Raw genomic sequence first — 72089 nt, forward strand, 5'->3', positions numbered from 1 at the left:
TCTCCAAATACCTACATGATTCAAGTAGTCTGAAATTATATTTGTGTTCAGCTTCAAATGGTCTATCATAAACAAAACTATTTCTGAGGAGGTAACACTTTTGGAAAAAAATTGTTGTCCAGTATAATTATTTTAGTGAGTTGAATTCAATGTTCAATCATTGTAAAACACAAATGCTCCAAATTAATTTACAATGTAATTAACCAAGCAATATTCATCTACTTTATTTTTGTACTGTTCCATTAAGTGACAGAAGTAAACTTGTTACTAAAGGAACAGAAAATTGCAACTGAACTATTTTATCCAACAACCTGTTTCCACATTACCAGCCAAGTACATAACAAATTCACAAATCGGCAGGTGCACATTGTGCAAAGGGAGCTTACCGTTACCTATAACCTAATTACTGTACTCATGAAATTGTTCATTATGTCGTTGATCAAGTATCTATTGGATTTAGAGAAGCTCGTTTTCTCACTAGGGTAAGTTATTTCACCTTGCTGTTCATTCTTTTTCAAACTTCCAGTGTTCTATCTGGTGTGTAGACCAACCTTTGAGTTTTATGTATCTCACTTCATGGAAGACTTAATTGTTTAACAGCAAAACTAAGCCTTTCAGCCCTAAATCCTACTCATCCATTACACAGGTCATAGCTGATCTATCACCATCTGCCTGAATAGGCTCCAAATACCTGAAAAACAGCAGGAAAATCTCAGAAGCTGGTTGCAATTATTGGTAACGCTTTGTGTGCAGATACAATAGGAAACATCAAATATTCCTGTTCAGGACATCTACAGCTGAAATCCACAGACACCATATGGGTATTTCTGTAAACAACATCGTTTTAAGACACTTTAAAAAAATCTATTGATTCTCTAAATCCCAGATAGCAGACTCAGGTCACGAGTGCAGTTCCCAGTTTTAAAAAAGGAAGCAAGGAAAGCGGACCTGTCTGCAAGTACAATTGAAACATAGAGGCCTTAGTCCTGTACTGTCGCTATCCTTCTGGCAAATGTAGAGTCTCTGGAAAACAAAACTGAAGACCTTAGGACAATATTGCAAAACCAGAGGGACATCAGAGACTGCTGTGTACTTTGCTTCATGGAGTCATAGCTCACCCCCACCATTTCAGGTGCAAGAGCTTCACCATCTGCCACAAACTGAGTCTTTCAAAGGTGGAGGAGGTGGAGTACACTTAATGATCAATTCTTCATAGTGCACAAGCGTGGCAGTTCTGTCTCAATCCTGCTCACCCAACCTGGAACATTTAGCAGTCAAGTGTCGTCCATTTTATCTGGGGAGGGAGATTTCCATCATTATCCTGGCAGTGGTGTACATTCCACCTCTAGCTAATATCAGGCAGGCACTAGAGGAGCTGAGCATCATGATTGATAGCCATGAAATAGCGCACCTTGATGCTTTCACTATCATTATGGGAGATTTCAACCAGGCCAGCTCGAAGAAGTCTCTGAACAACTACCACCAATGTATCACCTGTGAAACCAGAGGAGGCAACACACTTGACCACTGTTACACCACCAACGAGAACGCTCACTGTTCCATCCCACTCTTGTACTTTGGAAACTCCTACTTCTATTTCCAGCATGCAGGCAGAGACTAAAGACCGCAGAACCAGTGGTGAGGACCAAAATGGTATGATCAAGGGAGGTGGAGAAGCACTTACAGGACTGCTTTGAGTTGGTAGTCTGGACAATATTCAGTGTCACCGTTGTCACTGACTTCGTCAAGACCTACGTAGGTGAGTGTGTGCCTTGGAGAATGTACCAGATTCACCAAAGCCAAAAGCTGTAGATGAACCAGGAGATTTGTAGTCTGCTGAGGGATAGATTCAAGACCAGTGATCCATAACAATACAAGAAGTCTGTGTTCAACCTATGGAAGGCTATCTTGAGAGCGAATAAACAATTCTGATTGAATTTAGAGATGGAATCAGGTGCACGTCAACTCTGGCAGTTTTTGTAGGCCATAACTTCCTGCAAGACAAAACCCAACATTATGATTGGCTGTGGTGCTTCACTCCCAGATGAACTAAATGCCTTTTATGCACACTTTGACAGAGAGGATAAAACTACACCTGAGTGAATTCCTGCAGCAACAGTGATCTCTGTCTCAGAGGCATACATCATCACATCTTTCAAGAAGGAGAACCCTTGCAAGGCATCAAGCCCTAATGGTGTACCTGGTAGGACACTGTAAACCTGTGCCAACCATCTGGCGGGACTGTTGAAGGGCATCTTCAATCTCTCACTGCTGCAGCCAGAGGCTCCAAACTGCTTCAAAAGGGCAACAACCAAAGGCCCAAGAAAAGCAGGATGAGCGGCCGCAACAACTATCACCCAGTTGCACTCACATGTACTGTGATGAGGTACTTTAGGAGGTTGGTCAAGGCTAGAATCAACTCCTTCATTTTTAAATCTTTTTATTAATATAATCTTCTATAGCTATAAAATACAGAGATTCAACAAATTAGTATATGTATAGTTAATAAAGTTGAAGAAAAAAACCATATATATGCTAATGAAAAAAAAAATTATAAGAGAAAAAGAAGGAAAAAAGAGAACCCCAGCTCACTAAAAAAAACCCCACTAATTATAAAACAAAAAAAAGAGAAAAAAAAACCCATTAGGAACCAACTCCCAGAGCGATACATCTTATAATCATATATATATAAAGAAAAAGAAAAGAACAACCACCAAATCACATTTATATAACATAAAATTGGAAGGAAACCATGTAAATTGATTCAAATTAAATGATAATATTTAGCAAAAGAGCCCCACCTTCTCTCAAAATCAAATCGGGGATCAAAAGTTCTACTTCTAATTTTTTCCAAACTGAGACATAACATTACTTGGGAAAACCATTGAGTTATTGTAGGAGCAGAGGCATCTTTCCACTTCAATAAAATAGCTCTAAAATCTACTAAAATGTGAAAAAGAAGATGGACTCGCACTACCTAATTTAAAATTATATTATTGGGCTGTTAATATTCGACAATTAATGTTTTTGCTTATTTTGGCTTAATAAGAACCAAAAACCAGCTTGGATTGATTTAGAATTTAAAGCTATTAATCAATTTTATTTAACTTTACTATTAGGAGCTCCATTACCTTTACAACTTGCTAAAATCTCTAACTTAAATTTCTACCCTGTTATTAAACAGTCCTTATGGATTTGGTTTCAGTTTCGCAACTTTTTAAATTTCAAACAATTTAAATTGTCTAGTCCTGTATTTCGAAATTTGCTACTTAAACCTTCAACTACCGATCCCATTTTTCTTTTATGGAGAAATAAGGGGATTTGTTCTTTTGCAGATTTATTTAGTGATGGTCGATTGATGTCTTTTGAGGAGTTAATTAGTAAATATTCTCTCTCTCACACACATTTCTTGCAATATTTACAGGTCAGACATTTTTTACAAAAATAGGTTTCTACATTTCCATATATGTAAGAATCTGATTTGTTGGACACTACTTTGAATATGAATCCCTTAGTGAGAGGTTCCATTGGTAGAATATATAATTTATTTTTACTACAAAAAGATAACCTCTCACTAAAGATTAAACAAGACTGGGAGAGAGAACTTAATATGACTTGATAATGGAGACTGGTTGCAAGTTTTGAAAATGATTAATTCTTCTTCGATATGTGCCAATCATTGTTTAATTCAATTTAAAATTGTTCACCGCTATTATCTAACAAAGGAGAGGCTATCCAAAATATTTCGTAATATAGATAATTACTGTGATGGGTGCAAAATTGAAGTAGCTACTTTGTCACATATGTTCTGGTCATGTCCCTTGTTGAAATCTTTTTGGAAATCTTTATTTTCTACAATTTCTAAAGCTTTGAAAATTAATTTACAACCTAATACATGGACTGTTCTGTTTGGAATAGTTCCGCATCATATTAAGGGTATTTCATTTTCAGACCAACATGTAATTGCATTCGTTACATTGTTGGCAAGTAGAATCAACTCCTGTCTAAGCAAGGACCTGAACCCATTGCAACTTGCCAATCACCACAACAAGTCTACGGTGGGTGCAATCCCACTGGCTCTCTACTTGGCCATAGATCACCTGGACAATAGTAATTACCTGCTACCTACGTCAGTCTGATGTTTAGTGATTATAACTCGGCATTCAACACCATTATATCCTCAGTACTAATCAACAAATTACAAAATCTGGACCTCTACACCTCCCTCTGCAACTGGATCCTTAACTTCCTTATCGGGGGACCACAGATAGCATGGATCAGAAATAATATCTCCTCCTCACTGACTATCAACACTAGTGAACCTCAAGGGTGCACACTTAGCCCGCAGCTCTACTCTCTCTACCCACACAACTGTGTGGCTGGACACAGCTCAAAATGCTATCCATAAATTTACTGATGACTCTGCTATTGTTGGTAGAATTTCGGATGTTGATGAGGAGGTGTACAGGAGTGACATGAATCATCTGATTGAGTAAGATCACAAGAACAACTTTGCACTCAACTGCAGTAGGACCAAGGAATTGATTGTGGACTTCAGGAATGGGAAGTCGAGGGAACACCAACGAGTCCTCATCGAGGGATCAGCAGAGGAAAGAGTGAGCACTTTCAAGTTTTTGGGAGTTAACATCTCTGAAGATCTATCCTGGGCCCAACTTATTGATGCAATTACAAAGGAAGCACAACAGTGGCTCTATTTCATTTGGAGTTTGAGGAGACTCAGTATGTCACAAATCTCTACATGTAGAGAGAATTCTAACTGGTTGCACCACCACCATGTGGTATGGAGGGGCCACTGCACAAGATGGGAAAAAGCTGCAGAAAGCTGCAAATTCACTCAGTTCCATCATGCGCTCTGGCCTCTCCAACCCAACATTGTGGACATCTACAAAAGGTGATGCCTCAAAAAGGCAGCATCCATTGTTAAGGGCCCCCATCACCCAATTCCTGCCCTCTTCTCATTGCTGTCATCAAGGGCAATGTACAGGAGCCTGAAGACACACACTGAATATTTTAGGAGCAGCTTCTTCTCCTCCACCATCAGTTTCAGAATAGACAATGAACCCATGTACAACGCCTCACTATTTTCTTTTTTTTGGCTTTCTTTTTGCACTAATATAAAAATATTAAGTTAAATTAAATTAAGTATTTCTTATTTTAATTATTTTTTATTATAATACATTGCAATGTGCTGCTGCACTGCAAAGCAACAAATTTTGCAACATGCCATATCTAATCTGCTCAGGCCTTTTAACATTTGGAATGTTTCTATGAGATTCCCCCTTATTGTCCTGAACTCCAGGGGATACAGCCCAAGAGCTGCCAGACGTTTCTCATATGGTAACCCTTTCATTCCTGGAATCATTCTCGTGAATCTTCTCTGAACCCTCTCCAATGTCAGTATATCCTTTCTAAAATAAGGAGCCCAAAACTGCACACAAAACCCCAAGTATGGTCTCACGAGTGCCTTTTAGAGCCTCAACATCACATCCCTGCTCTTATATTCTGGACCTCTAGAAATGAATGCTAACATTGCATTCGCCTTCTTCACCACCGACTCAACCTGGAAGTTAACCTTTGGGGTATCCTGCACAAGCACTCCCAAGTTCCTTTGCATCTCTGCATTTTGAATTCTCTCCCCATCTAAATAATAGTCTGCCTGTTTACTTCTTCCACCAAAGTGCATGACCATACACTTCCCAATGTATTTTACATACATTTATAATGTATATAACCATATAATGTATATAGAAATGAGATAACATTTCTCTGAACCAGGGTGTAAAGCACAGTAGTACACATAACACATGATAACTTATGAATGTAGGGATAAAATCTACAGATGAATCATGCATAAATAACAAACTAAATTGCATTAATTTTAAATATTGTAAGGAACGGAACAGATTAACCAGTGACACTTTGAATACGATGCAGAAGGGAGTTCAGAAGCCTCATGGCCTGGGGGAAAGAACAGTTTTGCATCCTGACTGTTCTTGTTTTTATGCATCATAGTCTTCGGCCCGATTGTAGGAAGTCAAAGAGGATGCTGGCTGGATGGGTGGGATCCTTAATAATGCTAAGGCCCTGTGTATGCAGTGCTCCTGATAAAGGTCCCCAGTGAATGGTAGGGAGACACCTATGATTCTCTCAGCTGTTCTCACAGTCCTTTGTTTGGACTTCTGGCCTGATGATTTGCTGCTCCCATACCAGATGGAGAAGCAGCTTATCAGGACACTCTCAATGGTGCTCCTGTAAAACGTAGTTAGGGTGGGGAGGGCAGCCTTGCTTGACTCAATCTTCTCAGGAAATGGAAGTGCTGCTGTGCCTTCCTCTTCAGGGGGGGTGATATTAAGGAACCAGATGAGGAGAAGATTTAAGCCTCTTAAGGTTAGGCATACCATATTCAAAGTGTCACTGGTTAATTTCTTCTGTACCCTACAATATTCAATTTATGCACTTTAGCTTGTTATTTATGTGTGACTCATCTGTAGATTTTACGCTGGCTTTCATGTTATCATGTGTAATGAGTGCTAACTGTGCTACTGTGCTTCACACCCTGGTTTGGAGAAACGTTGTCTCATTTCTCTATACATTATATGGTTATATGCAGCATCTGCATGTATATAGTTAAGTGAAAATAAACTTGACTTGAAGAGACTTCACAGTGGAGCAGCAAATCATAAACACAAGAGATTCTCACTCAGACTTGCAACCATGGGCACGTGTCCTTCCTCGAAACTTGTATCAGCTGCCCCACCCACCCACCCACCTTTCCCTTCACCTGGTCTCACCTATCACCTGCCCGCTTGTACTCCTTCCCCTTGCCACCACCTTCTTACTTTGGCTTCTTCTCCCTTTGCTTTGCAGCCCTGATGGAGGGTCTCGGCCTGAAACATTGACTCTTTACTCCCCATAGATGCTGCTTGACTGGCTGAGTTCCTCCAGCATTTTGAGCATTTTGCTGGTATCTCCAGTATTTTGTTTTTATTTCAGCTCTCAGCTCTGAAGTTTTCAAATATCCGTCATACCACTAGGGGGCCTCCGTTAACCTCAGTCGATGTTCAGGTTGTGAAGTTTCTCAAGGGAATGACAACAGCTTTCTTCAGGGCAGCACCAGCACTTGCAGCTTTGATAACCTGCTTTTTTCTGAGATTCATTCTATTCCATTCTTCTCCCTGGCAATAATTTGAGGCTGAGCACAACTCTCTGTATCCTTAATATTCAATCGGACCCTGAACTGAGATTCCACGATCACCTCCAGGAAAATAACCACCAACATCCCTGTCTCTGTTCTCCTGTGGCTGAAACGTTCACCCATGCCTTTGTTACCTCTAGATCTGATCACTTCATTGAGTACCCACCATCTTCCCATCTTCAGCACTTTGAGCTCTTTCAAAGCTGAAATAAAGAGTTTATATTACAGATGATCTTCACCTAAAGAACACAATCTTGAACTTTGTAATATTCAACTGAGCATGAACAAAATATTTGCATTTACATTGCACCATTGTTAACTCGAGGGCACCCTTTATCATCTTTATAGTCTGATTCTGATTCTATAAATGTTCTGAAGTGCTTTTGGCTTTAAATATAGATCATAAGACATAGGAGCAGAATTGGGTCACTTAACCCATCGAGTCTGCTCTGCCATTCACTCTCGACTGATTTATTATCCTTCTCAATCCCATTCTCCTGCCTTCTCCACAAAACCATTGATGCCTTACTGTTCAGGGCCCTATCAACCTCTGTTTTAATTATATTCAATGACTTGGCCCCCACAGCCATCTGTGGCAACGAATTCCATTGAAGGAGGAAGGAGAACAAGCAGGCAGGTGATAGGTGAGACCAGGTGAGGGAAAAGGCGGGTGGGGTGGTACAAGTTTCAAGAAAGGACATGTACCCATCTAAAGTTTCAAATAAATTACAAAACTGGGGGCAGGCTTATTTAAAAGCATTGGTGTGAATTGCATACATTGAGGGATAGTTCCTTTGAACATCTTATTCATTCACTCAGGCTGCCTTGTATTTTAGGGGAATGGAGGGAGAAGTGGACGATGAGAAAGGTTTGGAAATAGTGGGAGTGCAGGAAACTGGGGGGGGGGGGTGTTATTTGCCAGAAAATGAAAGGGAGAAGGCTTAAAAATGTCTAGGCCCCTGCGTAAAGGGAAAATGTCAGCAATCAAGCTAGGGGCAAGTTAGCTAATCACACATGATGCTAAGGTGGCAGGTAATTTTACTTAAGATATAAGTCAAAGGAAGTTGTATGTGTTTATTAAAAGTAAAGAAAGCCCGTCCTAGCAATGTCCATTTAAATTGTAAGGGATTCTCTCCTTTTGGTGTAATATGTGCATTATTAACCTGTGAATTTTGGCCTTTTTATCCAACTTCTGCTACAAAGTATATATTCTATTATTGATGACATTAGCAGATACAAAATTACAAGGGAGAATTACATTAATGTAAAGATGAGCCACTATGTGTAACGCCCGGTCTAATTTCCCAATGACCAGAATCGTGAGTTATATGCTGTATGGGTGGAGAAAAAAAAATGTCAATGGATTTTCTCCAATCTAATTTCTGGACATGTCTGACAGGAGTTCATTGGTGACTTGATGTCTTTAGAACTATGTCCTTATATTGAGATTTATGTATATAGACCCATTGGTCAGTAAATCTTCAAGAATTCAGATCAACTTTATTCAGCATTTACATTTAGACCATAAGACCATAAGATACAGGAGCAGAATTAGGTCATTTGGCCCTTCGAGTCTCCTCCACCATTTCATCATGGCTGATCCATTTCCCTCTCAGTCCCAATCTCCTGCCTTCTCTCCATATTGCTTCATGCCCTGATTAATCAATAACCTATCAACCTCTGCATCAAATATACCCAATGACTTGGCCTCCACAGTTGCCGTGGCAATTGTTCACCACTCTCCGGCTAAGGAAATTCCTCCTCATCTCCCTCTATTCTGAGGCTGTGCCCTCTGCTCCTAAACCCCCCCCCCACCAAAAAAACATCCTCTCCACATCCATTCTTTCGAGGACTTTCAACATTTGATAGGTTTCAATGAGATTCCCCTCCACCCCCATTCTTCCGAATTCCAGGGAGTACAGGCCTAGAACCATCATTCTTTTATTCTGAGAATCATTCTCATGATTATGTATATTAGGAATTTACATATATTGGAAATTTGCTGTGGTGTGTAGGTGCAACATATGACAAAAGACAACAACATTCAGCAATTATAAAGAATAAAGAATTATATATAAATAAAGTTAAACATCAGAGGAAATTCAAATCTGGTGCTCAGACACCAAATATTTTTCTCCTACATATCAACTCTGGTGAAAGAATCTTCAATTGAATTGTAAATGACTGACAAAAAATATTTTTTGCTGCCTTCCTCAAAGGCTAGAAATGTTTTAGTTGTTACTCTACTGCTGTTGAAAGTGCTGTGTTAAAATTTTCCATTGAGTTTTGATAGAACCATTAGCGGTTTGAAATAAATATTAAAGAGAAAAAAATAGTATTGTCATGCACCTTCTATGATCTTAGGAAGTTCCAAAGTATATAATAAGCAGGAAAATAATTCAAAACACAGTTAATATTGTATTGTCAAAATAAAACGAACGAGAGAAATATGATACAAGCATTGCTCCTCCCAAAGACTGGGTAGTGTCACACTTGAATTTATTTAGTCACAACACCGATCACCTCCTATGTGCCTCATCTCATTTGGAGCTTACCTGGGGAATGTTGAACATGCAATCCATAATTGCAATGCTCATTTTCTTTTGCAGGCTTTCGGATGCACGTTCAGCCAGATTCTGTGACAACACTGGAGTAATCAGAGCTCCAGGAGATATCATCATCGGAGGGATCTTTCCAATCCATAGAAAAGTGGCCTTAGCTAACAGAACAGAACCTGGACCATTAGAATGCTCGGAGTAAGTTTGTCCCTTTGATTCAATGCCTGTATTTAATGTGCAATTAATTTAAAGGTGTTTGAAAGAAGCTAAGTAAGAAAGATATTTTTTATCAGAATAAGATCATAATCAGGTTTATTATCACTACCATAGTTAATGATTTTTTCTTGTGGCAGCAGTGCATTGCAAGACATAAAAATTACTCCAAGTTACAATAAAAAAAATAATGCAGAAGAGTGCTGAGAGTGATAGTGTTCATGAGTTCACGGATGTTCAGAAATATGACGATGGAGGGAAGATGCTGTTCCTGAAATATTATGTGTGGGTCTTCATGTTCTTGTACTTCCTCTCTGTTGGTAATAATGAGAACAGAGCATGTCCCAGATGGTGAGGGTCCTTGATAACGGATGCCACTTTCCTCAGACCCCGACTTTTGAAGACATTCTCAATGGTGGGGAGGCTTGTGAAGCTGACAGAGTACAACCCTCAGCTGCCCTTTTCAATCCTGTAGAATGGAGCCTCAATACCAGTCAGAATGTTCTCCACATGGGTCTGTTTTTCTACTGTGTTTCAGACCTTTGCAATGATCCAGAATATTGAGCAGTCAGTGAGGACGGTTATCTCCACGCTGACACACTCACCTGCAACCTCTCCCACTCCATGTACATATCGGCTCCGTGTTTACAGTAAGGGAGTCAAAAACCCAACTTGCGTTCCTTTCCTTAGCAAGCCACTTAAGGCAACTACTCCACTAACATACTCTCTTAAATTTATGTGGAAACAATAAGCACTTATATATACTATTTTATACATAACACTTGCTAATATTCTTTGCCAGAACAAGATCATATGAAATTAAACACAGAGCAACGTAGGGAAGTATTGGATCAGATCGTGGGCAGTATAGACAAGGAGAGATTTTCTAAGCAGAGCCTTAAAGGAGGAGGAAAAGGTAATGAATGAGGAAGATGATCTTCAGACTTGGGCAGCAGAAGAGCAAGAAACCAAAATTGAAGAAACTCAAAGATATCAATAATTTTCAAGTGCGGTGTAGTTTACACAGATTTCAGATACTGTAAAACCCCTGAGTCTAGAATCCCAGCAGGGAATGAACTCAAAGCATGACTGGAAATTAAAGACAGCTTAAAGAAGATACCTTATAGTGCCAAAAAGAGCAGTTATCCTGATGACTCAGAAAATTTCTGAATTCAGAAAACAAGTGCCAAGACATTGATAAGGAAAGGGAAAGTAAAATGAGGCAGTAATTACGAAAGAAACATAAAAATTGATTGTAAGAACATATGCAGGTAAATAAAAAGTAGAAAGTAATCAGTTAATGTCAAGACCATCAGACCATAAGATATAAGAGCAGAATTAAGCTATTTGGCCCATCAAGTTTGCTATGTCATTTTTATCATGGCTGATCCATTTCCCTGTCAACCCCTTTCTCCTGCCTTCTCCCCATAACCTTCCACTCTCTGACTTATCAAGAACCGATCAACCACACCCTTAAATACACCCAGAAATATCTGTCAACTTTGAGGCTGTGCCCTCCATCTGGTCCTAGACACCCTCACCAAAGGAAACATCTTCTCCACATCCACTCTGTCTGGGTCTTTCAACATTCAATGGGTCTCGATGAGATCACCCGCTAAGGTAGACCCATTACAGAATTAGTCTGAGGAAATTGTATTGTGAAACAAGTAAATGACAGATAAATTATTCAGATTATTTTGTGTCATTCCTTAGATATGTATACATTTATGTGTCTTATTTTTAAGACTTGGGTGAATAAGGAACTGAAGGAAGATTGCAATGCAGCGCCTTTTGAATAATAATAAAATTCAGCAGCATTTATGAAAGAGAAATCAGATGTTGCAAACTATTTTTAGTTTTTTTTTAAGTTGTAAACCTTGGGCAAGGTGTAGCGCCTGCTTAGAACCCCTCCCCCTCCCCCCCAATCAGGATCACACGAAGCCACGGAAGCAGGTGGTGGATGGTTGTATGAGCAGCTGGTGCGTATCACAAACCCTGGTTATGTGACCACTACCGCCAGGCTGATAACTCCTGAAGAGTATTGATAATGGCTGGGGTCACCCGAACAGTAAAGACACTGCCCAGAAGGAGACCATAAGACCATGAGACATAGGAGCAGAATTAGGCCATTTGGCCCAATGAGTCTGCTCCGCCATTCAATCATGGCTGATCTTTTTTTTCCCCTCCTCAGCCGCACTCCCCAATCTTCTCCCCATAACGTTTGGTGCCATGGTCAAGCAGGAACCTATCAATCTCCACCTTAAATACACCCAATGACCTGGCCCCTCTACAGCTGCCTTGTAGTAACAAATTCCTCAAATTCACCCCCATCTGGCTAAAGAAATTTCTCTGCATCTCTGTTTTGAACGGGCGCCGCTCTATCGTGAGGCTGTGCCCTGGTGTGCTAGACTCTCCCACCACGGGAAACATCCTTCCCACATCTCCTCTGTCTAGGCCTTTCAACATTCGAAAGGTTTCAAGGAGATCCCTCCTCATCCTTCTAAATTCCAGCTAGTACAGACCCAGAGCCATCAAACATTCCTTGTATGATAACCCTTTCATTCCTGGAATCATCCTTGCGAACTTCTTCTGAATATTCTCCAATGCCAGCACATCTTTTCTTAGATGAGGAGCCCAGAACTGCTCACAATACTCAAGGTGAGGCCTCACCAGTGCCTTATAAAGCCTCAGCATCACATCCCTGCTCTTGTATTTAAGACCTCTTGAAATGAATGCTAACATTGCATTTGCCTTCCTCACCACCAACTCAACCTGGAAGTTAACCTTTAGGGTGTTGTGCACAAGGGCTCCCAGGTCCCTTTGCATCTCAGATTTTTGGATTTTCTCCCCATTTAGAAAATAGCCTGCACATTTATTTCTTCTACCAAAGTGTGTGACCATGCATTTCCCAAATTTGTATCTGATTTATCACTCTCTTGCCCATTCTCCCAAACTGTATAAGTCCTCCTGCAGACTTCCTGTTTCCTCAACACTACCGCCCCTCCACCAATCTTCATATCATCTGCAAACTTGGAAACAAAGCCATCTATTCCTTCATCTAAATCATTAAAATACAGCATAAAAAGAAGCGGTCCCAACACTGGTCCCTGTGCCTCACCACTAGTCACTGACAGCCAACTAGAAAAGGATCCTTCTATTCCCATTCACAGCCTCCTATCAATCAGCCAATGTGCTAACCATGCCAGTAACTTTCCTCTAATGCCAGGAGTTTTAGATCGTAAGACCATAAGGCAGAGGAGCAGAATTAAGCCATTCAGCCCATCGAGTCTGCTCCGCCATTCCATAATGGCTGATCCCGGATCCCACTCAACCCCATACACCTGCCTCTCACCATTTCCTTTGATACCCTGATCAATTAAGAAACAATCAACTTTCGCCTTAAATATACCCATGGACTTGGTCTTCGCCACAGTTTGTGGCAGAGCATTCCACAGATTCACCACCCTTTAGCTAAAAAATTCCTCCTTACCACTGTTCTAAATTTTGAGGCTGTGCCCTCTCGTTTGGGATACCCCCACCATAGGAAACATTCTCTCCACATCCACCTTATCAAGTCCTTTCAACATTTGGTAGGTATCAATGAGATACCCCTGCATTCTTCTAAATTCCAGTGAGTACAGGCCAAAAGTTGCCAAATACTCCTCTTACGTTATCCGCTTCATTCTCAGAATCATCCTTGTGAACCTCCTCTGGACTCTCTCCAATGACAACACATCCTTTCTGAGATAAGGGATCCAAAACTGTTGACAATCCTCCAAATGCGGCCTGACTAGTGTCTTACAAAGGCTCAGCACTGTCTGCTTGCTTTTATAATCTATTCCCCTCACGGCAGCCATCCTTTTATTCCCACTCACTGCCTCCTAACTAACAGCCATTCCGCTATCCATTTCAGTACCTTTCCTGGAACACCATGGGATTTTATTTTGTTAAGCAGCCCTCAAGTATGGCACTTTATCAAACGAATTCTGAAAACCAAGCAAAATGACATCCACTGCCACTCTTTGTCTACCCTGCTTGTTACTTCCTAAAAGATCTCTAACAGATTTGTCAGACAAGATTCCCCTTCATAGTAACCATGCTGACTTAGACTTATTTTATCATTAGTCTCCAAGTACCTCGAAACCTCATCTTTAATAATAGATTCCAACACTTTCCCAACCCCTGAGGTTGGGAAACCTCATAGATTCCTTTCTTTTGCCTTCCTCTCTTCTTAAAGAGTGGAGTGACATTTGCAATCTTCCAGTCCTCCGGGACTCTCCATTATCTCTTCAACAACCTCTCTCTGGACTCTGGGATATAGTCCATCTGTTCCAGGTGTTTTATCCAACTTAACACCTTTGACTTTGCCTGGCACTTTTTCCTTTGTAATAGCAATGGCCCTCATTCCTGCTTCCTGACACTCACGGACCTCTGGCACACCACTAGTGTCTTCCACAGTGAAGAATGATGCAAATTACCTATTATGTTCATCTGCCATTTCTTTGTCCCCCATTGCTACTTCACCAACATCATTTTCCAATGGTCCAATATCAACTCTCACCTCCTTTTTACTCTTTATATAACCAAAATAACTTTTAGTATCCTGCTTTATATTTATTGGCTAGTTTGCCCTCTTATTTGATTTTTCCCCCTCTTATAGCTCTTTAGTAGCCTCTTGTTGGATTTTAAAAGCTTCCTAATCATCTAATTTTCCACTCACTTTTGCAACCTTATATGCCTTTTATGCAATCCTTATCTTCCCTTGTCAGCCATGGTTGCCTACTCATGCCATTTGAGAACTTCTTCTGTGAGACATACCTATCCTGCATCTTTTGAACAATTCCCAGAAACTTCAGCCAACTCTGCTCTGTCCTCCTCCAATCCACCTGGGCAAGTTCCTCACTCATGCCTCTTTAATTCTCTTCATTCCACTGAGATACTGATACTCACAGCCTCCTAAGGGTTCCTTTACATTAAGATCCCTGAAAAGACCTGGGTTATTACACAATAGCCTTTCCCTCAGTAGTCTCAAGCACAAACTGTTCTAAAAGCAATCTCATAGGTATTCAACAAATTCCCTCTCCTGCGATCCGACACCAACATCCCCTTGCATTATGAAGCCCCCCATTTCCCAGTCAATGTCTAAGGTACCTGGAGCAGAAATAGGTCACACTGCCCCTCATTCTCATAATGAATATGATAATGGCTGATATGCCAAAGCCTCAGTTCCTCTTCTGCGCCAGTTCTCCATAGCCCAGAATTGCCTGATCCTTCAAAAAATTAAGAAAGAAAGATTGAAAGATTAGCTTCATTTGTCACGTGCTCATGAAAACATACAGTGAAGTGCATCATTTGCAATGTGCTGGGGGCAGCCTGCAAATGTTGCCACACTTCCAGTACCCGCAACTCACTAACCTTAATCGTACAACTTTAGAATGTGAGGGGGGACCAGAGCACCTGGGGAACACCAATGCACTCACAGGGAGAACGTACCAGCTCCTAATAGACAGCAGTGGGAATTGAACCCCGATCAGTGATTGATGCTGCTGTTAAGCTATTACACTAACTGTTACTCTTCAAAAAATATCAACTTTTGTTTTAAATACCCCTGATGACCTTGCATCCACAACCTACCGGCACAGGAAATTGCAAAGATTCACCACCTTGTGCAAGGAGAAGTTTCTAAACAGAACTTGATAGCAACAATTAAGTCCTTCCTTTGTTAGTTTAAGATTAAACTGTATCAAAATAACACAAGATGGAACATGAAGACTGTTAAATCTTTATATCTTTCTAGATTTAATACTGCCACATTCCTCATGGCCCAAGCTATGGTGCATTCTATTGAGCAGATGAATAATTCTACCTTGCTACCGGGTGTCAAATTAGGATATGAAATTTATGACAGCTGCGCTGATGTTGCCCCTGCAATACAAGCCACCATGAAATTTCTTTCCAAGTTTAATTCCTCAGACAAGAGTGTCAAAATTCACTGCAATTACACAGATTATTTACCAGCTGTAAAAGCAGTTGTAGGTGATTTGTTTTCAGAAATCTCAATCGTGATTGCAAGAATGTTGAACGTCTACCTCATCCCACAGGTACGTACATCTATTTTTAAAATTTATTTTATTTTATTGAAATACAGTGCAGAATCTGCCTTTTTTGCTCTTTGAGCCGCACCGCTGAGCAGTCCCCTAATTTAATCCTTGCCAAATCACAATTGAAAATGGCCAATTAACCTGCTAACTGGTACGACTTTGGAATGTAGTAGGAAACCGGAGCACCCAGAGGAAACCCACATGGTTACGAGGAGAACAAGCAGTGGTGGGCATTGAAACCAGGTCACCTGAACTGTAAAGCATTGTGGCAGAATGTTTTACAGAACCAGAGACCCAGGGGTCAACTCCTACCACTACCTCTAAGGCATTTGTATGTCCTTCTCGTGACCATGTGGGTTTCCTCTGGGTGCTCTGATCTCCTCCAACACTCCGAAAACGTACTGGCTAGTAGGTTAATTAGTCTTTGTAAATTGTCCTGTGAGTAGGCTCAGATTAAATTGTTGGACAGCCTGGCTCGAAGAACTGGAAGAGCCTATTCCGCGATGTATCTCAATAAATAAATAAATTTTGTTACATAAGATTTAGCTATTTTTACTTCAACCACGGGCTTTTGTAATTCATTTTTGAGATGTGGTCATCTGCTCCTAAAAGTTTCAGTGGGTTATTGTCCATCAAGAATGTAGAGAGTCATCATTGACCAGCGTATTCACCATTCATCGAGCTGTTGACTTGTTGTTTTTACATATGGGGGAGACTTCAGAGAGATAAACGGTGAGATAGTCACGGTAATAACTTTTGATTTGGTCGTCTAGATGAAACAACTAGGTGAATGATCCAATTCAGATTTTAGTCAATAGTGACTCTGGGAAGTTTAAAATATTAAAACAAAATCTCATATAGAAAGTCTAAATTAGAGAAAGGCTAATTTTAGTGGTATCAGGAACGATCTGACCAGTGTTGATTGGGACAGGTTTTTTTCTGGCAAAGGAGTACTTGCTAATTGGGAGGCCTTTAAAAGTGAAATTTAGAGAGTACAGAGTTCTTATGTTCATAGAAAATATAGAAAATAGGTGCAGGAGTAGGCCCTTCGGCCCTTCGAGCCTGCATTGTCATTCAGTATGATCATGGCTGATCATCCACCTCAGAACCCTGTACCAGCCTTCCCTCCATACCCCCTGATCCCTTTAGCCACAAGGGCCATATCTAACTCCCTCTTAAATATAGTCAATGAACTGGCCTCAACTGTTTCCTGTGGCAGAGAATTCCACAGATTTACCACTCTCTGTGTGAAGAAGTTTTTCCTCATCTCGGTCCTAAAAGGCTTCCCCTTTATCCTTAAACTGTGACCCCTCGTTCTGGACTTCCCCAACATCAGGTACAATCTTCCTGCATCTAGCCTGTCCAATCCCTTTAGGATTTTATACATTTCAATAAGATCCCCCCTCAATCTTATAAATTCCAGCAAATATAAGCCTAGTCGATCCAGTCTTTCATCATATGAAAGTCCTGCCATCCCAGGAATCAATCTGGTGAACCTTCTTTGTACTCCCTCTATGGCAAGAATGTCTTTCCTCAGATTAGGGGACCAAAACTGCATACAATACTCCAGGTGTGGTCTCACCAAGGCCTTGTACAACTGCAGCAGTACCTCCCTGCTCCTGTACTCGAATCCTCTTGCTATGAATGCCCGCATACCATTCGCCTTTTTCACCACCTGTACCTGCATGCCCACTTTCAATGACTGGTGTACAATGACACCCAGGTCTCGTTGCACCTCCCCTTTTCCTAATCAGCCACCATTCAGATAATAATCTGTTTTCCGGTTTTTGCCACCAAAGTGGATAACCTCACATTTATCCACATTAAATTGCATCTGCCATGAATTTGCCCACTCACTCAACCTATCCAAGTCACCCTGCATCCTCTTAGCATCCTCCTCACAGCTAACACTGCCGCCCAGCTTCGTGTCATCCGCAAACTTGGAGATGCTGCATTTAATTCCCTCATCTAAGTCATTAATATATATTGTAAACAATTGGGGTCCCAGCACTGAGCCTTGTGGTACCCCACTAGTCACTGCCTGCCATTCTGAAAAGGTCCCGCTTATTTCTACTCTTTGCTTCCTGTCTGCCAACCAATTCTCTATCCACATCAATACCATACCCCCAATACCGTGTGCTTTAAGTTTGCACACTAATCTCCTGTGTGGGACCTTGTCAAATGCCTTTTGAAAATCCAAATAAACCACATCCACTGGTCCTCCCCTATCCACTCTACTAGTTACATCCTCAAAAAATTCTATGAGATTCGTCAGACATGATTTTCCTTTCACAATCCATGCTGACTTTGTCCGATGATTTCACCACTTTCCAAATGTGCTGTTATCACATCCTTGATAACTGACTCCAGCAGTTTCCCCACCACCGATGTTAGGCTAACCAGTCTATAATTCCCCAGCTTCTCTCTCCCTCCTTTTTTAAAAAGCGTGGTTACATTAGCCACCCTCCAATCCTCAGGAACTAGTCCAGAATCTAAAGAATTTTGAAAAATTATCACTAATGCATCCACTATTTCTTGGGCTACTTCCTTAAGCACTCTAGGATGCAGACCATCTGGCCCTGGGGATTTATCTGCCTTTAATCCCTTCAGTTTACCTAACACCACTTCCCTACTAACATGTATTTCCCTCAGTTCCTCCATCTCACTAGACCCTCTGTCCCCTACTATTTCCGGAAGATTATTTATGTCCTCCTTAGTGAAGACAGAACCAAAATAGTTATTCAATTGGTCTGCCATGTCCTTGTTCCCCTCAATTCACCTGTTTCTGACTGTAAGGGACCTACATTTGTCTTAACCAATCTTTTTCTTTTTACATATCTATAAAAGCTTTTACAGTCAGTTTTTAGGTTCCCTGCCAGTTTTCTCTCTTAATCTTTTTTCCCTTTCCTAATTAAGCCCTTTGTCCTCCTCTGCTGAACTCTGAATTTCTCCCAGTCCTCAGGTGTGCCGCTTTTCTGGTTAATTTGTATGCTACTTCTTTGGAATTGATACTATCCCTAATTTCCCTTGTCAGCCATGGGTGCACTACCTTCCCTGGTTTATTCTTTTGCCGAACTGGGATGAACAATTGTTGTAGTTCATCCATGCAACCTTTAAATGCTTGCCATTGTATATCCACAATCAACCCTTTAAGTATCATTTGCCAGTCTATTTTAGCTAATTCAATTTTCATACCTTCAAAGTTACCCTTCTTTAAGTTCAGAAACTTTGTTTCTGAATTAACTATGTCACTCTCCATCTTAATGAAGAATTCCACCATATTATGGTCACTCTTACCCAAAGGGCCTCTCACGACAAGATTGCTAATTAACCCTTCCTCATTGCTCAATACCCAGTCTAGAACGGCCTGCTCTCTAGTTGGTTCAGAAAACCATTCCACATACATTCCAAGAAATCCTCTTCCTCGGCACCCTTACCAATTTGGTTCACCCAATCTATATATAGATTGAAGTCACCCATTATAACTGCTGTTCCTTTATTGCATGCATTTCTAATTTCCTGTTTAATGCCATCCCCAACCTCACTACTACTGTTAGGTGGCCTGTACACATCTTCCACCAGCATTTTCTGCCCCTTAGTGTTATGCAGCTCTATCCATATTGATTCCACATCCTCCCGGCTAATGTCCTTCCTTTCTAGTGCGTTAATCTCCTCTCTAACCAGCAATGCTACCCTACCTCCTTTTCTTTCATGTCTATCCCTCCTGAATATTGAATATCCCTGAATGTTGAGCTCCCATCCTTGGTCACCCTGGAGCCAGGTCTCTGTGATCCCAACTATATCATATTCATTAGTAACTATTTGCACTTTCGTTTCATCCACCTTGTTACGAATGCTCCTTGCATTGACGCACAAAGCCTTCAGGCGCTCTTTTACAACACTCGTAGCCCTTATACAATTATGTTGAAAAGTGGCCCTTTTTGATTTTTGCCCTGGATTTGCCAGCCTGCCACTTTCCACCTTACTACTTTTTGCTTCTACCCTCATTTTACACCCCTCTTTCTCTCTGCACTTGTTCCCATCCCCCTGCCACATTAGTTTAAATCCTCCTGAACAACAGTAGTAAATGCTCCCCCTAGGATGTTGGTTCCAGTCCAGCCCAGGTGCAAACCATCCTGTTTGTACCTGTCCCACCTCCTCCAGAACTGGTTCCAATGCCACAGAAATTTGAATCCCTGTTCCTGTCAGAATAAAAGGCTAGAATAACATGATTAGGAAAATTTGGTAAGAAATGCCTGAAAACACTTAAGAAGGAAATCAGTAGGGCTAAAAGAAGGCATGAGGTTGCTCTAGCAGACAAGGTGAAGGAGATCCCAAGAACTTCTGCAGATATATTAAGTGCAAAAGGATAGCAAGGAACAAAGTTGGTCCTCTGGAAGATCAGAGTGGCCATCTATGCATGGAGCTGAAAGAGATGGGGGAAATCTTAAATGGATTTTTGCATCTGTATTCACACAAGAAATGGACATAGAATCTACAGAAGTGAGGCAAAGCAGCAGTGAAGTTATGGACTGCATACAGATTATAGACGGGGAGGCGTTCGCTACCTTGCAGAAAATTGGGGTGGGTAAATCCCCAAGACCTGACAAGGTGTTCCCTCAGACCTTATGAGAGGATAGTACAGAAATTACAGGGGCCCTAGCAGAGATATTTAAATCATCCTTTGTGACAGATGAAGTACCGGAGGGTTACAGGATAGCCAATGTTATTCCATTGTCTAAGAAAGGCACTAAGAGGAAGCCAGGAAATTATAGGCTCGTGAGCCTGACATCAGTAGTGGGCAAGTAATTGGAAGGCATTCTAAAGGACCAGATATATAAGTATTTAGATAGATAGAGACTGATTAGAGATAGGAAACATGGCTTTGTGCATTGTAGGTCATGTCCAACCAACCTTTTCGAGGAGTTTACCAGGAAAGTTGATGAAGACAAGGCAATGGATGTTGTCTACATGGACTTCACCAAGGCCTTTAACAAGGCCCTGCAGAGGAGGTTCATCAAGAAGGTTCAGTCATTTGATACTCAAGATGAGGTATTAAATTGGATTAGGCATTGGCTTTGCGGGATAAGCCACAGAGTTGGAGTAGATGGTTGCTTCTCTGATTAGTGGTGAGCCATGGAGATCAATGCTGGGTTCATTGTTGTTTGTCATCTATATCAATGATTTGGATGATAATATAGTAAACTGGATCAGCAAATTTGCAGATGACAACAAGATCAGAGGTATAGTGGACAGAAAGGAAGGTTATCAAAACTTGCAGTGAAGTGTTGACCAGATGGAAAAATGGACTGAAAAATGGCAGATGGATTTAATCCGGACAAGTGTCAGGGAGGACCAACCAGGGTAGGAATTACATGGAGAGCAGTAGAGCACTGAGGAATGCAATGAATCAGAGGGGTCTGGGAATACAGATCCATAACTCCTTGAAGGTTGCATCACAGGTAGATAGGGTCTATGGAGTTATGCATGGATAACGAGTTATGTAGAAAGATTTTTGCATGTTGGTCTTCATAAATCAAAGTATTGAGTACAGGAGTTGGAATGTTATGCTGAAGTTGTAAGACTTTGGTGATCCCCAATTTGGAGCATTGTGTGCAGTTTTGGTCATCTACCTACAGGAAAGATGTCAATAAGATTGAAAGAGTGCTGAGAAAATTTACAAGGATGTTGCCAGGACTTGAGGAGCTGAGTTATAAGGAAAGATTGAATAGGTTAGGACTTCTTTCCCTAGCGTAGAGGAATGAGGGGAAATTTGATACAGGTATACAAAATTATGAGAGGTTTAGATAGGTTAAGAGCAAGCAGGCTTTTCCACTAAGGTTTGTTGAGACTAGAACTAGAGGTCAAGGGGTAAAGGTGAAAGGTGAAATGTTTAAGTGGAACATGAGAGGAAACTTCTTCATTCAGAGCGTGGTGAAGGTGTGAAATGAGCTGCCAGCACAAGTGGTTGGGGGGGGGTTGATTTCAATATTTAACAAAAACATGGATAGGTACATAGATAGGAGGAATATAAGAATATGGAGGGTTATGGTTCGAGTGTAGGTCAATGGGACTTGGCAGGTTAATAGTTCAGCATAGGCTGGATGGGCCAAATGTCCTCTTTCTGTGTTGTAGTGTTCTACGACTCTATCTTGGTTTTAGAGCATACAATACAGTAAGTGTATGAATGGGTAAGGTCATGGTGGTGGTGGCATCCATTAGTCTCGCGTGACCATGGATCTGCGCCTGGGTCATGCCTGAGAAAGATAAATATAAAGTTATTTACTTTGAAAGACAGGAAGATTTTATTTAAATTATGAGGTTTTAAGTGAAAGGTTTCAGTCTTCAGGGCATTCTTATATGCAAATCACATGCAAATACAGGCAGCAATTCAGAAGGCAAGTGGCAAGTCATCATTTACTGCAAGAGCATGTGTAGTGAAATCTTATTCCAATTATACGTAATGGAGGTGAAATACCATTTTGGAATTATGTGTGTAGGTCTGAAGTCCCCATCCTTGATGCCACAGTTCAAAGAAATTGAGTATGTGAGACAGCAAGACAGAGGATCAGTTATGGTCTTATTGAATGGTTCATAAGACCTACACTTGCTCCTATTTCATTGTTCCAGGGTACATGAATAGACTTGCTACATCTCGTAAACTGGTGCTGTTGCCATTGGAGGGTTTTTTAAAATTATTGGGGGGGAGATGGGGTAGGACAATTCCAAAAAAAAAGAAAGACAGAAAAAATGGGATATGTGTTCATGATTTGAAGGCTTGTAAACTATTAATGGCTCATGATAATGTTATAACATGAAATGATATTAGCAAGATTTGACAGCTACTGAACATGATAACGCAACAAATCAGCAACATAAGCAGACTGTTTTTGATCTTGTGAGGATTTAATTCCAGAAACCCTAGAAATAGCTGTTTCTGTTCAATGCAATAACATATGTTATAACTATTGAGTTAGATCATGAGACCACAAGACCATAAGACACAAGGGCTGAATTAAGCCATTTGGCCCATGAAGTCTCTGCAATTCCATCACAACTGACTTATTTTCCTGCCTCGTCCCTGTAACCTTTGACACCCTTACAAATTAAGAACCCATCAATTTCTGCTTTAAATATGCCCAATAAATATAATCTATTTCTATTTAATTTGGAGGACTAGACTTAAAATGTAATAAGGTAGGAAGTTTTGAGGTTGAGAATTGTCCACATCACAAGTGCTTATTGGTAACTACTTACATCAGACTTAATGGGCTTATGATTGATGTGACCGAGAAATTTTAGATGAGGAGTTTCAAGTAGTACTGGGCCATTTTTGCTTTGGACTGGAAGTCACTGAAATAGTACAAATTTATTTCTCCTTCGTACATTTCCATCCTTACTATTTGTAAAAAGATATAAATTGCTTCCAACACTTTTGACATTTGCTGTAAAGAAGCTGTGTTTGCATTTAATTACATTTTCAGATAATGGGAGATACTTTCATGTTGAAACATTGCTCTTTCTTGAACTCCCAACAGATAAGTTATGTGTCATCAGCAGAAAGCCTCAGCGACAAAATGAAGTTTGCGTCATTTTTCCGAGCTGTTCCCAGCGACAAGCATCAAACATTTGCCATTGCCAAACTTCTTCAACGTCTGGAGTGGAACTGGATTGGAGTCCTAGCAACTGAAGATGATTATGGAATAGCAGCAATGAACAGTTTAATTTTACAAGCACAGAAACTGGGAACATGCACTGATTTTCGTTTCCTAATCCCTGTTCATAACATGAAAGGACAGGACCATTACATCAAAAAAGCTGCAGAAAAAATTATGAATTCAAGTGCAAAAGTTATTGTTGCATTTCTTAGATCATCAGCAATTAAGGAACTGTTAAAAATATTGATTGACAATCAAGTAAATAAAACTTGGATCGCCAGTGATGCCTGGTCTAATTCTAAGGAAGTTGCCAGCATGATTCAAGCTGAAAAAGTTGGAACTATTTTGGGCTTTACGTTCAAAAATGGAACCATTCCAAATTTTAATGAATACCTGAAGAAACTGGTGACACATCCCAAAAATACTGATGATTTTACTAGAGAATTTTTTAGCCTTTCAAATAATAGCTACAGAAGTAATGTTTCTCAGAAATGCACAAGTTCGCAGTCAACTGAATCTTGTCAATATTCCAAAATAACAGAAAATATTAATGATGCGTACAGCTATTGTGTATATTTAGCTATCAAAGCCATTACTCATGCTCTTCAGAAGGTACTCAATTGTGATAATCAAAAATGTAATAGAAATTTTGATTTTGCACCATGGCAGGTAAGGATATCAAGGTTGCTTTTGTATTAGACCAGCATCTCTTAAACGCTGAGAGCCTTTTCCTCTTCCTGGCTGCTAGACCTTCTCTTCCAGCATTGATTGTCCCAGTACTTTACTATTTGCCGTTTTGCTTCCACACGTCGCTTCGTTCAGATATCTGCTGCTGTTTTCCAATTCTAAAAAAAAAGCACCTGCCCTCGGCTTCAAATTTCTTCATCACCTCAATCAATCCTTTCTTTGAAATTCTACCCATAACATGTGCACATTCTATTCTTCCGCTCTTAGAATCATAGAAAACGTATTATTTTAAGCCATTCAGCCCATCTGGTCTCTCCTGATCAAAGTAGAGCTATCCAACAATAATGCACTTTTTATCATTATGTTTGTAATCAGTTCATAATGCTTTTAAGTACATACACAGGAAGTTTAAGTGTAGAGAGGGTATTTTCTTTCACCATCTTTTCAGGGCCTGAGTTTAAAAACCCTATCATCTTCTAGTTAAATCTTCTAATTGCACTCCTCAAAGGGTTGGCTTCAATTTTTAAACTACACCATCTAATCCTGGGCACCCTAATTAGCAGAAAAGGAATTTTTCATTATCTGGCAAGTTTATTCAAATCAGCCATCAAGCTGCTAAATTCAATGGTATAAGCCCCTAAGTTATGTAACCTCGGGTAAATCTACATTGTATTCCCTCTATGGCCAACATACCTTTCTCAGAACTTTTCACTTTACTCTCAAGGTTTGATTAATAATGGCACAACTTCTCCCTCCAGGTGCCAACTCCTCCAGATTTGAAGGCAAGCATTCCCTCAATCTTTATGATCATTTTGCTTATGAATGTCCATTGTATCAAATCATCACCTTTTAGAAAATAATTTGTTTTATTCCTTGTGGATCGAAAACCCCTTCCATTTATCATCTCTGAACTTGATTTTTTTTCTCTCTTTTTGCACTTGCATGGCTTGTAGTCTTTTACACATTGGTTGTTTGTCCGTCTTTGTTGTGGGTAACTTTTCATTGATTCTACTTTATTTCTTTGCTTTTACTGTGAATGTCCACAAGAAATGTCTATATATACACTCCATTTTGTTATCCTACCCTTATTTATAGGCTGGAAATTTCCTCACAACAGAAGTTAGTGTAACTTTAATTGTCTACAATTCCTTGGTTTTTAGATTGTAAAATGACACTATTTTCCAAAGAAATGGAACACCCAGATTAATATCACCTTGGATGTTTGAAAGTGATAGTCTCACCAATTTCCCATTGCTTTGACCTTTCATCATATTATTTCTTACCCTTCAGGAACAGACATCAGTAAACATAATGAATAAAAGCTGACATTGTTAGGAACACAATACCATGATGCTGTGCAAGCGGGGCGGGGGAGAGAGGTGGATGATTCTTCTGCTGCTTGTACACTGGGATTCTGCCACTTCTGCCGTTCATTATTAAGGGTTTCATGGATGTTAGCGAAGAGTGAGAATTTCAGGTTGTATACTGTAAACATTCTTTGAACTTAAGTTAAACCATTTGAACCATATACACCAGGGCTGGCAGAGAAAAACGACCTGTTGTCAGATCGAATATTAGAACCCCGCAGAGAATGATTATTTGGGGAAAATAAACGCTTCACAAAATGTATAACATTTTTTCACAACAATCAGAAGTTTTGCCACAGCAAAAACTTCACTAAGGGTGAGCTCCTTTTCGGGAATTCCTGTTTTCCAAAGTTTGCAATTTCATTGAGCTGGTTCTATAGAATAAATGTAACTTATAAACTCTGCTGAAGTTTCTCTCTGGAACCTGAAACACAACCAAAGTAAACAAAAATCTTTCTATTATGTCTTAGTTTTATCCATTGCTGCAAAAAAATGATGACTCTGGCCACAACCATGTCACTACAGTGGTGCTAGGAAGTTTGTGAACCCTGTAGAACTTTCTTTATTTCTGCATAAATATAATCTAAAATGTGATAAGATCTTCACATGTTCTAAAACTAGATAAATAGCGTAAAAAACAACATACTTGTTCATTTATATATTGAGAACAATGATCCAATATTATATGTGACACACACAAAATGCTGGGGGAACTCAGCAGGCCAGGCAGCATCAATGGAAAAGAGCAAACAGTTGATGTTTCCAAGACCAAGACCCTTCAGCAGTCTTGTTGCATTATCCAACTTCTATTAAGCTTCAGGTGACAGACTGCTGCCCTGATATTCTCCTGTAAAATGTATGGATACAATTTTGGGTTTGTTGTTCCCTCAATGATTGCAAGCTGACCAATCCCTGAGGCAGCAAAGCAGACCTGAACCATGATGCTCCTTCCACCATGCTTCACAGCTGGGATGAGGTTTTGGTGTTGATGTACAGCGCCCTTTTTCCTCCAAATAGAGCAAAGTGTATTTCTGCCAACACTTTGGTCTCATCTGTCCACAGAACATTGTCCCAGAAGTATTGTAGAATATCCAGGTGGTCTTTCGCAAACTTGAGGTGTGCAGCAATGTTTTTTTTTGGAGAGCAGTGGTTGCCTCTGTGGTGACATTCCTCGAACACCATTCTTGTTGGGTGTTTTTCTTACAGTGGACACATGAACAGAGACTTCATAGCAAGTTCCACAGATTTCTGCACATCTTTTGCTGTTACTCTTGGGTTCTTTTACAGCTTCAGTATTGCATGTTATACACTTGGTGTGATCTTTGCAGGATGCCCATTCCTAGGGAGAATAGCAACAGTACTGAGCTTCCTTCAGCTGTATTTGTCTTTCTGTTTTATAAATTTAAACTAATTGATCATTCCTTTATTTCCAGTTGCTCAGTGAAATGAAAAAGGTTCGGTTTCCAACAGAAAATGGATCCTTTCATTTTGACAGTTCAGGAGATTACTCCAGTGGCTATGACTTAATACACTGGAAAACAGTGAACAATTCTACAGAATTTATCACAGTTGGTAACTATAATGCAGAAACAGAATCAATTACCTTCCAGCCTGGTTTTAATGAAATTGCAAAGGTATTTACTTTAGATTCATATTTTTTCTTTGTGCAATTTCTTTTACGTATCTTCTATAGAATGATTTGGAATTCTACTTCTCTATTGTACTTCTTAATGGTCTTAAGCTTAACTTGGCAAATTCATATTCCAAGTAAAAAATAAAGAATGATGTTGAATGTGATTTGTTTAAAATGTTCTATACACATTACACCAAACTACATCAAATATACTATATTTTAACAGTGCATTGAAAAGATACATTAACATTTTTGTTAAGAGCTAAACGCATGAAATTCTGTTATGCTGGAAATCCAAAGTAACAAACACAAAATGCTGGAGGAACTCAGCAGGTCAGGCAGAATCTGTGGAGAGGAATACACAGTTGATGGTTTGGGTTGACACCCAAATGATGGAAGGTCTCAGCTCAAAACATAGACTGTTTATTCCTCTCCAATCATGCTGACTGATCTACTGACTTCCTCCAGCATCTTGTGTGAGTTACTGTTAAATTTTACATGATTCCCTGCAATGATATGCAACAAAGTATGGAACATTTTAACAGCAAGGAGGAAAACAAAACTGAAACAAGCAAGACTAATTTTAAAAATCCAAGCAGAGAAATGTAATAGTTTGGATTAAGTGATAGCGGCTGCCAGTCCCCAATAAGAAAGATTTATTACAAAAGGCAATTAATCAAATTAACCAACAGGAATTACCGGAGTATGGTCTAATGTATTAACCTTACTTGTAACCTGGCATGTTAAGTGATTTGGGTGAATACATTTTCTAGTTAAAGTAAGTGATGCATATTCCTTCTTCCTCTCTCTTTGTAAGTTCCACCAGCTAGATGCGTCAGATTAAATTATTTACCAGAGCTTTGGCTGATGCAGTTTTCAAATGTGTTATCCTAGTCTTTAGAATCTCTCCAGCCAAATTGTAACTCTGATTGTGTTCCTCAGGAACTGTCTTAATTCAATAATGGACTTTAATATTGTTTTCCTTTAAGAACAGAACATAGAACATAGAAAACTATAGCACATTACAGGCCCTTCAGCCCACAATGTTGTGCCAACCATATAACCTACTCTAGAAGCTGCCTAGAATTACCCTACTGCATAACCCTCTATTTTTCTAAGTTCCATGTACTTATCTAAGAGTCTCTTAAAAGACCCTATTGTATCCGCTTCCACCACCATCGCCAGCAGTGCATTCCATGCACCCACCATTCTCTGTGTGAAAAACTTACCCCTGACATCCCCTCTGTACCTTCCAAGCACCTTGAAACTATGCCCTCTCGTGTTATCCATTTCAGCCCTGGGAAAAGGTCTCTGGCTATCCACATGATCAATGTCTCTCATCATCTTAAACACCTCTATCAGGTTATCTTTCATCCTCTGTCACTCCAACGAGAAAAGACCAAGTTCACTCAACTTATTCTCATAAGGCACACTTTCCAATCCTGGCAACATCCTTTTAAATCTCCTCCGCACTCTTTCTATAGTATCCGCATCCTTCCTGTAGTGAGGTGACCAGAACTGAACACAGTACTCCAAGTGGGGTCTGGCCAAAGTTTTATATAGCTGTAACATTACCTCCCGGCTCTTGAACTCAATCCCATGGTTGATGAATGCCAGTACACCATAAGCCTTCTTAACAACACTGTCAATCTGTACAGCAGTTTTGAGTGTACTATGGATGCCAAGATCTCTCTGATCCTCCATTCTGCCAAGAGTCTTACTATTAATACTATATTCTGTCTAATATTCATAATTTTCACCGGTTGTGCTATGAACAGGCCTGACAACATTTCCTTCAGATGGTTACCTGATGAATGTTGAAGTTCAAAGTTCAAAGTAAATTTATTATCAAAGTACATATATGTCACCATTTACAACCCTGAGATTCATTTTCTTGCAGGCATACTCCAAGAACCATAACAGAGTGAATGAAAGACCCCACCCAACAGGGTAGACAAACAACCAATGTGCAAAAGGCAAAAAATGTGCAAATACTTAAGAAAATAATAACAAAGAAGCAATAAATATTAAGAATGTTAGATGAAGAGTCTTTGAAAGTGAGTCCAAAAGTTGTAGGAACAGTTCAGTAAGTAGGCTAGTGAAGTTGAATGCAGTTATCCCCTCTTGTCAAAGAGCCTAATGGCTGAGGGTTAATAACTGGTACTGAACCTGGTGGTGCGAGTCCTGAGGCTCCTGTACCTTCCTCCTAATGGCAGCAGCTGGAAGACAGCATGTCCTGGGCAGTGGGTGAAGAGAGCATGATCTGGGCGGTGGGTGAAAGAAAGAAGCTTGAATAATATTTGTCTGAGAGTGGTTTAAATCCAGGGTGAGAAATTGAAACCAAATTTTCATATAAAATTATTTATAGTATTCAACCTTCACCCTCCCATTATCACTTTGCTTTTTGATATTCTTGCTGTTTTTTTGTTGAGGGGGGGTAAATCTCTGAAGATGCCTTCGGGCAATAGTTTGAGAAGAACACTGTTACAAGCTGAATATTCACTAACTCAGGCAATTCCATTCTGTGCCTCATAGATTGGAGAATTTCGTTGCTCACACACCTGTAAACCTGGAGAAAGAAAGACTGTTTCACTTGAAAATAGTTGTTGCTACAGTTGTAGTGTCTGCCTTGAGGGAACTTACTCAGACAAAAATGGTAGGTATCAGGATGGTAGGAAGATGTACCAGATATGAGATTGGACATCCTCGTAGTAAAGTGGCTAATTATATTTAAAACCATGTGCCTTTCACTAATCTGCTATCTAATGAAGTCTCCAAATGGGGCCCTAGAGTCACAGAACACTAAAACAGAGAAACAGGCCCTTTAGCCCATCTCGTCTAAGTTGAACTATTAACCTGCCTAGTCCCATCAAACTGCACTCATACTATAGCCCTCTCATTCATGTACCCATTCAAATTTCTTTTAACTGTTGAAATTGAACCCCTATCCACCACTGCCGCTGGCAACTCATTCCATAGTCTCATCACCCTCTGAGTGAAGAAGTTTCCCCTCAAGTTTCCGTTAAATATTTCACTTTTTACCCTAAATCTATGACCGCTAGTTCTAGTCTCATCCTATCTCAGTCGAAAAAGCCTGCTTGCATTTACCCTGTCTATACCCCTCATGATTTTTATACCTTTTTTTGTTTACATAGTTATAAATCAGAAATAAAACTTTTCTATTTCAATCTGAGCTCCAAAGTTCAATATCAATCTAGAAATCATGCCATTATATTTATTTCTTCTATGGCATACATATGTGGGCACGTGGCCAAGTGGTTAAGGCATTGGACTAGCGACCTGAAGGTCGTGAGTTCAAGCCCTGGCCGAGGGAACGTGTTGTGTCCTTGAGCAAGGCACTTAATCACACATTGCTCTGCGACGACACTGGTGCCAAGCTGTATGGGTCCTAATGCCCTTCCCTTGGACAACATTGGTGTCGTGGAGAGGGGAGACTTGCAGCATGGGCAAATGCTGGTCTTCCATACAACCTTGCGCCCTGGAGAGTGAAGATTTTCCAGGTGCAGATCCATGGTCTTGCAAGACTAACGGATGCCTTTACATTAAGATCTTCCTTTTCCAATGAACAGAAGGCTATCAAGCTACAGTGCCACTAAAAAATATTCACCCCTCTGTTTTCATGCTTTATTGTTTTACAACATTGAATCACAGTGGATTTAATTTGGCTTTTTTTGATACTGATCAAGAGAAAAAGACTCTTTCATGTCAAAGTGAAAACAAATCTCTACAAAGTGATCTAAATTCATTACAAATATAAAACACAAAATAATTGATTGTGTAAGTTGAGATAGTCATATAGTCATAGTCATACTATAATGATGCATTCTATATTGAGCTGGAGTTTATAGCTAAGCGTGGAGCAGTATCGTGTATTTAATATTTCTGTAGTATTTGGATAATATTGTAAGTATATTGTTTGATTAAGCATCCTTTGTTGTTTACAAATGCATTGCGAGTTATATGTAAAAGTACGTAAATGGCATACGTCATTACGCCACCACATCATACATGCATGCCTCACCTAAAGTAAAACCAAATGCACAAAAGTTACCTTTTAGCTCTCTTGTTTTCCTTTCAATTAGTTTTACGTTTTGGCGTTACAAAAAATAATAATAGCCCTCCATGCCCAATCTATCTATATATGTATCCAAAACTTCTCTTGTGTTGAAAACAAAGTGACATCCACTTCTTCCACTGGCAGCTTGTTCCACACTTGCACCAGCCTGAGAGGAAGTTCCTGACCATTCCCCTTAAGTATTGCATTTTTTCACCCTTATGTTGATTTTTTATGAATTTATAATACTACAAATCTACTTCCAACATCATGGATGTCACTTTAGCATCAGTGTGAGAAGACGGTGGGAAATGTTTTCAAAAACCCTTTAAGATGTTTTAATCAATGTGTCCTCTACACATTACCCAATCACCACCTATTATAAATTTAATGCGAGCATAAGTAATTAGTAGTTCTTTGTCAACTCTACATTAAAATGACTTTTTCTCAGTAGTTCTGTTTAACAAATATGAAATTGAAGTCATTATTTGTGCAAATAACAGAGAAATAGTGTGTCTGGTGTAGTATTAATTAGAAATAGTTCAACTGGTTGAGCAACTGGCAGTGGAGAGGTTAATTGCAGTACAATCCATGCCTCTGATGCATACTAATATTGGAAAAGTGATGAATGGCTGTTAATCATAATCTCAGATTTAGCAACTTAATGACTCATCCTGAAGAATAGGGTCAGAAAATATGCATAATTGTATTGTACTCTTTAATACTATTCCAATTTTTTCTAACGAACACTTCCTCCTGGAGTTCAGAGCTGATTAATGTAAGCTGTAATTTGCTCCAGTATTATTCACTATGTTGTGAGTAGTTTCAGATTCCTTAAGGTTGTTATAGCCAATGGGGACAAGGTCCCACTCCCTAATAAGTGCTCCCAATGGCGTGTGCCTGAAGTAGACTCTGATAACCAAAGTCAGCTCCTGGTCTTCACGTGTGGCTTTGCTACTAAGCTCGGCAAAAGAGTTTCTACTGAAAGGAGAAGGGGCAAAGCCAGGCTACTGGCGCCTTAAAACCAGTCGCATTCGGTAGATGGGGCTTGTCAGCCGTGGTTGGCAGCTCATCTAGGAGAAGGAAAACTCTGATTTCAAACTTTTGCTGCCTTGCAGCTGTACTCACTCAAGGGGAAGGCTTTGGAAGTAAGTCCCGAGGGAAAAGTCTGGAGCTGGTGTCAGACGCTGACCAGCAATTCCTGAGACTCTGCTGGTGCCAAACTGTATCGGTCTCTGCCATTCCTTTAGGTTCATCAGCTGTGTGGAGAGGGGGAGCTAGCTACATGGGCAACAGCTCACTCTCCATGTTGTACTGGCGTACCTAGACAGCTAGGACACAACATCCATGGTCAACACTGACCCACAGAGGCCTCAATAAGTAGCTTCACAAACTCCCTGTGCGGAAGCCTTGCGTGAAAGGAATATAGTTCGGGGATTTTGTGGTGTGCCCAAATTCCAATGATACACACAGTAGATAATTGGTAGTCAAGCTCATATAACTACCATTAATATCTCAAATCAGGTAGTTTCACAATTTCAGTGCACTGCCTCCATAATGTTTCTTCATTGCCGCAGATTCCAACGAGTGTACCCGGTGCCAAGACGACGAATGGTCCAATGCAGGTAGTTCAGAATGCCAGAAAAGAACAGTGGATTTTCTGAAATGGAGTGACGGATTATCTATTGTGCTGGTTGTAATTGCCATCTTAGGAGTACTTATAATAGGTATGGTAGGCATAATGCTTACAAAACATCTGAGTACACCGGCTGTGAAGGCTGCTGGAGGTTGGATGTGTTACATTATGTTGTTCTCACTGGTGATTTGTTTAGTCAGCTCTGTATTCTTCATTGGAGAGCCCACTGAACTCATTTGTAAAATTCGCCATCCACTCTTCAGCCTCAGCTTTACGCTTTGTGTTTCTTGTATTTTGGTTAAGTCCTTTAGGATCATTCTGGCCTTCAGTTTTAATCCGACCGTCCGTAAGAATCTAAGGCTTTTTTATAAGCCATTTCCTGTTATAATTACTGTCACAGCAGTTCAAGTGATCATTTGTTCATCATGGTTATGTCTGGCTCCTCCTAAGAAAATTAAAAATACAACCAAGCCCAAAAAAATTCTGTTACAATGCAGTGAAGGTTCCCGTACAGCTTTCGGAATAATGTTAGGGTACACTGCTTTCCTTGCCTGCATCTGTTTCATTCTTGCTTTCAAAGGAAGGAAGGCTCCTAAAATGTATAACGAGGCAAGATTCATCACCTTTAGCATGCTTGTTTACCTAATTCTGTGGATTTCTTTTGGAATCATTTATCTCAACATGGGAGAAAACAAATACATGGCAATAGTTCAATCATTTGCAATATTAGCATCGGTCTACAGTTTTTTAAGCTGTCATTTTTTCCCAACCTGTTATGTAGTTCTTTTCAAGAAGGAAAGCAATGTTGAGTCAAATTATTTGACACAGGCACGGGAACATTTCAAACAGAAAGGGCAGTTTGTGTGTCCCATCGCAAAAATGCAAAGGATCTCTCAGATTTCTAATGAAGAAGAGACTTCTAACACTACAGCAGTCAAAGCAAGTACTGAAAGTGAATGCCCCAGTAATCAGAAAATTGGTCACATATACCATAACATTAATTTTCAGCCTTATAGAGTATCAGATTGCTTGAGAAAACGGCATAAGAGTTGTTAATTTTTTTTTAGCTCAAATGTAGAAGTACATGATAAATTATTAGATTAGATTAGATTATCTTTACTTGTCACATGTACATTGAAACCATTGAAACATACAGTGAAATGCATTGCCTTGGGTCAACATCCAACACAGTCCGAGTGTGTGCTGGGGAGCAGCCTACAAGAGCTGCCACTCTTCCAGCACCAACACAACATGCTCACATCTCACTAAGCTGATGCGTAGGTCTTTGGAATGTGGGAACACTCAGAGGAAACCCACATGGTCAGAGAATGTGCAAACTCCTTACAGACAATGGTAGGAGTTGAACACTCTAATCCCTGGAATTGTAAACTGTACTGGGCCTGTACTCACCAGAGCTTTGAAGAATGTTTGGGGGGGGGTGCGGATGGGGAGCTGATATCATTGAAACTTACTGAGTACTAAAATTCTTAGACAGAATGGAGGTGGAGAGGTCGCTCCAACAGTTGGAGAGTGTAGGACCGGAGGGCACAGCCTCAGAGCAGAAGGGTGTCCCTTTAAAACACGGATAGGAAGGCATTTCTTCAGCCAGAGGGTGGTGAGTCAGTGGAATTCATTGCCACAGGTGACCATGGAGGTCAAGTCACTGGGTATATTTAAAGCAGGGGTTGATCGGTTTCTGATGAGTAAGGGCATCAAAGGTTACGGGGAGAAGGCAGGAGATTGGGGCTGGGAGGGGAAATCAATCAACCGTGATCAAAAGGCAGAGCAGACTCAATGGGTCAAATGGCCTAATTCAGCTCCTATGTCTGATGGCCTGGCGATAATTGATTATAGGCATCGTAGGTAGGTGATTAGTGGTATCCCACAGGGATCTGTACTGGGAGCTCTACTGTTTGTGATGTATATAAATGACTTGAAAGAAAATAAGAAAATGTAGATGGGTGGGTTAGTAAGTTTGCAGATAAAATGTAAGTCTGCAGATAATCTCTCTCTCTCTCTCTCTCTCTCTATCTCTCTCTCTCTCCAGCAATGAGGCTTTCTGAGTTACAGAATTGTGTGCTTTCCAACCCCAGTGTTTTCATTAATCTTAGCACTACAGGATGTAAATGCAGCACTAATCGGAAACTCCCCCTCTGGCCTTGAAAAGATTGGAGCTTCCGACTATTGAAAAATAAGAGAAAAGATCAAGGCTTACCACACTGGAAATCCCCACTTCTCAGACCATGATTGTGCAGTGTAAGTCAGTATGCTCAGTGGCATAAGCTCCCTATAGCCAATAAAGAGATTTGATTCCCCAAAAGGACCACTTTTACGTAACTGGACTATTATATAGCCATATAACAGTTACAGCACGGAAACAGGCCATCTCAGCCCTTCTAGCCCATGTCAAACTCTTACTCTCACCTAGTCCCACTGACCTGCACTCAGCCCATAACCCTCCATTCCTTTCCTGTCCATATAGCTATCCAATTTAACTTTAAATGACAACATCGAACATGGCTCAGCCACTTCTGCTGGAAGCTCGTTCCACACAGCTACCACTCTCTGAGTAAAGAAGTTCCCCCTCATGTTACCCCTAAACTTTTTCCCTTTAACTCTCAACTCATGTTCTCTTGTTTGAATCTCCCTCACTCTCAATGGAAAAAGCCTATCCACGTCAACTCTATCTATCCCCCTTGTAATTTTAAATACCTCTATCAAGTCCCCTCTCAACCTTCTACGCTCCAAAGAATAAAGACCTAACTTGTTCAACCTTTCTCTGTAACTTAGATGAAATCCAGGTAACATTCTAGTAAATCTTCTCTGTACTCTCTCTATTTTGTTGACATCTTTCTTATAATTCGGTGACCAGAACTGTACACAATACTCCAAATTTGGCCTTACCAATGCCTTGCACAATTTCAATATTACATCCCAACTCCTATACTCAATGCTCTGATTTATAAAGGCCAGCATGCCAAAAGCTTTCTTCACCACCCTATCTGCATGAGATTCCAACTTCAGGGAGCTATGCACCATTACACAATAGGTTGGGAGAGTGACTAAATGAGATCTCTTGGATGATGAGCTTGGCATATATTCAATTGCCCCACATCCACTGTTCCCAGAGTCAGCTGAGAGTGAAAACTATGGCTTTTCAGAACCCTTGAGTTTTTAGTGATCTGCCAAACATTTATTATAACAGCATTGTTATAGAAGTTTCTTCCAACTTCAAAGCTGAGAGAAATATGTATTAAAATACTGGCCAAATATACTAATGCTAATTTGAAATTTGTGTTTAAGTGACAGGTTTAATTTGCTCAAGAATATTTGAAAATGTATTCAATAACTTTTGCATTTGAATGTATGGATAATAAATTTAAACTGTATATATTCATGGTTTTTAGAATAAATGTTAATTTGTTCATTATAGATACAACTAAAAATAGGGTAAATTGTTAAGTGAAAAGAAACTTATTTTAGAAATAATACTTTTAAGCTATGTACAAATATGAATGATTCTGCTTTGCAACTCGAGCATTTGTGCTGTACACTTTTTATGTATATGACAGCTATAACATTTGGGAATAAAAAGCAATTCTGAACTCTTGAACAAATAAATCTTATTTCATAGAATGCCTGTGGCATTCAGAAGTATGATGCAATGAAGCTTTTCGTGGAGAAATTAAATGTGACAGTCCACTTACAAACAATTTTCCACTGTTTGCACCTAACCCAGCTGTAACAGAGAGAAACTGCAAGTCAATTGAGCAGTCCAGCTGCATGTTGAGAGAGTTTTGTTGTATAGGCAGATATCCATGAAGAACCTAAAGTACCTACAGTGCTGCAGTAAAATTTTAAAGATAATCAGACACTGTTCAAAGTCAATGTTCAAACTTCAAGGTCAATTTTATTATCAAAGTACGTAGCATGTCACCATATACTACCCCGAGATTCATTTTCACGCAGGCATTTACAGTAGAACAAAAAGTGCAACAAAATCAGTGAAAAACTACACACAAAGACTGACAAATTTGCAAATACAAAAAAAAAGATATAATAAATACATAAATAAATAAAGCAACACACACAAAATGCTGGAGGAAATTGGCAGGCGAGGCAGCATCTATAGAAAGGAGTAAGCAGTCTGCGTTTTGACAAGACCCTTCATCAGGGCTGGAAAGGAAGAGAAGTAATCTTCTTTGTGTGTGTCGCTTTGGATTTCCAGCACCTGCAGATTTTCTCACGTTTGTGAAACAAATAAGTAAATAGAAAGAACTTGAGCTGTAGAGTCCTTGAAAGTGAGATCCTTAGGTAGACATGTGCCTTTTATATTAGATATCATTCAATATTTAAGAGCATTTAGGTCCTACTAAAGATCCATGTGACATTCAAGACTTACCATTGACATAGAAACTCACGTGACATGATGAGATGAGGGCCTCTGTCAGTCAGGGTCAACCATGGAAATTGCTTCCCAGCTGTCTAAGTACGCAAGCCTGGGCAGCGTGATAAGGACGGCAAGCTGCTGTCCATGTAGCAAGCTCCCCCTCTCCACCTGATGAACCCAAAGGATTGGCAGAAACCTATATAGTTTGGTACGAGCAGCATTGCAGGAGTTGCCAGTCGGCATTGAACTTAATGTAGGACTGCCTTAGGGATTCCAGTTCCAGATTTTTCCCTTGGAGTTTATCCCGAAGCCTTCCTTATGAGTGGGTACAGCGGCAAGGCAGCGGAGGTTTGGGATCAGAGTTTTCCTTCTCCTAGATAAGCTGCCAACCACAGCTGATGAGGCCCATCTGCCTGAAATGCCTGGTTTTAAGGTGCCGGTAACCCACCTTCACCCGTTCTCCTGTCAGTAGAAACAGTCCCACCGGGCTCAGTAGCTAAGCCACATGTGAAGGCCAGGAGCTGGACATAGTTGTCAGAGGCTATTTGAGGCGCACACCATTGGGAGCATTTAATAGGTAGTGGGAGATTGTCCACATTACCACCCCCAACTACAACAACCTTAAGGAAACTGTGACCCAGTGTAGAGAAAATTAATCTAGTAATGAAATTCAACAGCATGCCAGAAATAAATTAGTTGAAAGGTGAATATATGCAATTTAAGAGGCCACATGTAAAGTTATATGCAAAGTCTAATTCCTAGAAGTAAAGCGACAACACCAATGCATGCACTGTAAGTAAAAGCCGATATGAATCCAAATCAAATTTAATGGTGAGACTCATTTACATACTGTACATTCCACAAAATCCTGCATGGAGATAACACTGAATCATAATTGGTAAAGACATACAAAAAGCATCTGTGAAATCAGCCATCCAGTAACAAAACCAAAATGAGCCTGGACAGAGAAACTAGTCTGGCAAAGAAAGGACCTTCAGACTTTAGGAGGTATCTGATTTCCGGTTGGTTATTGAAAGAGAATAAAAAGACAAGTCTTTATAAAGCATCGGTCAGACTGCACATGGAGTATTGTGAGCAGTTTTGGGCCCCATATCTAAGAAAAATGCGCTGACATTGCAGAGGATCCAGTGGAGGTTATGAGAATGATCCAATAGACAATAGACAATAGGTGCAGGAGTAGGCCATTCGGCCCTTCAAGTCAGCACCACCATTCACTGTGATCATGGCTGATCATCCACAATCAGTACCCCGTTCCTGCCTTCTCCCCATATCCCTTGACTCCGCTATCATTAAGGGCTCTATCTAACTCTTTCTTGAAAGCATCCGGAGAATTGGCCTCCACTGCCTTCTGAGGCAGAGCATTCCACAGATCCAGGGAATGAAAGGGTTAACAGGTGAGGAGCGTTTGATGGCTCTGGGCTCGTACCCCCTGGAGTTAGAAGAATTGTTGGGGGGGTAGGGGTTGGTCACGTTGAAACCTACCAAACATTGAAAGCCCTAGATAGAATGGACGTGGAGAGGATGTTTCTAATAGGAGAGCCCAGGATCACAGGGCACAACCTCAGAATACAAAGACATCTCTTTAGAACAGAACTGAGAAGGAGTTTCTATACCCAAAGGGTGGTGAATCCGTGGAACTCATTATGACAGATGGCTGTAGAAGCCACGTCATTCAGTGTATTTAAAGTGGTAACTGATATTTTCTTGGTTAATAAGGACATCAAAGGCTATGGGGAGAAGGCAGGAGAATGGGGTTAGGAAGGAAAATAAATGAGCATGATATAGCAGCAGATCAAACTTGATGGAACAAATGGCCTAATTCTTCCCTTTTGTCTTCTGATCTTATGGTCATTGATCATAGGCTTCCTAGGAAGGTGGACGACTGCACAAGGAGTAATCAGCAGCAATGGGAATAGCTGTAGCAGGTTTTCATTTTTCTCCACTGAAGTTAGGAGATGTTATGGAGGTGACATGATGTTTGGTGAAGGCCCACGTGCAGAAGGAGAGACTTAGAAGTGGAGTAAACAGTTCTCCGAAGTGTATAAGGAAAATAATAAACGCTAGGCTAACTAAAATTCTCAAATTAAAATCTAACTGCTGCTCGGAAGAAATAAGTAAATACAAAATTAATACTCCTCCGTTACAGCGTCAATCTAAATTGTCTTTTTCACGGAACGTGGACTAAGGTAAATAGGGAGTGTTGCAACCACTGTGCTACGTTCAAGACATGACAAGACCAAAACAAAAAGAATTGAGTTAAATACAAGCACAAAAAAACCCCCAACTGGCTGGAATATGCATACTCATGAGTGTGATTGCTGATCCCGTTCAGCCGCCCACCCTGCGAGTGTGGGCCAGACTCCATGGTCGTGACACTGGATTTCCCATGATAACTTTACCCCAACGGACACTGGCTGGCTTGGACATGACTTGAAATTCCAATGAAAATTGATGTTGAAAAAATGTTTAATGCAATTTCTTTTATCAGTGCACACAGTACAGTTCCAAAACATGAATGGACCCAGACCTCGTCAAGGATATTTCGCCCTGTTTTATTATGCACTCAGATCACACCACATGCAATTAAAGTAATTATTTTAAGCAAAAGAATAAATGAATGGATTTAACAAAAAGCAACTTAAGTGTGCCATGTAGTGCTAGGTTGCTCCATAAGTTCAAATTCAGGTCCAGGTTTCATTGTTCAAGTCTAAGTGTAGCTGTTATTCAACCATACACATGTACATAGCTGAATGAAACAGCATTCCTCCGGGGCCAACCAAGATGCAGAAGTCAGTACATAAAGCACACAGCACATATGGTTTCTATAGCACATACAGTCACAAAATAATATTCGCACGAGTCCCTGAGTGGTATGGCCCTGAAGATGAATGGTGCATCAGATATTGTCCTGGAGTCACACAATGGATCATAGCTAATACATTTAACATTTTTACCAAAACTAACCTATTTCAGTGAACATAGGAATGTATAGAATAGGAACAGGAATTATGATGTATGACCCCCCCCCCCCAGCTAAAGGGGTGTTTACCCTTGATCCAAACATAACAACTAAGTAGAGGCCAATTGCCTTCTCATTCCAGATCTTCAATAAAATTTAAGAAACTCATTTCCATTTTACCAAGGCTCCTTGATAACACACTCATTTAAGGAATTTCTTGATATCAAAGGAAGTCACTCTCACCTCACCCCTGGGTTTCAGCACTTTGACCCATGTAAAAAGTGTGATGAGATGTGCAGTCAACTTGTCCTGGCTAAAACTAATAGGGTTCAGTCAGCATGATTTAGAGAATATATATCTCTTGATAACATTGTCCTTGATATCTTCCATCACTCTGCAGATGACTGACAGAATGCTGATTGGATCAAAACTGGCAATCTGTTGGGGTCATATACTGTATCCTGTGCACCTGCTGTGGCATCCTGTATATTAGTGAGACCCAAATAGATTGGGAGACGGCTTCACCAAGCACTTATGTCTGCTAGAAGAAGTGGGATCTCCCAGTGCCACCCATTTTAATTCCACTTCCTATTTCCATTCCGATATGTCCATCCATGGCCCCCTCTACTGTTGCAATGAGGCCGCACTCAGGTTGGAGGAACCACACCTTATATTCCATCTGAGTAGCTTCTAACCTGATGGCATAAACATCAATTTCTCAAACATCTGGTAATGACCCGCTCTGTCACCATTCCCCATTCCTCTTTTCCCTCTCTCACCTTATCTCGTTACCTGCCCATCACCTCCCTCTGGTGCTCCTCCCCCTATTTTTTCTTTTATGACCTTCTGTCCTCTCCTATTAGATTCCCCCTTCTGCAGCCCTGTATCTCTTTCACCACTCAACTTTCCAGTTCCTTACTTCATCCTTCTCCCTCCTGGTCTCACCTATCATCTCGTGTTTCCCTCTCCCCACCCTCCCAACATTTTAAATCTACTCATTTTTTTTTCTCCAGTCCTGCCAAAGGGTCTTGGCCCAAAACGTCGACTGTACTTTTTTCCAAAGATGCTTGCCTGGCCTGCTGAATTCCTCCAACATTTTGTGCGTGCTGAGCAGATGCCTTTCTTTTTGTGTGATTATGGCAATTTTCCACTTCAGAGCAGAAAATTAACACAAAATAACAAAAATGGGCCATTGGGCACTTCTGTAAATAGTTGTTGGTGATCTTGCATGTTCCTCTGAATAAAAACATCAGAAGTATTGAAGCCCAGATAAAATGTAAAGAAACACACACAAAATGCAGAAGGAATGCAGCAGATCCATCAGTATCCATGGAAGTGGCCAAACAGTCGATGAATCTTTTTCAAATCCATCTCACTCTTCTTCCATGCCTTACTGTTGTAAGTGTGTGAGAGGTGGGCAAAACAATCACAAACTAAATGAATCTCTAAAAAAACAAACAACACATATTAAAGAACACAAAAGAGAATGGGTTTGCAAGAATCTAGAACAAAAATAAACAGAATGCTGGAAGAACTCACCAGAATAAACAGCATCTGTGGTGACAAAAGGCGTACACTGCTACTTTGGGTCTTAGATTTTGGGTATCAGGATCTTATTATCACTGATTTATATGATGTGAAATGTGTTATTTTGCAGTAATAGTACAAAGGCATAAATTATTATAAATTAAAATAAATACATAAGGAGTGTAAATGAAGGAATAACAGAGTAATCTTCATGGTTTCAAGGATGGTTCAGGTCTGTTGACGGAGGGGAAGAAGCTCTGACTGAATCATTGAATGAGATCTTCGAGCTCCTTTACGCCCTCCCCAATGGTAATAATGAGAAGAGGGCATGCTTCAGATGGTGAGATTGATTAGCGATGGGTGCTGCCTTCTTGAGACTGGCTCTTGAAGGTGTCCTTGCTGGTGGAGAGGATTGTGCCCATGAAGGAGCTGATTAAATCTATAACCCTACACGGTCTCTTGTGATATTACTGGTCTGTATCATTAACTTGGCAGTTCGATGTTTTCTATTCTATGTTTTTGCGCTTGCTTTTTTTTTGATGCTAACACAATGTGTTCTCTTTTTTTTGTGTGTTGGGGGTTTGATGTTTTTCTTTAAACGGGTTCCATGGTTTTCTGGCTGTCTATGGGAAGATGAATTTCAGGGTTGTGTGCTGACTGCATACTATGATAGTAAATCTTTGATCTTGTACATTGTTTACTCCAACCAAAGCAACCAATCAGAATGCCTTCCACTGTACATCTCGAGAAATTTGTAAGAGTCTTTGATGGCATACCAGATCTTCTTAAACTCCTAATGAATTAGAGACATTAGCATGCCTTTTTTGTGATTGCATCAGTACGTTGGGGCCAGGATAGATCCTCTGAAATGTTCACACCCAGGAACTTGAAGCTACTCCCCCTTCCTACATCTCAATAAGGACTAGAATTGGCCCCCTTTATTCCAATTATTTCCTTCCTGCCAATCAGTCAATCTTCTATAATGCCAGTATCTTTCCGGTAACACCATGGGCTCTTATCTTGTTAATCAGTCTCACGTGTGGCACCTTGTCAAAGGCCTTCTCAAAATCCAAGAACACAACACAATTCTTCTTTGCCTATCCTGCTTGTTACTTCCTCAAAGAATTCCAAGAGATTTGACAAGTAATATTTTCCCTTAAGGAAATGATGCTGACTTCGGTCAATTTTAACATGTGCCTCCAAGTACCTTGAACCCACATTCATAGCAATCGACTCCAACATCTTCCCAACCACTGAGGTCAGGCTAACTGACCTATAATTTCCTTTCTTCTACCACTCTCCCTTCTTAAAGTGTGGTGCGACATTTGCTATTTTCCAGTCATCTGGAACAATTCCAGAATCTAGTCATTCTTGAAAGATTGATACTAATGCCTCCACAATCTCTTCAGTGACCTCTTTCAGAACCCTGGAGTGTAGTCTATCTGGTCCGGGTGACTTATCTATCATCAGAATTTTCAGCATCCCAAGCACCTTCTCCTTAATAATAGCACTTCTGCCCCCTGACACACTCAAATTTCTGGCACACTGCTATTGTCCTCCACAAGACTGATGCAAATATTTATTAAGTTTGTCTGCTATTTCTTTGTCCCCCGTTACTACATCTCCAGCGTCATTTTCCAGTGGTCCAATATCTACTCTTGCCTCTCTTTTACTCTTTACATATCTGAAAAAACCTTTGGTATCCTCTCATATTTTTGGCTAATTTACCTTCATATTTTATCTATTCACTCCTTATAGTTTTCTTAGTTGCTTTCTGTTGGTTTTTAAAAGCTTCACAATACTCTAATTTCTCAATAATTTTGCTAGATTGTTGCCCTCTCGTCCTTTTATTCTTTTGTCACCCATGGTTTCCTCATCCTCCCTTTAGAGTTCATCTTCATCTTTGGGATGTATCTATTCTGTGCCTTCCAAATTGCCCCCAGAAACTCCAGCCATTCCTGCTCTGCTGTTAACCCTACCTGTGTTCCCTTCCAATCAACATAGGTCAGCTTCTTTCTCATGCCTCTGCAATTCCTTTTACTCCACTGTAATATTGATACATCTGGTTTTAGCTTTTCCCTCTCAAACTGCAGGGTGAATTCTATCATACTATGATCACTGCCTCCTATGGGTTCCTTTACCACAAATTCCCTGTTCAAATCTGGTTCATTACACAACACCCAATCCAGAATTGCTTTTCCCCTACAAGATGCTTAAAAAGCCATCTTGTAGGCATTCTACATATTTCCTCTCTTTTTTCCAATCTACATGCATATTGAAATCCCCCATGATTATCATAACATTGCTAGGCCATTTGGCCCATCGAGTCTGCTCCACCATTTCATCATTGCTGATCCAATTTTCCCCTCAGCCCCAATCTCCTGCCTATTTCCTGTATCCCTTCATGCCCCAATCATTCAAAATTCCAGCAAACTCTGCCTTAAATATATATAAAATCTTAGCCTACACAGCTACCTGTGGCCTTTCATCATTTAATAGGTTCCAGTGAGTACAGGCCCAGAACCATCAAACGCTCTTCATATGACAAGCCATTCAATCCTGGAATCATTTTTGTGAATTTACTTTGAACCCTCTCCAATTTCAGCAAATCCTTTCTAAGATAAGGAGACTAAACCTGTTCACAATGCTCCAAGTGAGGCCTCAACAGAGCTTTATAAAGTTTCAACATTACATCCTTGCTTTTATATTCTAGTCCTCTTGAAGTGGATCCTAACATTGCATTTGCTTGCCTCACTACAGACTCAACATGGAAATTAAACTTTTGGGAATCCTGCACAAGGACTCCTAAGTCCCTTTGCACCTCAATTTTTTTCTATTTTCTCTCCATTTACAAAATAATCAATCCTTTCATTTCTTGTACCAAAGTGCATGACCATACACTTCCCGACATTGTATTCCATCTGCCATTTCTTTGCCCATTCTCCTAATGTGTCTAAGACATTTTGTAGCCCCTCTACTTCCTCAAAATTACCTGTCCCCCACCTATCTTCGTATCATCTGCAAACTTTGCAACAAAGGCAAATTTCCATCATCCAAATTATTGATATATAATGTAGAAAGAATTGGTACCAACACATATTTCTTCAAATAATTCCAACGGATTTGCCAGGCAAGACTTTCCCTTGAGGAAACCATGCTGACTACGGCCTATTTTTTTAAGAACCTCCAAGAGACCTCATCCCTAATAACCACCTCCAACATTTTTCTAACTATGGTCTAATGGTCTGCATCCCAGGGTACTTAAGGAGGTGGCTCTAGAAATCGTGGATGCATTGGTAATCATTTTCCAATGTTCTATAGATTCAGGATCAGCTCCTGTGGGTTGGAGGGTAGCTAATGTTATCCCACTTTTTAAGAAAGGAGGGAGAGAGAAAACCAGGAATTATAGACCAGTTAGCTTGACATCAGTGGTGGGGAAGATGCTGGAGTCAATTATAAAAGATGAAATAGCGGCACATTTGGATAGAAGTAACAGAATCAGTCCGAGTCAGCATGGATTTGCTTGCCTAATCTTCTGGAAATTTTTGAGGATGTAACTATGAAAATGGACAAGGGAGAGTCAGTGGATGTAGTGTATCTGGACTTTCAGAAAGCCTTTGATAAGGTCCCACATAGGAGATTAGTCGGCAAAATTGGAGCACGTGGTATTGGGGGCAGAATACTGACATGGATAGAAAATTGATTGGCAGACAGGAAACAAAGTGTAGGGATTAATGGAAACAAAGTGTAGGGATTAACGGGTCCCTTTCAGAATGGCAGGCATTGACTAGTGGGGTATGCAAGGCTCGGTGCTGGGACCACAGCTATTTACGATATACATTAATGATTTAGATGAAGGGATTAAAAGTAACATTAGCAAATTTGCCGATGACACAAAGCTGGGTGGCAGTGTGAAATGTGAGGAGGATGTTATGAGAATGCAGGGTGACTTGGACAGGCTGGGTGAGTGGGCGGATGCATGGCAGATGCAGTTTAATGTGGATAAGTGTGAGGCTATCCACTTTGGTGGCAAGAACAGGAAGGCAGATTATTATCTGAATGGCCTCAAGTTAGGAAAAGGAGAAGTACAACGAGATCTAGGTGTCCTTGTTCATCAGTCACTGAAGGTAAGCATGCAGTTACAGCAGGCAGTGAAGAAAGCTAATGGCATGCTGGCCTTCATAACAAGGGGAATTGAGTATAAGAGCAAGGAGGTCCTTCTGCAGCTGTACAGGACCCTGGTGAGACCACACCTGGAATATAGTGTGCAGTTTTGGTCTCCAAATTTGAGGAAGGACATTCTTGCTATTGAGGGAGTGCAGCGTAGGTTCACGAGGTTAATTCCGGGGATGGCGGGACTGTCATATGTTGAAAGATTGAAGCGACTGGGCTTGTATACACTAGAATTTAGAAGGATAAGAGGGGATCAGATTGAAACATATAAGATTATTAAGGGACTGGACAGGCTAGAGGCAGGAAACATGTTCCTGATGTTGGGGGAGTCCAGAAACAGAAGCCACAGATTAAGAATAAGGGGTAGGCCATTTAGAACGGAGTTGAGGAAAAGCTTTTTCACCCAGAGTTGTGGATCTGTGGAATGCTCTGCCTCAGAAGGCAGTGGAGGCCAATTTTCTGGATGCTTTCAAGAAAGAGATAGAGCTCTTAAAGATAGTGAAGTCAAGGGATATGGGGAGAAGGCAGGAACGGAGTACTGATTGTGGAAGATCAGCCATGATCACAGTAAACGTTGGTGCTAGCTCGAAGGGCCAAATGGCCTACTCCTGCACCTATTGTCTATAGTCTATAACTACTGAGGTTAGACTAACTGGCCTACAGTTTCATTTATTCTGCCTCTCTCCCTTCTTGAAGAGTGGAGAGACATTTGCAATTTTCCAGTCTTCCGGAACCACTCCAGAATCTTGTGATTCTAGAAGGATCATTACTAATGCCTCTACAATCTCATCAGCCAGCTCCCATGTATACCACCTGGTCCAGGTGACTTATCTACCTTCAGACTTCTCAGTTTCCCAAGAACCGTCTCTCTAGTTATGGTAACTTCACGTACTTCATGACTCCAGACAACTGGAACTTTCACCATGCTGCCTGTATCTTCCACAGTGAAGACTGATGCTACATACTTATTTAGTTCATCTGCCATTTGCTTATCCCCTTTTTTTAACCTGTCCAGCATCATTTTCCAGTTATCCGATATCCACTCTCGCCTCTCTTTTACACTTTACATATCTGAAGAAACTTTGAATATCCTCTATATTATATGCCCCCTCTCTTTGGCTTTTTTGTTGGCTTTGACTTCTCTTGTTCACTACGGTTGTGTCATCTTTCCTTTATATCCTTGTATGTTAAGCACCCAACTATGATCTTCTTTCTTTCAAGTCTCTGTGATGCCTGCAGTCATACCTGCCAATCTCTAACTGCACTACAAGATCATCTACCTTATTCCATATACTGTGTGTATTCAAATATGACACCCTCTATACTGCATTCATCACCCTTTTCAATTTTGCCCCCATGTTACACTTCACCTCATCCCACTGACTGCAATTTTCCGCTATCATCTGTCTGTCCGTCCCACAGACTCACGACACACTACATCCACTGGTATACCAACTGACCCATCCTTAGCCCTATCAGCCCAGTTCCCATCTCCCTGCCATCTTAGTTTAAACCCTCCCCAACAGCTCTAGCAAAAGTCATAACTTGGAAGAGACGTGATATCAGCACACCAACCTGGCTCAGCGAAGCTCAACTTATGTGGCTAACAGGAGCTCACAATTTCACTTTTTTTCTCCCATTAATGTCTCCTTATTGAGGAAGTGCACAAGAGTGGGATAGATCAGCTGGTTGAGTCATGGAGCAACAACAGCCTTGCAATCAATGTTAGTAAGACTAAAGAATTAGTCGCGGACTTCAGGAAGGGGAAGTAGGGAGAATACGCACCGGTCTTCATCGATGGATCAGCAGTGCAAATGGTGAACAGCATCAAATTTCTGTATATCCTAGGCCGAACTTGTTAATGCAACTCTAAAGAAGGCATAACAGCTGCTATATTTCATTAGGAGCTTGATGAGGTTTGGTAAGCCATCAAAGACTGGCAGAGTTCTACAGAGGTACCATGGATAGCATTGTAACTGATTACATCACCATCTGGTATGGAGGTGCCAAAGCACAGGATCGGAAAAAAAATACTGCAGAGGGTTGTAAACTCAACCAGTTCCATCATGGGGACAAGCCTCCCCCGCATCAAGGACATCTTCAAAGGGCAACACTTCAAAAAGGGTGCATCCATCATTAAGGACCCCATGACATACCCTTTTCACATTTCTACTACTATCAAGGAAGTATAGGACAATAACACAAGGAATTCTGCAGATGTTGGAAATTCAAGCAACACACATCAAAGTTGCTGGTGAACGCAGCAGGCCAGGCGCATCTCTAGGAAGAGATACAGTCGACGTTTCGGGCCGAGACCCTTCATCAGGAGGGACAATATATCAGGACAGGATAGGACAATTATCATTTTAGAACAATTTCTTCTCCTCGGCTGTCAGATTTCTAAATGGCCCATGAACACATGAAATCCATCTTACTATATTGATTGTTTTTAAAAATTATTTTATTTATGTATGTATTTATTTATTTATTTATTTATTTATTTTTGTAACTTATATTTTTATCTATTGCAGTGAAACAGCCAATTTCATGACATAGGTCAGTAATAATAGAACACGATACATTAGTTCAATACTCCCATTTAATATCAGAGAAATGTATACAATGTACATCCTAATATTCTTCTTCACAGACATCCAGAAAAACAGAAGAGTTCCCCAAAGAATGATTGACAGTTAAAATGTTAGAACCCCAAACCCCTCTACTCCCCCCTCCCACAGACAAGCAGCAGCAAAGCAACGACCCTCACCCATTCCCACCCAGCAACCTCCGCCCACCAAGTAAGCAATAGCAAGACCCCCAATAAAGACGATAATCTGCAGTACAGCAAAAACTAGTCTCATTCACCTGACAATTCAACACACCACAGGCTCTCTCTACCTAACAAAGGGAAAAAGAGATGCCACCATTCATAGCGAGAGGGGAGGCATAACAAAATAACTTGCTGATTTACAATGTTAGAAGACTGCCATGCTGCTTTTTTCAGACTTCTATTCCCCAAGAATTGCCAATAATCTCTCACCCACAGAGAGAGAGAGAGAGAGAGAGAGAGAGAAAGAGCGAGTGCGCAACTCGCCAAGTACACAGCCTCCGATGGCTGATCTGCTGTTCCCGATGTTCTATTCTCTCCTGTGATGCTTCAGTCAGTGGCACTGAGAGTCAGCCTCTCTCTACAGTTCCTTTAAACCTCGGAAACCCGAAGGTATGCTCGTCTTCCAGTTACATCCGTGGGATATTGAAAAGCGACTGGCCATGAGCACCCAGGAGAGGGTTCCACCACCACAAAGAACCAAGTTCTCAGCGTAACTCCAGGTCAGGGTCTTCAAATGAACCCCATCTACCCAGAAAGGGAAAAGGAGAGACATCAAGATAGAAATTAAGCTGTCTTTGTAGATGAGTACAAAGGAGTTGCAATTTAGTGCTATCGTGACTCTGCCTCTGTCTTCATCATGACCGGCATGATTTTTAAATTGTTCCACCACTTACTTGTGCATCTCATCTGCTAACCCATAATCTGGCCGGCTGGTGGTGCAGTGAGATCAGCTCCGGACTCCGGAGCGAAGGTTCCCGAGTTCGAATCCAGGTTGGGCCACCCCCAAGCACGCTTTTCATCCGTGCCTCATTGAGTGTCGAGCTAGCCACTCGGCCTCGTAAGAAAATACAAGGGTCGAGTCAGGAACGTTCCTGATACCACGTGCCAGACAAGAATGGCTGAATGTCTGGTACGACACGCTTAAAAAAAACCTGTAATCTACTTCAATGAAGGACAAGATTCATAGGATCTTATATAACCCTTAATCAGCTTTCTGCTTCTGCTGTCCCTCCAAAAGAGGACTAGCCATACAAACCACACCGTCAACAGCCTCACAAATACGTGACTTTACCACCAATAAGAGCAACAGGTGCAGGAACACTGCATCGTGCAGGCTCCTCCATAAATGACACCAAAATATATCACCAGCTCCCCATTTTACCACACCAAATTACCCATTCAACCGCATGGCAGGAGTACTTTCACTCGTGGAAGACTACCACCTTAGGTCTGCTGGTGGCGCAGTGAGATCAGTGCCGGGCTCGAGAATGGAGGTTCCCGAGTTCGATCCAGTGACAGACCGCCCCCGCGCGTGCTCTCCATCCGCGCCGGGTTGATGTCGAGCTTGCAACTCAGCCTGGTAAAATAATACTGCGAAATGTCTGTGCGAGACGTGAAGGCATGAAAATGCCCGACACTAGCCTCTCAGGTCTGAGTTGATGTCATCATCATCATTCTCAAGAGTAATAACAATAGCCTGTAAGGATAAGTGCCAGGAGGGAGATCAGTGGGGAGGGACAAATGGAGAAGGGAGTCAGCGTGTCCCATTCCTTCCCCTTTTCCCTCTCTCACCTCCTTGCCTGCCCATTGCTTGTCTCTCATGCTCTTTCCTCCTTTTTCTTTCTTCCTTGGCCTTCTGTCTCTTTCACCAACCAACTTCCCAGCTCTTTACTCTTTCCCTCCCCCTCCCGTTTTCAACCATCACCTGGTGATTTTCTCTCCCCTCCCCCCGACTGTCAAATCTACTCCTCAGTTTTTTTTTCTCCAATCCTGCCGAACAGTTTCATATAACACAGAACAGTACAGCACAGTACAGGCCCTTCAGCCCACAATGTTGTGCCGACTCTCAAACCCTGCCTCCCATATAACCCCCCACCTTAAGTTCCTCTTTATACCTGTCTAGTAGTCTCTTAAACTTCACTAGTGTATCTGCCTCCACCACTGACTCAGGCAGTGCATTCCACGCACCAACCACTCTCTGAGTAAAAAACCTTCCTCTAATATCCCCCTTGAACTTCCCACCCCTTACCTTAAAGCCATGTCCTCTTGTATAGAGCAGTGGTGCCCTGGGGAAGAGGCGCTGGCTATCCACTCTATCTATTCCTCTTATTATCTTGTACACCTCTATCATGTCTACTCTCATCCTCCTTCTCTCCAAAGTGTAAAGCCCTAGCTCCCTTAATCTCTGATCGTAATGCATACTTTCAAAACCAGGCAGCATCCTGGTAAATCTCCTCTGTACCCTTTCCAATACTTCCACATCCTTCCTATAGTGAGGCGACCAGAACTGAACACAGTACTCCAATTGTGGCCTAACCAGAGTTTTATAGAGCTCCATCATTACCTCACGACTCTTAAACTCTATCCCTCGACTTATGAAAGCTAACACTCCATAAGCTTTCTTAACTATCCTATCTACCTGTGAGGAAACCTTCAGGGATCTGCGGACATGTAGCCCCAGATCCCTCTGCTCCTCCACACTACCAAGTATCCTGCCATTTACTTTGTACTCTGCCTTGGAGTTTGTCCTTCCAAAATGTACCACCTCACACTTCTAAGGGTTGAAATCCATCTGCCACTTCTCAGCCCACTTCTGCATCCTATCAATGTCTCTCTGCAATTTTTGACAATCCTCTACACTATCTACAACACCACCAACCTTTGTGTCGTCTGCAAACTTGCCAACCCACCCTTCTACCACCACATCCATGACGTTAATAAAAATCACGAAAAATAGAGGTCCCAGAACCGATCCTTGTGGGACACCACTAGTCACTACCCTCCAATCCAAATGTACTCCCTCCACCACAATCCTCTGCCTTCTGCAGGCAAGCCAATTCTGAATCCACCTGGCCAAACCTCCCTGGATCCCATGCCTTCTGACTTTCTGAATAAGTCCACCGTGTGGAACCTTGTCCAATGCCTTACTAAAATCCATATAGATCACATCCACTGCACTACCCTCATCTATATGCCTGGTCACCTCCTCAAAGAACTCTATCAGGCTTGTTAGACATGATCTGCCCCTCACAAAGCCATGCAGACTGTCCCTGACCAGACCATGATTCTCTAAATGCCCATAGATCCTATCTCTAAGAATCTTTTCCAACAGATTTCCCACCACAGACGTAAGGCTCACTGGTCTATAATTACCTGAACTATCCCTAATACCTTTTTTGAACAAGGGGACAACATTTGCCTCCCTCCAATCCTCCGGTACCATTCCCTTGGACAACGAGGACATAGAGATCCTAGCCAGAGATTCATCAATCTTTTCCTTCGACTCATGGAGCAGCCTGGGGAATATTCCGTCAGGCTCTGGGGACTTATCCGTCCTAATCTATTTTAACAACTCCAACACCTCCTCTCCCTTAATATCAACATGCTCTAGAACATCAACCTCACTCATATTGTCTTCACAGTCATTAAGTTCCCTCTCATTGGTGAATACCGAAGAGAAGTATTCATTGAGGACCTCACTCACTTCCACAGCCTCCAGGCAAGTCTTCCCACCTTTATCTCTAATTGGTCCTACCTTCACTCCTGTCATCCTTTCGCACCAGGGAGGCCCCAGACGTTGACTGTACTTTTTTCCATAAATGCTGCATGGCCTGCTGAGTCTCTCCAGTACTCTGTGTGTGTGTGTGTGTGTGTGTGTGTGTGTTGCTCGTGCCACAGTGCTCATGGGTCTGAACGCTCGACAGAGATGGTGCTCGGTGCTCGGTGTCAGGGAGGTGGTCGGAGGCTCGGAGTTTTCGGACGGACTTGGAGTCGGACTGTGGTCGGGTGCTTCCGGGATGCTGCATCGGCAAGTTGGCAGTGCTGGAGGTTTACCGTCTGTGTGAGATGATGGGACTTTCGAGAGACTTTGAGATTTTACTGTGCCAAGGTCTGTTCTTATCAAATTACGGTATTGCTTTGCACTGTTGTAACTATATGTTATAATTATGTGTTTTTTGTTAGTTTTTAAGTTGGTTTGTCAAGTGTTTTCGTGATATCATTCTGGAAAAACATTGTATCATTTCTCAATTCATGCATTACCAATTGATAATAAAAAGAGGACTGCGTGTCCTCATAATCTAATCTAATAATCTAATCATTGCCCTCATAGAACAAGCAACAATGGCTTTTGGAGGAGGGATAAATTTGCATACAGAATACGAGTGACAAGCAATCTATCACAAAGCTACATCACAAAGGAGATAGTCAGATGCACTATAAATTGTGGAAGCAAGCTGGAACAGCTGATTAAACTTCTTCCCTTCTCTCTCAAAAAACTTGCACTGCCATACCAGTGTTTTTTTGTTAAATATCAAGTTACAATAGTCAATAGGTGCAGGAGTAGGCCATTCAGCCCTTCGAGCCAGCACCTCCATTCACTGCGATCATGGCTGATCATCCACAATCAGTACCCTGTTCCTGCCTTCTCCCCATATCCCTTCACTCTGCTATCTTTAAGAGATCTATCTAACTCTTTCTTGAAAGAATCCAGAGAATTGGCCTCCACTGCCTTCTGAGGCAGAGCATTCCACAGAACCACAACCCTCTGTGTGATAAAGTTTTTCCTCAACTCCGTTCTAAATGGCCTACCCCTTATTCTTAAACTGTGGCCTCTGGTTCTGGACTTCCCCAACATCGGGAACATGTTTCCTGCCTCTAGCGTGTCCAATCCCTTAATAATCTTATATGTTTCAATCAGATCCCCTCTCATCCTTCTAAATTCCAGTGTATACAAGCCCAGTTGCTCCAATCTTTCAACATATGACAGTCCCAGTAATATGGGTCTCTGCATATTTTGCAGGAATATTTTTCAGATGCAAGCACTTGTTTATTTTAATATCTACACTCAGTGGCCTCATTATTAGGGTCCTTCTGTACTTAATAAAGTGGCCACTGAGTGTATGTTCATGGTCTTCTGCTGTTGTGGCCCATCCACTTCAAGGCCTGGTGTGGCTTGAGTTCAGAGATGCTGTAGCAGGCCAGTGGTGTAGTGGCATCAGCACCAGACTGCAAGGGGAATGGCCACAGGTTCAGATCTAGCTGGCTCCTAGCATGCTTTCCGTCCGTGCCAGGTTAACATAGAAACATAGAAAATAGGTGCAGGAGTAGGCCATTCGGCCCTTCGAGCCTGCACCGCCATTTATTATGATCATGGCTGATCATCCAACTCAGAACCCTGCCCCAGCCTTCCCTCCATACCCCCTGACCCCCATAGCCACAAGGGCCATATCTAACTCCCTCTTAAATATAGCCAATGAACTGGCCTCAACTGTTTCCTGTGGCAGAGAATTCCACAGATTCACCACTCTCTGTGTGAAGAAGTTTTTCCTAATCTCGGTCCTAAAAGGCTTCCCCTCTATCCTCAAACTGTGACCCCTTGTTCTGGACTTCCCCCGGATGTGCCACAAGGCACAAAAAGGAACAACAACACTGCTGTAACATGTGGTTATTTGAGATATTGACACCTTCCTGTCAGTCTGGTCATACTCCTGTCCCATTAACAAGGCTTTTTCACCACTGCAACTCAATGGATTTTTTTTTATTTTTGTTTTTTTGCACTATTCTCTGTATATTCTGGAGAACATTGTGCCTGAAAGCTGCAGGAAGTCAGCAGTTTCCAAAATACTCAAACTACCCTGTCTGGCATCAGCAATCATTCCACAGTCAAAGTCATTTAGATCACATTTCTCCCCCTCGTTCAGCTCTTTGGGCTGAAAAACACCCAAACCTCTTGACCAAGTCTGCATGCTTTTATGCATTGAGTTGCTGCCACATGATTGGCTGGTTGGGTATTCGGATTAATGAGGTGTTCCTAATAAAGTGGCCACTGCGTGTCTATGACGGGCAACACATGAGCTGTGAACTGTTATTTCAAATAAGATGAGGAAAGGAAGATCTCACCTGCAAGTTGTTCTGACATAGGAGCTATTGTTTAAACGTCGTCACCTGTGTGATTCTTTTCAAATCAATGGCAAGGATTACCAAGCAGAATGTTTAATAGTTGGCTCATTCCCAATAACATATTTAAATCAAGCTCTGTAACTGAGAGCTCCAAATGAAAGCAAACAACATATGATGTTGGCACAACAAAGCAATTTTCCTGTGAATTTTGCTGAGTCTCATTACCGCAAATCTGTAATACAGCATTGAAACAAATATTTCACATGGACATTTGCTGAGAATATATTGAATTAAAAGTTGTGTGACTTGCAGCCACTCAAGTCTAGCAAAATATCATAAATTTGTACTGTCACTTCAAAATTTCAAATATATATGACGGAAAAAACTTTGATCAATATAATCTACTTACATGAGGAGGTCCTGCTTATGAAGATAGGTTAACAAGATTACACAGTATAAAGCCCAGAGCTGAGTCGTTGTTCTCTGCGAGCTCTTCCCCCACTTCCTGACCAGGCTTCAGCATGTAGCCAAAAGGAGATGGAGAGGAGAAGATGGTGATGCGACGGCAGCGCGCGCAGCCTTTCCGGTGAATGATATCTGTTATCTGTCAAGTAGGGGACCGTGCACAATTCTGATTTGATGGAGACGGACGTGAGAGTACGGAGGAACAACTGGAAAACTTCTGAAATGTCCACTTCGCTGCCGTTGCTACTGTGTGGTAACCGGAATCTCTGGAGCAGAAGGACCCAAAATCCTCTGCTTTGCGTGTTTCAGCGGCTGGGGCGAGGTCGAAGGCATTCGGTAGAGGTTGGCACTCGAGAGGCTGTATCGGAGGGCTGGTCGGAGGCTCAAAGTTTTCGGACGGATGGACTCAGTGTCGGCTGTGGTCGACTGCTTCCAAGACATCGGCAAGTCGACGGTGCCTGGAGGTTTATGGCAGGGAGTTTCTCCCTTTTGCCGCCGCTATTGGAGACTCAGGAGTTGATCGACTCGGGGAGTTTTGAGACTTTATTTACCATGCCTTTGTTTTGTTCTTCATCAAATTATGGTATTGCTTTGCACTGCTGAAACTATATGTTATAATTATGTGGTTCTGTCAGTGTTAGTCTTTGGTTTGTCCTGTTTTCTGTGATATCCCTCCGGAGAAACATTGTATCATTTCTTAATGCATGTATGCATTTCTAAATAACAATAAAAGAGGACTGAGTGTTCTCATAATCTAAAAAAAAGGTCAAGCTTGTGACCTCCCTGCCTGATGCTCCAGTGCCCCTACACTCAGTCTCAACACATGCAAAGGCACAAATCACAGCTTGCTTGAACGTTACATTTCTTTCCTCGGGCCAGAATGAGTGTAAGAATTATAATCTATGGGGGACGTCACGTGATGACGTAGGATCGAGATGTGAAAATCCTGCTGTCCTGTAAAAAATCAGTAAAGTATCATTTAAATAAAGTTAAATATTTTTTGAAAACTACTTATAAACTACTTAAGATTATTTTAAGATATGCCTTGTAAACAGAAACAGAAGAAGACTACCATTTTGATGACACCGCGAGATGGGAAGAAAAAGGGCCTACTACTACGATGGAACCTCGTGCTCAAGTTGGATCTCCTTTTGAGGAGACACATTTTGTTTCCGGCATTGAAGAACAGAAAGCAGCAGCAATGGCAGCAGTCTCTAGGAGAGGAACTGGGAATTGCGCATGCGTAAAGAAGCGGACATGCGCAAATCGGTACAAGCCGAACTACAAGAACCAATTGCCACTGAAAGTGAGAGTGATTTTGAGTTAGGATCAGACTCTCAGGTGAATACAGATGAAGAAATGGAGGAAGAAGAACAAGAAGAGACTAAAAGTAAGAACATCACGGAGACATAAAAGAGGCCTTAGTGCAAATAATGGTTGAACTAAAAGTAATAAAAACAGATGTTAGAAACATGAAGACTATGTTTGATAATGTTATGAAAAAACAGAAGAAAATGGATAAGAAATTTGAAAAGTTGGAAGAAATAATGGAGGACACCAAAGATAGAATGGACAAGGTAGAAAATAACATCCTTGCCTGGACAACAGAAAGAAAACGGCTGTTGGAAGAAGCGGATGTGCTAGAAAATTTTAGTAGGTGAAATAATATTAAGATTGTTGGTCTTAAAGAAGGTATAGAGGGGAGCATCCAATAATGTTTTCAAAGATGGATCTCAGAAAATTTGCAAATGGAAGAGGGAAATCAGTCAATTGAAATTGAAAGGGCACATACAGCTATAAGACCAAAGCCACTACACGACCAAAATCCACGATCAATTTTAATAAAATGTTTAAGATGTCAAGATAAAGAAAGGATTCTGCAGGCGGCTGCCCAAGCTGCCAAAAAAAGAAACGGGCCATTGATGATAGAAGGGAACAGAGCTCTTTTCTATCCTGACATAAGTTATGAACTTTTGAAGAGAAGGAAGGAATTCAACCCAGTGAAAAAAGTCCTATGGGAAAATGGTTATCAATTTATTCTGCGCTACACTGCAACGTTGAAGTTCTTTTGGCTGACGGAAAAAAAAATTTTTTACTGATTATCGGAAGGCAGAGGAGTTTGTACAAGAATCTTTGAATATTTGCCAGACACAGGAAGAAATTCAGGGGAGCGAGATGGATTAAAGATAAAGACTGGGATAGGGAATAGACTTGGTGGATCTTTAAAGGTGGAAGAATATACAAATATATTCTTAATTATATGATAGAGGGGAAAAATGTAAAAATTTGAGGAATATTAGTTGGGAGTAGTGATATTAAAGTTTTTTACATATATTTTTTTTTGTTACTGGAAGAACTACTGATCAATCACTATGGGATTCATGTGTGTAATCATGGCAGCAGCCATGGCCCGCAAAATGAAGGGGGGTAATGTTGTGTTTTTTTTTTACTCGCAACATTAGTAGGGGGGTATTTTGTTATTCTTTTTTTATATAGTTTATCTATATTCTATTTCTTTCTTTTTGCCTGGATGATTGGGGGGGCGGGGGAGACACATAGCAACATGGTGAATTTTAAAGAGATTCCCCAAGAAACTATGAGAGTTGAGATGCTAAATAATGTTATAGATTGGAGTAATTTTGTTAAGAATAATGACTAACTTACTGAATTTTTTGAGTTTTAATGTTAATGGGCTCAATGGACCAGAGAAAAGACAAAGAATTTTAACATATATTAAGAAAATGAAGGTAGATATAGCCTTCTTGCAGGAAACACACTTAACAGAGATAGAACATCAGAAATTAAAGAGAGATTGGGTGGGAAGTGTTATTGCAGCTTCATTTAATTCAAAAGCGAGGGGAGTTGCAATTTTGGTCAATAAAACGTTGCCAATTAGAATACAAAATGTAATAACTGATTCTCTGGGGAGATATGTGATTATACATTGCTAACTTTTTTCGGAATTATGGACTCTCGTGAATATTTATGCACCAAATGAAAAAAATGCAAAATTTATACAAGAAGCCTTTTTGAATTTGGCTGATGCACATGATAAAATACTAATAGGCAGAGACTTTAACTTTTGTTTAGACCCAGTTCTAGATAGATCAAACAAGGCTGTTACAAAATCGGAAGTAGTAAAATTAACTTTATCATTGATGAAAGATTTAAATTTGATTGATATATGGAGAAGAATTAACCCAAGAGAAAGAGACTATTTGTTCTATTCTAACAGACATGAAACTTACTCAAGGATAGATTTTTTCTTACTATCAACAAAATATTCAGGACAGAGTGAAAAATATGGATTATAAAACAAGAATATTGTCAGATCATTCTCCTTTAATAATGACAATAATAATGACGGATAAGGAGGGATCGACTTATAGATGGAGATTTAATTCAATATTATTAAAACGTCAAGATTTTTGTGATTTTATGAAAAAACAGATTAAATTTTTTTGGATACAAACTCTTATTCAGTTGATAATAAATTTGTATTATGGGACGTGATGAAAGCATATTTGAGGGGTCAGATAGTAAGTTATACTTCTAAAATTGAGAGGGAATATATGGTAGAATTAGACCAACTAGAAAAAGAGATTACAAAATTAGAAAAAGAAGCTCAAAGACATATGGCAGAAGAAAAACGAAGATAACTTGTAAATAAGAAGCTACAATATAATACGCTTCAGACATATCGAACGGAAAAACCAATTATGAGAACTGAGCAGAGGTATTATGAGTTATGTGAGAGATCACACAAGATTCTTGCCTGGCAGTTGAAAACAGAACAGGCTTCCAAAACAATAAATACAATTAGAACAAGTGCAAATAAAATTACTTATAAACCTTTAGAAATTAACGGAACCTTTAAAAGGTTTTACTCTGAATTATATCAATCGGAATCACAAAATGATGTTAATGAGATGGAAAGATTTTTATCACAAATATCGCTCCCAAAATTGAATTCGGAAGAACAGAAGGGATTAGATACGCCTTTTACATTAAAAGAGGTTGAGGAAGCTTTAGGATCACTTCAGAGTAATAAATCTCCAGGAGAGGATGGTTTTCCGCTTGAATTTTACAAAAAGTTCAAAGATTTGTCAATTTCTCCTTTTATGGAGTTATTAAGTCAAGCGGAAAGAACACATAATCTTCCAGAATCTTTTCTGACAGTGATTTTAATAGTATTGCCAAAAAAATAGAGATCCTTTAAAACCAGCATCATATAGGCCTATTTCTTTGTTGAATACAGATTATAAAATAATAGTAAAAATTTTATCTAGTAGATTACCTAAATATTTACCAAAATTAATGCATATGGATCAAACAGGATTTATTAAAAATAGACAATCGGCAGATAATGTAACTTGGTTGCTTGGTATAAGTCATTTGGCACAAAAGAGGGAGGAAATGGGTATGGCAGTAGCTTTGGATGCAGAAAAAGCATTTGATAGATTGGAATGGGATTTTTTATATAAAGTATTGGAAAAATATGGTTTAGGAGTACCTTTTATAAACTGGATTAAAACCTTAAATACTAATCCCAATGCTAAAGTAGTGACAAATGGCCAAATTTCAACACTATTTCAGTTAAAAAGGTCAACTAGACAAGGTTGTCCATTATCACCTGCTTTATTTGTATTGGCGATAGAACCATTAGCTGAATTAATTAGAATTGATTCAGATATTAAGGGTTTTAGAGTTAATTGGGAAGAATATAAGATTAATTTATTTGTTGATGATGTTTTGATTTATTTAACAAATCCATTGCATTCATTGCATAAATTATCTTCTAGATTGGAAGAATATGGGAAAGTATCAGGGTATAAAATAAATTGGGATAAAAGTGAAATTTTACCCCTTACTAAAGGAGACTATAGTCAATGTCGATTAGCAACTCAATTTAGATGGCCGATAAATGGTATAAAGTATTTAAGTATAAGAGTTAATAATGATATAAAGAATTTATATAAATTATTTATCTATTGAAAAAAGATTCTTGACAAATGGATGATGTTACCAATAACATTAGTGGGTAGAGTTAATGCTGTAAAAATGAATAGATTACAGTATCTATTTCAAACACTACCAATACAATTGTGGCAGACGTTTTTTCAAGAGTTAAATAAATGTGTGAGGAAATTTCTTTGGAAAGGTAAGATGTCAAGAATATCGTTGGAAAAATTGACATGGAAATTTGACTTAGGAGGGTTACAACTTCCAAATTTTAAGAATTATTATAAAGCAAATCAACTTAGATTTATTGCATCTCTTTTTGACGAATGAAAACCGGCATGGATTAGGATAGAACTAGATAAGATAGGATAAAATACATCGGAAGATTTTATATATAAATGAGAATCTAAATGGATACGGGAAAAGAAAGAATCTCCTATATTAAAACATTTGATTGATTTATGGAATAAGGTAAATGTTGATGATGAAATAAAGAAATCTTTATTAGCAAGGAGACCTTTGTTTCAAAATAGACTTATTCCTTTTACAATGGATAATCAACTTTTATATAATTGGTATCAAAAAGGGATTAGATGTATAGGAGACTGTTATGAAGGAGGTATATTGATGTCATTTGAACAATTAAAGAATAAATATAAAATATCAAATAACACTTTTTTTTGTTATTTTCAATTAAGGGCTTATTTAAGAGATAAACTGGGTCAAACAATGTTATTGCCGAAACCCAATGAAATTGAAACTTTAATTCAAAAAGGAAAAATTAAAACATTTACTTCTTTTATGTATAAGCTGATTCAAAAACAGACACTTAAACAAGGAATCCATAAGTCAAGATAAAAATGGGAAACGGATGTGAATGTTAATATTGATGAAACAAGTTGGTCAAGACTATGTCTTAACAGTATGACAAATACAATAAATGTTCGACTCAGATTAGTACAACATAATTTTTTACATCAATTATATATTACACCGCAAAAAATAAATAGATTAAATCCAAACTTATCTGATCAATGTTTTTGGTGTAATCAAGAAATTGGTACTTTTTACATTCTACTTGGTCTTGTTTTAAAATTCAACCTTTCTGGATAAATTTAAGAGTTTTTTTGGAACACAACTTCCACATAACCCAATATTATTTTTATTAGGTGAATTGAAGGGATAAAACCGAAACTTAAATTGAATAAGTATCAGAAAGAATTTATAAAAATTGCATTGGCAGTAGCCAAAAAGGCTATTGCAGTTACTTGGAAATCGGATTCGTATTTAAGTATGAATGGTTGGAATAATGAAATCTTTAGCTGTATTCCACTTGAAAAAAATTACTTATAATTTAAGGAATAAATATGATACATTTTTGAGTATTTCTGCCCTTATTTACAAACGATAGGATTGTATATATAGGTGCTCCAATGATAAAGATGTTGGTCCTCTGGGGAAAGAAATGAGTACATATATTATATTTATTTCGAATCCCATGGAGCATGTGGAGACCTTCCAATATCCAGGCAGTCTTTCTTTCTTTCTTTTTTTTTTGTTTTTTCTTCTTTTTTTTAGGTAGGGATATGTTACGGGGGAAGGGTTAAGGGGAGAGGGGAGGGTAGATATTATTCTATGTAATCAAATTTGAAAATTGAATTAAAAATTTTTTTAAAAAAGGAATTATAATGTATTATATGTCATTAAAGAAGTTGGGGCTGGGGGGGGGGTGGTGATGTGGTGGAGGGAGTTTAAGCTAGTGGGAACTAGAGTGCCAAAACAGTTAGTGGAGAGCTCGTAGAGACAGATGTCCGTAAGACCTCAGACAAAAGTCAGGATGTACCTGTTCCATTTTTGTTTGTTTCTTTGTGTTGGAGGAGGGATTTGGGGGTTGATGTGCCTGTTCCGTTTTTGTTCATTTTTTTAAGTGGGGAGGGGGGATTTGGGGGCTGATGATCACGCTGCCTTTCTTTTCTTCCTTGGTTTCATGACTACGCAGGGAAGAAGAATATCATAGTTGTATACTTGGATAATAAATGAACCTCTGAATCAAAAGGTCGAGCACGATGTGACTAATGTCCTGAGTTGCGTATATTTCAATGTAAGAAGTATCGCAGGAAAAGGCAGATGAGCTCAGGGCATGGAGTAATGATACTGTAGCCATTAGTGAGACATGGTTGCAAGAGGAGCAGGAATGGCAGCTCAATATTCTAGGTTCCATTGTTTTAGATGCAACAGAGTGGGAGGGATTAAAGGAGGAAGGGTGGAATAACCAGTCAAGGAAAATGTCTTAGGAAAGGTAGGGCACTGTGGTATCGCAGGTTGATGGGGTTGTAAGTAAAGCTATTGACACATTGGCCTTCATAAATCAATGTATTGAGTACAGGAGAAAGGATGTTATGTTAAAGTTATATGAGTCATTGGTGAGGCCTAATTTGGAGTTTTGTGTGCTGCTTTAGTCACCTACCTACAGAAAAGATGTAAATAAGGTTGAAAAAGTACGGAGAAAATTTATAAGGATATTACCAGTTCAGGAGGCATCAAGTTATATGGAAAGATTGAATAAATTAGGATTTTATTCCTTGGAAAATAGAAGATTGAGGGGAGATTTGAAAGAGGTATAAAATATTATAAGGGGTATAGACAGGGTAACTGCATGCAGGCTTTTTCCACTGAGGTTACGTGGGGCTACAATTAGAAGTCCCCCAGAAATCAGTCAGGGTCTTTCCAAACCAGAAATCCTGGATCAACAGCTCTGTGCAAGCTGCACTTACCGTGTGAGACAAAGCTTACACTGCCAGTAATCAGCAAGAGCTCAAGAAATGTAGCTACTACCTGCGCAAAGTCATCAAGGCAGTGAAACAGCAATACAGAGACAAGATTCAGACTCAACTTTCCACCAACAACGCACACAGCTTATAGCAAGGTCTGCACACCATCACAGACTTCAAAGCTAAATGCAGTGGAGTTTCCAACATTGATGTCTCTCTCCCAGATGAGCTAAATCTTTTTTACGCCTGATTGGATGTCGCCAATGCTGAGCCCGAGGAAACCTGCAGATGATGCGACCGGCAGCTTGGTCATCTTCGAGGCTGAAGTATAAAGGTGTTTCCAACGAGTGGACAGTCGCAAGGCTGCAGGACCGGATGGCATCCCAGGGCGGGTACTCAGGATGTACGCAGCACAACTGGCAGGTGTGTTTATAGACATTTTTACTCTCTTCTTCTCTCAGTGTAGAGTGCCCTCCTGCTTGAAATCATCCACCATTGTCCCTGTACCTAAAAAGACCAAGGTAACATGTCTGAATGACTGGCATCTTCTCACCCTCACCTCAATAATAAGCAAGTTCTTAGAGAGGCTGGTCAAGGACTACATCTGCAGCATGCTACTACCCACACTGGGCACTCTTCAATTCTCCTACCGACACAACCAATCGACAGACGACGTAATAGCCACTGCTCTATATACCGCCCTTACACATCTGGAGAAGAGAGATACATATGTGAGAATGCTGTTCCTGGACTACAGTTTAGCATTCAACACCATAATTCCCTCCAAGCTCAACAAGAAGCTTAGAGACCTCGGCCTTCACCCTGCCTTGTATAGTTGGATCCGGGATTTCCTGTCAAATCGCCGGCAGGTGGTAAAAGTGGGCTCCCTCATCTCTGCCCCTCTGACCCTCAACATAGCTGCCCCTCAGGGCTGTGTACTAAGCCCCCTCCTTTACTCTCTGTACACCCATGACTGTGTCATTACCCACAATTCCAATCTGTTAATTAAATTTGCTGATGACACTGCACTGATTGGCCCAATCTCGAATAATAATGAGGCAGCCAACAGAGAGGAAGTCATCACCCTGACACAGTAGTGTCAGGAAAACAACCTCTCCCTCAAATTTGCGAAAACAAAGTAGCTGGTTGTGGACTACATGAGGAATGGAGACAGGCTGGCCCCAGTAGACATAGATAGATAGATAGATATACTTTATTGATCCTGAGGAAAATTGGGTTTCATTACAACTGCACCAACCAAGAATAGAGCATAAATATAGCAATACAAAAACCACAAACAATCAGACAACAATATGCCAACTATGCCAGATGGAAATAAGTCCAGGACCAGCCTATTGGATCAGAGTGTCTGACCCTCCACAGGAGGAGCTGCAAAGTTCGATGGCTACAGGCAGGAACGACATCCCATGACGCCCAGTGTTGTATCTCGGTGGAATATGGTCGGAGTCCAACAGCAAAAAATTCAATATCTGGTCTACAAACACGTCGATCATAATATGACCAGGATTGCACCATCCGTTGTTAACCAGAACAGCAAGCCCCCAACTCCTTTATGCTTACCGCTCTCAGTGCACTTCCATTCAGCCCGAACGGTCTGGAAGCTCTCCATGGAAAAGTTTTGGTCAGGTATGTCGGGGACATCAATGGATCTGGGGTTGAGAGGGTGAGCAGCTTTAAGTTCCTCGGCATAAACATCACTGAGGATCTCAAGTGGTCTGTACACACTGGCTGTGTAGTGAAAAAGGCACAACAGTGCCTCTTTCACCTCAGATGGTTGGAGAAGTTTGGTATGGCCCCCCAAATTCCAAGAACTTTCCATAGGGTTTTACTGAGAACATCCTGACCGGCTGCATCACTGCCTGGTATGGGAACTGTACTTCCCTCAATCACAGGCCTCTGCAGAGAGATGCGGACAGCCCAGCGCATCTGTAGATGTGAACTTCCCACAATTCAGGACATTTATAAAGACAGGTGTGTAAAAAGGGCCCGAAGGATCATTGGAGACTCAAGTCACCTCAACCACAAACTGTTCCAACTGCTACCATCCGGGAAATAGTACTACAGCATAAAAGCCGGGACCAACAGGCTCCGGGACAATTTCTTCCACCAGGCCACCAGACTGCTTAATTCATGCTGATGCAATGTATTTCTACGTAATATTGGCTATCCTGTTGTACATAATATTTATTATAAATTACTATAGTTGCACATTGCACATTTAGATGGAGATGTAACAAAAGATTTTTACTCCTCGTGTATATGAAGGGTACAGGTAATAAAGTCAATTCAATTCAATTCATGGGTTAAGGTGAAAGGTGAACAAGAGGGGAAAGCTCTTCACTCAGAGGATTATAAGAGTGTGGAATGAGATGCCAGTGCAAGTGGTGCATGCAAGCTCGATTTCAAAGTTTAAGAGAAGTTCGGATAGATACGTGGATGGTAGGGGTATGGAGGGTTTTGGTCCCATTGCAGGTCAATGGGAGTAGGCAGTTGAAATAATTCAGCACAGACTAGATGGGCAAAAAGGCCTGTTTTTGTGCTGTACTTTTCTACAACTTTTTGACTCCAATCATATCCCGCTCAACAAGTCTTAGAGAAGTTTTCATGTGTTCTCATCAAGAAGAGTTTGAAAGCTTTTGGACTTCCTGTCAGTTCAGTGATTTCTCTCTGTTATCTGTGTGCACCCAGAGGAGAAAAGCATTCCTGACAGCAACTTCACTCTCAGTTTTGTAATGTAGCAAGTGTAAAGGCCGACAATTGCATTGTCATTGTAATGGCCAAGACTGGTTATCATTTCTGCCTGTGTAATTCTGATCTCCAAAGTACAGTAACTTTGGTGCATAGAGTTGCCAAAGGACCCACAGAAATAAATGACCTTTCTCTTCTAGCATTCCTGCTGACCTTATATAACGTCTGTGATAGTTCAGCAGGGAGCCACACAGGAAACTCATTTCAATATGTCAAATATTTGTCATTTACTTCAGTATTTTAAACAGGAATTTGCTTGAATTAAACTGAAACCCTTTAAATATTTAAAAAATACAATTCTGTAAATATTGTTTCCCATTGCTGCCTAAACCCATTCCCATCATTCATTGATGTTAATGTATAATAACAGCTATTTATTGCTTATCTAAACACTAATTTATATGTCAATACTCCTCATCAAATAAACATTGGTTTATAGTGATAGACTTTAATTTGACATGTATTGATGGAAATATTGCTTAGTGTATACTGATCTAGAAAACTAATAATTTCCAACAAGAGGGGTGGTATGATCTGGTCACTTAGCTGATTTCAATCATCTTTCAATTATGCTCCAAACCTCAGTATCTCAATTCCTTTACATTGTAATAGTTCATTTTTACTTAATAGTTGTGTTAACACTGAGAGGTGTAGAAATATACCTGTAACCCTGAAGTCTTTCTGTATTCATAACTTTTGTAGAATGTAATATGACAAAATGGAACCTGTGTAATCCCAGAGGGCTTTGCTGGTTTGTTGGTTTGTTTGGAGGGAAGGCTTGCAAGAAGGGACTGTGATTTGAAATGAAATATCTTTATTGTCATTGCGAGGTATAATTTGTCATGCACCAATACAGCAAAAATGAGTTTGCAACTCTCGTACTCATATAGCAGGGTGTGTGTGATTTATAGCAAGGTATGCTTATGGCAGGGAGTGTTTTGACAACAGAGAAAAAAAGGACCTGGCTGTCAAAGGGGTGGAGGGAGGGGGAGAAACCTTAAAGGACAAATAGAAGAATGTATATAAGAAAATAATGCAATTATTAACCCCAAAGAAATGAAGTTGGGGGGTGGGAATCAAATTAAAGCGGCTAGGTGTGAGGAGGTTAGTTCACAACAGAGGGATGGGAACCAGTGCAGAGAGACAGAGGGGTGTAAAGTGAGCGTAGAAGCAAAAAGTACAAAGGGGAAAAGTAAAAGTGGCAGGCCGACAAATCCAGGGCAAGCATTAAAAAGGGCTAAGAGAGTTGTAAAAGAGTGCCTGAAGGCTTTATGTGTCAATGCAAGGAGCATTCGTAATAAGGTGGATGAATTGAAAGTGCAGATTGTTATTAATGATTATGATATAGTTGGGATCACAGAGACATGGCTCCAGGGTGACCAGGGATGGGAGCTCAACGTTCAGGGATATTCAATATTCAGGAGGGATAGACACGAAGGAAGGGGAGGTGGGGTGGCGTTGCTGGTTAAAAAAGAGATTAACGCAATAGAAAGGAAGGACATAAGCCGGGAAGATGTGGAATCGATATGGGTAGAGCTGCGTAACACTAAGGGGCAGAAGACGCTGCTGGGAGTTGTGTACAGGCCACCTAACAGTAGTAGTGAGGTCGGAGATGGTATTAAACAGGAAATTAGAAATGTGTGCAATAAAGGAACAGCAGTTATAATGGGTGACTTCAATCTACATGTAGACTGGGTGAACCAAATTGGTAAAGGTGCTGAGGAAGAGGATTTCTTGGAATGTATGCGGGATGGTTTTTTGAACCAACATGTCGAGGAACCGACTAGAGAGCAGGCTATTCTGGACTGGGTTTTGAGCAATGAGGAAGGGTTAATTAGCGATCTTGTCGTGAGAGGCCCCTTGGGTAAGAGTGACCATAATATGGTGGAATTCTTCATTAACATGGAGAGTGACGTAGTTAATTCAGAAACAAAGGTTCTGAACTTAAAGAGGGGTAACTTTGAAGGTATGAGACATGAATTAGCTAAGATAGACTGGCAAATGACACTTCAAGGATTGACGGTGGATATGCAATGGCAGGCATTTAAAGGTTGCATGGATGAACTACAACAATTGTTCATCCCAGTTTGGCAAAAGAATAAATCAAGGAAGGTAGTGCACCCGTGGCTGACAAGAGAAATTAGGGATAGTATCAATTCCAAAGAAGTAGCATACAAATTAGCCAGAGAAAGTGGCTCACCTGAGGACTGGGAGAAATTCAGAGTTCAGCAGAGGAGGACAAAGGGCTTAATTAGGAAGGGGAAAAAAGATTATGAGAGAAAACTGGCAGAGAACATAAAAACGGACTGTAAAAGCTTTTATAGATATGTAAAAAGGAAAAGACTGATAAAGACAAATGTAGGTCCCCTGCAAACAGAAACAGGTGAATTGATTATGGGGAGCAAGGACATGGCAGACCAATTGAATAATTACTTTGGTTCTGTCTTCACTAAGGAGGACATAAATAATCTTCCAGAAATAGTAAGGGACAGAGGGTCCAGTGAGATGGAGGAACTGAGCGAAATACATGTTAGTAGGGAAGTGGTGTTAGGTAAATTGAAGGGATTGAAGGCAGATAAATCCCCAGGGCCAGATGGTCTGCATCCCAGAGTGCTTAAGGAAGTGGCCCAAGAAATAGTGGATGCATTAGTGATAATTTTTCAAAACTCGTTAGATTCTGGACTAGTTCCTGAGGATTGGAGGGTGGCTAATGTAACCCCACTTTTTAAAAAAGGAGGGAGAGAGAAACCGGGGAATTATAGGCCGGTTAGCCTAACGTCGGTGGTGGGGAAACTGCTGGAGTCAGTTATCAAGGATGTGATAACAGCACATTTGGAAAGCGGTGAAATGATCGGACAAAGTCAGCATGGATTTGTGAAAGGAAAATCATGTCTGACGAATCTCATAGAATTTTTTGAGGATGTAACTAGTAGAGTGGATAGGGGAGAACCAGTGGATGTGGTATATTTGGATTTTCAAAAGGCTTTTGACAAGGTCCCACATAGGAGATTAGTGTGCAAACTTAAAGCACACGGTATTGGGGGTAAGGTATTGGTGTGGGTGGAGAATTGGTTAGCAGACAGGAAGCAAAGAGTGGGAATAAACGGGACCTTTTCAGAATGGCAGGCGGTGACTAGTGGGGTACCGCAAGGCTCAGTGCTGGGACCCCAGTTGTTTACAATATATATTAATGACTTGGATGAGGGAATTAAATGCAGCATCTCCAAGTTTGCGGATGACACGAAGCTGGGTGGCAGTGTTAGCAGTGAGGAGGATGCTAAGAGGATGCAGGGTGACTTGGATAGGTTGGGTGAGTGGGCAAACTCATGGCAGATGCAATTTAATGTGGATAAATGTGAAGTTATCCACTTTGGTGGCAAAAATAGGAAAACAGATTATTATCTGAATGGTGGCCGATTAGGAAAAGGGGAGGTGCAACGAGACCTGGGTGTCATTATACACCAGTCATTGAAAGTGGGCATGCAGGTACAGCAGGCGGTGAAAAAGGCGAACGGTATGCTGGCATTTATAGCGAGAGGATTCGAGTACAGGAGCAGGGAGGTACTACTGCAGTTGTACAAGGCCTTGGTGAGACCACACCTGGAGTATTGTGTGCAGTTTTGGTCCCCTAATCTGAGGAAAGACATCTTTGCCATAGAGGGAGTACAAAGAAGGTTCACCAGATTGATTCCTGGGATGGCAGGTCTTTCATATGAAGAAAGACTGGATGAACTGGGCTTGTACTCGTTGGAATTTAGAAGATTGAGGGGGGATCTGATTGAAACGTATAAGATCCTAAAGGGATTGGACAGGCTAGATGCAGGAAGATTGTTCCCGATGTTGGGGAGGTCTAGAACGAGGGGTCACAGTTTGAGGATAGAGGGGAAGCCTTTTAGGACCGAGGTTAGGAAAAACTTCTTCACACAGAGAGTGGTGAATCTGTGGAATTCTCTGCCACAGCAAACTGTTGAGGCCAGTTCATTAGCTATGTTTAAAAGGAAGTTAGATATGGCCCTTGTGGCTACAGGGGTCAGGGGGTATGGAGGGAAGGCTGGGTTCTGAGTTGGATGATCAGCCATGATCATAATAAATGGCGGTGCAGGCTCGAAGGGCCGAATGGCCTACTCCTGCACCTATTTTCTATGTTTCTATGTTTCTAAGTTGATGAATTACTGGATGAATAAAATGGAAAGAAATGTTCTGTTTTGAGCTAAGTTTGAAGCTACCGATCAGCTAAAGTCAGATATATCAATATTACTGTGAAGTAAAGGGAATTACAGAGGCATGAGAAAAGTGTTGGTCAGAATCGATTGGAAAAGAACACTGGCAGGGATGACAGCACAGCAGCAACAGCTGGAATTTCTGGAAGCAATTCTGAAGGCACAGGATATGTACATCCCAAAGAGGAAGAAATATTCCAAAGGCAACATGACACAACCATGGTTAACAAGAGAACTCAAAGCCAACATAGAAGCCAAAAAGAGGGCATATGACAGAGCAAAAATTAGTGGAAAGTTAGAAGATTGGGAAGCTTTTAAAAACCAACAGAAGGCAACTAAAAGAAATCATTAAGGTAAAGATGGGATTTGAAAGGCAGATAGCCAGTAATATTAAAAAGGATACTAAGAATTCTTGGTTTCCAAGGTTGTCATAGCCGGTAGTGGTAATGGGGATAAGCTCCCACTACCTATAAAGTGCTCCAAATGATGCATGTCTCTCACAGCCTCTGACAAGCAAGACCAACTCTTGGCCTTCATGCGTAGCTTAGATACCAGGCCCAGCAGAACTGTTTCTACTGACAAGAGAAGGGGCAAATGTGGACCACTGGTACCTCAAAGCCAGCTGTTTCAGGCACGTGGGCCTCGTCAGCCTTGGACAGCAGCCCATCTAGAAGGAAAATTCTGATTTTAATTCTCCGCTGTCTTGCGGCCATACCCACCCATGGGAAAGGCCTTGGGAGTAAAACCTGAGGAAAAAAATCCAGAGTCAGGGTCCCCAAGGCAGTATGATGTTGTTTACAACTTCTCTGGCAACCTCAGTAATGACACTGATGCCAATCTGTATTGGTGCTTGGACACATCAGTGATGTGGAGAGGGGGAACCCACTGCATGGGCAGCAGCCCATCCCACCCAGTCTTGTGCCCTGGAGAGGACACAGTCCACCAGAGGCATAAAACCATGATCCCCCGGTTGTCATAAGGGGGCGGTGCTGGTGGCAGACCCAAATGCATGACGCAGACACTGAAGTACTAGGAACAGGACTTGACTAGAGAACTAGAGTTAGGGACAGGACTGGATGCAGACTAGGAGCTGGGACAAGAACACAGACTGAGGCGAGGGCGTGGCGACACTTGGGTTCCTCAAGGCGAGGGCGTGGCAATGCTTGGGTTCCTCAAGGCGAGGGCGTGGCAATGCTTGGGTTCCTCAAGGCAAGGGCGTGGCAATGCTTGGGTTCCTCAAGGCGAGGGCGTGGCAACGCTTGGGTTCAGACTCCAAGCCAGAGACTGGACAAGGACCCAGAACCTAAGTCTTGACTCAAACACAGACTCCAGAACTAGGGAAAGATATGACATGAACTTGGGAAACAGGAACCTCAGAACACTAAGCCGGAAGCCTTGACTTGGTCAAGGGCAAGACAGGAACACAGGGACATGGAACACAGAGCCAGGACCCCTCCTTGGGAACAGGACATAGGGCTGGGACTCATACACAGAACACTGAGACAGTTCTCCATTCAAGGTAGCAGCAAACAACCAGACCTACCTAGCAAAGGGACAGTTCAAAACAACAATAGACAGTTCCTTATCTTGCTTCAGCAGCTGAACTTGACAGTAGTTCAGGCAAAGGTTACAGGCAAGGCAAGGCAGGACTTCAGCAGGGAGGGAACAGTCCAGCAAATGAAGCTGACCCCAGGAGCTATTTATGTAGCAGCCCAAAATCAGAATCATGTGCTTCAATTAAGGCACACAACAGGACAAGGGAAAACTGGAAAACCTGGAATACGGATTGATGGACCGGACCGTGAACCGGAATGCAGACTTCACGGACCGGACCATGACACTGGTTTCGATGGCCGCCTACTACTAAAAGTTTCTTCAGATACATAAAGTGTAAAAGAGAAGTGAGAGTGGATTTCAGACTGCTGGAAAAAGATGCCAGAGATGTATAATAGGGGAC

The 72089-nt window shown here is 40.8% G+C and overlaps 1 protein-coding gene across 1 annotated transcript; it reads left to right on the forward strand.

Annotated features, from left to right (window-relative positions):
* The first annotated feature begins 429 nt into the window (after nucleotides 1–429).
* On the forward strand, nucleotides 430–34319 carry LOC134343100 (G-protein coupled receptor family C group 6 member A-like). The gene is made up of 7 exons (XM_063041988.1): nucleotides 430–482; nucleotides 9826–9972; nucleotides 15785–16088; nucleotides 23627–24415; nucleotides 27234–27434; nucleotides 29969–30089; nucleotides 33086–34319. Exons 1-7 carry the CDS (start codon nucleotides 430–432, stop codon nucleotides 34198–34200), a joined length of 2730 nt encoding a protein of 909 aa, XP_062898058.1. The 3' UTR covers nucleotides 34201–34319.
* The last annotated feature ends 37770 nt before the right edge of the window (nucleotides 34320–72089 follow it).

This window comes from Mobula hypostoma, chromosome 2 (assembly GCF_963921235.1).
Source record: "Mobula hypostoma chromosome 2, sMobHyp1.1, whole genome shotgun sequence".
Classification (NCBI taxonomy): domain Eukaryota; kingdom Metazoa; phylum Chordata; class Chondrichthyes; order Myliobatiformes; family Myliobatidae; genus Mobula; species Mobula hypostoma.

Bases quoted from the DNA above. Each gene is read 5' to 3' on its own strand.
- LOC134343100 (XM_063041988.1), top strand. From the start codon at position 430: ATGTCGTTGATCAAGTATCTATTGGATTTAGAGAAGCTCGTTTTCTCA. The intron at 16,089-23,626 runs GTACGTACATCT...AACTCCCAACAG, and splicing joins ACGTCTACCTCATCCCACAG to ATAAGTTATGTGTCATCAGC. The intron at 30,090-33,085 runs GTAGGTATCAGG...TCATTGCCGCAG, and splicing joins AACTTACTCAGACAAAAATG to ATTCCAACGAGTGTACCCGG.